The 72,089-nt window shown below is 43.7% G+C and overlaps 1 pseudogene; it reads right to left on the bottom strand.

The window, feature by feature from the left end:
• Positions 1-42,269: 42,269 nt before the first annotated feature.
• Positions 42,270-42,480, bottom strand: LOC113606721 (uncharacterized; annotated as a pseudogene).
• Positions 42,481-72,089: the final 29,609 nt, after the last annotated feature.

Below are 72,089 nucleotides of genomic sequence, written 5' to 3'. Positions count from 1 at the left end.
CATATACATATGAAGAAATATATATATAAATGTATGTATTTCTATATATGTATATATATATGTATTTTGTATATACATATAATATGTACATATGTGTATATAATTATAAAATTATATATCTTTAAATTTATATATTTATATATAATATATAAAACATACATTTAAATATGTGTGTATATTTAAAGTATGTATATGAAATAGATATAAACATAAATATATAATAACATATAATAAAAATAATATATAATAAATATAATCTAATATTTGTACACTATATAATAAATTATTTATAATAATATATGGTGAATATATTTTATATATATATATATATATATATATAAAATGTCCTATTCCTTCTGTTTCTCTGAAACACTGACTGACATAAAAACCCATGACTTAAACATGTATGTAAACAATGTTTAGCAGGAAGCTTTTTCTGGCTTACCTATTATAGGAATCCAGACTTGAGTTCTTAACGAAAGCAACCAAAAGGGATGCAGGCAGGAGCCTCTGGCTCAGTGGAGACTGGTGTGGGGAAGGATTTCCTAATCTTAACCTGAAAAGGGGATTTCGGGGTAGGATGGACGGCATCCTAAACCCCAGCCCTGTGTTCCGTCCCTGAAAGGCTCAGGAGAAGTAAACAATCTGGGTGGGGCGTGCAGTTTTGCCGGCTCCATTGCTTTGTGAACCTGGCCTTTCCCCCAGGCTCGGTCATGGTGGTTTGTTTAAAATTAGTTCTTGTTTGGCCTGTGGGGAAGAAGTGAATTGCAGAGTCTGGGATTTACTCTGAGCCTTTGCATTTCAGGTTCTGAGGCCAGATCACTTGTCTATTTTAAAAGTGGAGAGATGTGGGCCCAAGACCGTCCTGTGACCAAACCTCCATCCTCATGATCAGAGCTGGCTAGAAACCCTCAACTGAGTCAGAGGCCGTCACCTGGGTCTGATCTTCTCTGTCCCAGACAGAACTCCCTATCTCCCAAGCTGAGATGCCTCCAAACTTCTGGGAGAGTTGTCCCTTTCAGGAATGAACTGTCAGCTGCCCCACTGCAAAAGTGTCCTCTCAAGGCCGTCACCGGCCATGAACACACATCATTGTTTCATTTCACCTTTGGGGGTAACTCACATCCCCTCAAGCGGGGTCACCTTGGAACAAGACGCAGGATGGTTAAGCTTGGAGGAAGGAAGGTGGAGATACCAATTGCATATAATAGCCTATTTGGAAAAGAAGCTCGGGCTCTCTGGGAGTCAGCATACAATCACTAGGGGCTAGGAAGGGGAGGACACCGAAAGAGCCAGTTCTATAAGGGACTAAGGAGTATGAGAGCTGACATTCATTCACTTCACAAATGTGTTTGCAGTTGGCACGAAACCTTTGATTCTGGAGTGTTTTCTCTAAATATATTTGCTTTCCCCTGTTCTGTGAAGTTGGTTTTGATTCCAGCGTCAGAATAAGGCTACACATTGTTGACTACACACATTGCCTGGTCCCTGGGAAAATATCTAAACTATTCTTGAGCTGAGGGGTACCGCGGATGGCTGTCCTTAGGGGACTAACATGGTGCAGCTCTATTTGAATCAAGAGCCATATCGCCAAGCCATACTGCGAACCTGTGTTGTCAACTCGGGAAGCTGAAGACTCGTACGACACATCCTCACACACACTCGCTCCCCATATGTTGACAGATATGCATACACACAGAACATTTTACTACACGGTAAGTTGAGCTTAGTTATATTCATTTCAAACTCAGCAATGCCTGGTTTCTTGGCCAGATATCAATGGTAAAAACTGAGGTGAAGAAAGGTGATTGGACCCCTAGCCACATGATGGTACCTATTTAAATCTTTGGTTGGCAATTCAGTCTCACGCCCCCACACCCCCAGAAAGAGTGATCCTTGCGGTAAAGATCAGCTTGGTAAGAATGGTAGGATTTTAATACTCTAGATATGATAAATAAACAAAAAAGTTAGAAATAATTGGAAAATTTGCTGCAACTTCACTTTAAGTTATAATAAAAGACTTCCACATACCTGTTATATAGATAGTTGATTTCTGTTCCAATTACAGATAACTATGTCATCTGTTATTGAGTTAAGAAAGTTTATATAGTTTGTGTTCAAATAGACAGATTTGAGCAATGAAAGAAATATTATAACTGGGCATCTGTTGGTTACGACAACCCCAATCCCTGCTATGTCTTCCCGACAGAACCCTGATTTGGTTGAGCTTTAGGGAAGCAATGTGTCAGGGAGGGTGGACGAGGAGGTTTTCAAGGGAGACAACTTGATTGATCTTAGCCAATCATGAGATTCCTAAATTTCCCTTTGCTAGTGATTGGCTTAGAGGTGGGCATCTGAAAGATGATAGGAATCTGTTAGATGCTCTGGGAAAATACTGCACAACAAGATTCATCAAAATAGGTCTTTCCTTTTTGCTTTGACTGTTGTCAGGTAGGAAGTAATGCCTGAAGCTGCTATAAGTTGCAATTATTAGGGAAAGCCAAGACACTCTGAAAGAGACCATTTATTGAGCCGCTGAATTGACCCCTCCTGGAGACAACCTGCCCCATGTCTTTTGATGTGTCCTTACCATTTGAACCACTTTTAGTGGGGTGTTTGCAGCCAAAAGCATTCCACGGATACACTGTGCCTTACCAATTCAGAAGAAAAATAAACATGGGTGAGATTTAGTCTTTATATCTTTTTGGGCCCCAAGTAAAAGGTAAAGTAGTGGACAGAAAGCTGATTGCACTTTTTGTAGCTCTAGTAGCCATTACATAAGAATAAAGCAGTTTGGGGGAATTCCCTGGCAGTCCAGTGGATAAGACTCAGCGCTTTCACTGACACAGGCCCGGGTTCGATCCCTGGTCGGGGAGCTAAGATCCCACAAACCGAGTGGCACAGCCAAAAAAAAAAAAAGAAAAAAAGAAAAAAAAAGAATAAAGCAATTTGGAAAGCATGTGTACACTCACGTGTGTGCACACACACACAGTCCGTACTTGAGGTTGATGTATTGGAAGTTTCCAGGCATAGACTGTTTCACCATTTCCATGAATAAAACATTGATGAAGGATCCTAAATACCCAGTTCTAGAAGTTGTATAGCTCCTTGTATGTGAGTGTGATGAGGTGGGAATGCATAAATGGGCAGGGAAAAAAAGCAAGGGGTACTGGGACCAGCTGAGGTGAATAATGACCAGGCGGAGAGCAAGGCTCAGCCTTGTTGGGGTCCCCCTCTACCCACATCACTGCCCAAGCTCAGAAGTCGTGTTTGCTAAGTGTGCTTCGCAGATCGAAAGTTCCAGGTGGAGAGAAGTCAGGACCTGCTCACAGGAACGGAATGATCCAAGTTCCCAATGCTTCCGGAGAATTTTCATTACTGCCCATTACCTCTGGCTCATCTTCTCTTATGAACAAGGAAATGCACGCCTGCTCAGCCCTCTGAAGATCTGTTGCCTCTTTATGAGCTTGAGTAGAGAAGAGGTCAAGTCTGCTGGGTCTGCTCGACTTGCAACTATGAGTTTGTCCCAAGAAAAATGGTTTTCATTTCAATTAACCCAGCCATCTGGACTGCTTGGGCCTTAATAGCCAAATGTAAGGAACTGCATTTGGAAGAGATTTACTTCTGTAGTTTAGCAAGGGGGTCACTGGGGTCCCTCTCAGGACCTTGCCAACACCAGACCAGCCACTGATGGAGATCCTAACTGTGTGTGACAGGTCTGTACATCATGCTTCCAGGTTGCTGCAGAGACACACTTCCTGAAAATCACCCCTGATTTAACACTTTCCCCTGACAATCCAGCTCTGAAAGTGCAGTACCCATACCATCCCCCGAAGGAGCTGAAGAAAACCTCCACAGGTTATCATGCACATTCCTAGTCCAGCTGTCGTTGGGTGATTCCTCAAGGACAAGGAAATGTATGAAAAATAGTGTCAACAAGGGACTGAGATGGTTCGGGTACCACTGCTGCCTGGGGTTGGGCATTTCTGTGGAGCAGGAGAATCAGAGCTAGGGACCGTCACAAGCACGCCCCCTCTCAATTGACGAGGGACAAGAAATTAGAAGCTTGTGATGGAGACAGCAAAATTAAGAGCCTCCTACATTCTACTGCTTACATTCTGCCTTCCTCTTGGCGGCGGCTGGGGTGGTCACAGCCCATGGCGATGACGTTCCCTCTTCCTTGGAGGAGTTGGGGAGGGTGAGGAGACTTTTTCCATCTTTCTTCAAAACCAAGACAGTCTAAAATTTTTCAAAATATCACTATTTTTAAAGTAGTTTTTTATCAGAAGAAAAAATTTAAACATATGAATAATAAATAACAAGGTCCTACTGTATAGCACAGGAAAGGATATTCAATATCCCATGATAAACCATAATGGAAAAGAATATGAATAAGAAAATAGTGAGATATATATATACATATATACACACACACACACGCACATATATATATATATAAAACTGAGTCACTTTGCTGTACAGAAGAAATTAACACAGCACTGTAAATCAACTATACTTCAATAAATTTTCTTTTAAATTAATTTCTTTATATATTTATTTTTGGCTGCGTTGGGTCTTTGCTGCTGCACAGGCTGTCTCTAGTTGCGTCGAGCGGGGACTACTCTTCGTTGTGGTGCGCAGGCTTCTCATTGTGGTGGCTTCTCTTGTTGCGGAGCACAGGCTCTAGGTGCACAGGCTTCAGTAGTTGCGGCACGCGGGCTCAGTAGTTGTGGCTCGCAGGCTCTAGAGAACAGGCTCAGTAGTTGTGGTGCATGGGCTTAGTTGCTCTGCAGCATGTGGTATCTTCCCGAACCAAGGCTTGAACCCATGTCCCCTGCACTGGCAGGCGGATTTTTAACCACTCTGCCACTAGGGAAGCCCCAAAATTTTAAAAATATATATGAATAACACGAATTAGTTGAGTCTCCAAAAATAATTCTTAGAAAACGAAAATATCACCATAGAATAGCTCGTGACCAATACGTTTTGTCCTCATTTCTCTGCCTTCCTGCTTCTGTCCCATCCGGTCTGGGACTTTTTTACTCCTTGGAAACCAGTCAGCCTAAATTTCCTGCTCTGATTAAAGTTACATGTGACTGTTTCTTTTTGTTTGTTTCAAATATATGTATTCCTCGGCATCTATCCTCTGGGGACAGGGTTATGATCCTGAGGAAGAAACTTGTTCTTTGTGTACTGATACAGCACCTGTAATTAACATATTTTTATTTTTGCTTCTCACTTCCACTGCTATCTGGATCATTCTTCAGATACATTAGTCCCCTCCTTCTGGGAATATTCTGTCTTGAGTCTAAAGGAATTTGGTAACTGCTGCAGTGAAGTATCATCCCCTGTAAACTGGTATTTCATATTCCACCTAATAACACCTTCCAGGGTTCACGTTCTCAGGGAAGTGCTTTTGGAAATGTTGAAGTGATGCAATATTCTGGCAGCATTGGCTAAAATTGCCTTGGAATATTGGAGGTTTCCAAGAGGAGGTGACCTTTCATCTTGATCCTGAAGACTTGGTAAGAACTCAACCAGGAATTTGACCAGAGAAAGAGGTTAACGGTTAAAATAAGGAGGTTAATGTGTTAAAATAAGGACTACTTAGAGAACTTGGCATATTTGGGAAGTTTGGAATGTCCATCATGGAGGGTATCTGTGAGTGAGGGGTAGAGAAGGAAGGAGGAACAGTTTGGACCAGAGCTTGAAACGTCTTCAATACTGTGCTGATTTCTTCCGTTTGTCCCTCCACATCACTTTCCACCCTTGCCCTCCTTGCTCTTGGAAAGATATCAATGGGTTCCTTTGCCCTCTGGCTTCTGGTTGGATTCCCCCCTTGGAGAGCCTTGGCAGGAGATTGGGAAAAGGGAGCAGAGTGAGGTCAGAGTTTTTGCTCCATTGGCATCCTCCATCCTCCATCTTGGGATAGATGCTTATCCCAATGGAAAGTCATTGGCCCTCTAAACCTGGTCAACTCAGCTTGTCCTTGAAAGATCAGGTAACTGCTGCTTCTCCTTATCTTTTTGGGTCTAGAAATGGTAAACCCTAGGTTTCTGCACTGTCCCTTGTGAGTCTCCTATATGCATACCTTTGCAAATGGTCGCTGTGTAGATAAAGCCTTCTTAAATTGTCCTTTTTCAAATGTGTCATCTACTTCCTGTTGTGCATAAATGTGATGCTAAAGACTTAGAATATAATGTAGACAAAAGAGAACAATGAGAATTTTTAGTAAGGGTATGGTATTACCTGATTTACATTAGCAAGAAATCATTAGGAGTCCCAGAGTCAGATCCTGTTTATCTTGTTAATAAAGAAGTATATATACCACATATCACAAATTTGTTTTCTAAATATTTGGATACTTGCATTTCAATATAATTTATTTTTTATAATCATACATATTTCAAGTTATGTATTTAAACATACAATTCTTAGAAAAAGCCATCAACAAATTTCCAAAAGGGCTAATGGTACACAAATTGTTAACCTCTGTTCATTCATAGATACTCAGTCAAGGAAATATAGCAATAGCTGGATCTCAGGGATATCCCTTTCTAGAAAAAAAAATCCCCAGTTACAAGAAAGCCTGAAGAGTTTCTATATTGTGGAGTTTCTGGACTAAATCTCTTTAGTTCAATGTGCTGACTGTATCTAAATTATCTTAAATATTTGATCTAATTCTATTTTTCTCTAATTCTTTGTGTGTTTCCTAAATGTATTTCCTATTTACTGTTTGTTTCTCAAGGGTTAAGGGCAAAACTTGATATCTGTGGCCTAATTTTAATTTTCATTAGGTAAACTTATAAGAAGTAACTCACAGATTGGTGTCTCATAGCTCACTTCTGAAATATCCAATGAGAAACTGCCAACTTCTTCATGGTTGTTTATTTTGGTCCCAATACACTGTCCATGCTCTGGTTGAATATCTTGCCAAATTTCCTCCAATTTATTGCAAAACCAGTTGGCAGAATAATGAGGAAACATGTTTGGGCCAATTTTAGGGAACTGATGGTGCTGCCTCTTTCCCCCTCCCCCATTTTCCACTAATCCCTCAAGTTTCTTCCAGATCTAACCATTCTTCACAGGAATATGACACCTTGGCATGACTCCAAACATGAAGGAAATACATTCTCTCATCCTCATCCCACTTCTCCCCTCCCTTCTGCTTCCTATCCTTTCCTCAAAACCCACATCTCCCAATATTTACTTCTGTCAGCACAGAAAAGGGTCAACCTGTCATTGCAACATCCAGAATAAATCTTATTTTGAAAATGGGTGATTATGATCTTATCAACAAAGGAACAAGAGATTTCAACCTCTTTCTGTCAAGGTGAGTCTTTCACAAAGCAGCAAACCTGGACTATTTCCTATGTGGTTGATGTAGGTGGGAGGAGCTGTCTAGGAGAGCCTATTGAGATCAAAACTAGGAAGCGTCTTTACAGCCTGTTGATATTCAAAGTCGTTTTGCACAGACAATGATGCCTTTCTGACATAGACCTTAAAGCTCTTTCACATAGACTCCCTGTAGTTCTCACTGCATTTCTAGGACAAAGCAAGAGGCTAAGATTATTTGCCCCAATTTATGGTCTGAAGGCTAGAGCCTCAAGAAGATTATGTGACTTGCTGAAGGTTATTCAGACAACTAGTATCAAATGTATAGTAAAAATTTTTTCTTCTCTTAGACTCTGCTGTCATTTTGAGCAAAGAATCGGATTCTCAGATTTTCCCTAGGTGACAAGCAGAAAGAACCCTTGGGTATTGTATTAGTTGAGGGTATGGGCAGAAAAACAGAAAGCATATTAGGTATTTCAACAGAGGGAATTTAATATAGGGGACTGGTTATATAGGTGTTGGAGGACTGAAAAAGTGAAGTAAGAACAGAGAGGTAACACAGTACCTGATGGAAGAGGCTCCCTGCCAAAGGCTGGGGGAATATGGGAAGAGATTAAGTCTATGGATCCTAAGAAATCAGAGGAAGGGTCCTGAGAAGGTAGAGCCTAAAGCTCTGAGGGGGAGGTTCTGTCTGGCTGCTGATGGCATCTGCAAAGCTTGGAGGAAGCGACCTATGGAGCTGGAATTCAGATCTCTGAGGAAGGAGTACTGTTGCCTTGTGGGGACTTGTACCTCTGAGAAAGCACTTGGGGCTGGCTCTGGGAGATGGAGGCCACGCCCAGCTGTTGCCGTGGGGACAGAGAAAACACTGCTGCTAGGCAGCATTGGCAAGAACAGCAAGTAAAAAGGAAATGGGGGTGCATTCTTCTTTGTCCTGTTTTCAGTCTCCCTCTAGTGTCCCCTATTGCCCGAACCTCTCAAGAAGCAGCCAGCAGCAGTGAAAAAACATTTGCAGAGTACCCCTTAGCACCCTAAGTGATGTACAGGAGTTTTGGAGCTGAGAAACAGTAGTGGACTACCTCACACAGGTATGTAGGACTCTTTCAGATTACCAGAGGGTGCGCCAGTCACCTGTAGGGACATTTGGTATCAGGAAGAGGCTGATTTAATATGAAGTCTTTGGGTCCTGCAGACATGGGAGTCCCTGGGACTTCAGATTTCCTAGGTCCTCTCTCTTGTCTGTGCAGTCCTGTTGCTTGGGGAAGAGAGTGTGGTTGGCGTGAGACGAAGGAGATTGCAGCATCCAGAGCTGCGCGTGGCAGTGCTAGTGCCTCTTGTCCGGCCACGCAGGTCCTAGAGACTCTATAGCAGTTGGGCTGAGCTGCAGCCAGGTCTTAGGTGGAGAGGAAACTGACAGAACATCTGAAGGACCGCACCAGTATCATTTTCATGTAGCACAATCAGCGTATTGGTCTAGAGAAGCACTCACGCCCACTTATGGCTCAGGTTTCTGGAACTGTAAGGAATTGAAAGAGTCTTAACAATATAAATATACAGATGCATATGCTCATCAGATAATTACGGGGCATCTACTCTATGCTACTCACCATGCTAGGGTCTGGGGATATGAAGATGCATTAGGTAAAGAAGAATCTGTCTCCAAGGGAACGCAAATATTAGTAAGTGTGTACAATAGAGCATTATAGCCACTTTTTTTTCCCTGGCAAAGTGGGAACAAAGCTGAGGGAGAGGTACCTTAACTAGGACACATCAGGGAGACACATCACTAAGTGCTGATAGAAGGATGGGAGCTCAGTGGGTGTCAAGGGGGTGGGGGAAGAGGAAGCAACATGACTCGAAGCCCAGAGGGATAGAACAGCCTGGTGCACATGAGAAAGTGGGAAGAATAGATGGAGGAGCTTAGGGTCTTTGTTAAGGTAGCACCTTCATCCTCCTTCTCTGCTCGAATGTGCTACCGGGGAGCAGCCTGACCAGCTTGCGTTTCCTCTTCTGCTCACCTCTGATGAGAGCAATATCATCACTATCCCAGAGAGCAACCAAAGACAGAGGAAATGCAGATTTGGACAACACACCATTGGGTTAATCAGCTCTTGGTTAATTGAGAGAAGATGGATACATGAACAGTCCTGATTTACTTATGAAGGGCAGGACCCAGTACCCTTGGCATTTGCCTTTTTCTGGAACCAATCCATATTTCCCTGTGGCTTTCCGAGGTAGAGAGGGTCTGTTGGGACCTTTGGGGTCTTTTTCACATTTTAGAGGGAATGAGGGACCCACAGCATCTCCGCAGGCGGAGTGTGAGAGGCGGTCCCTTCTGAATGAGCTGGCCGCTAGAGCCAGCTACTTCCAGGAAGCTGTCCTATGACTGAATCCACAGCAGCGGCCTTCTCTCAGCCTCCCTCCCCCACAGAACCTTCGGCTTCCATCTGACCAGGCTTGACACCCAGTGTCCAAACGCCGATAAAACTGATCCCCCCAAGTGTGGGAAAGTCCTCGAGCATCGATTGTTTCCTCTTCATCACCCTGTGCCCCAGTGTTAGCGCTCACCCAGCATGTACCTTGCTTGTTTGGTTGGACGAGGTCAAAGCCCTGACGAAGAATGAGAGGAATTCCACAGGATCAGGCCAGTCTTGATAAGTGACAGCAGGGGATGGTGTGGGGAGGGGGAAAGGATCAGGGAAGCAGGGAGGACTGATTGGCTCCCAGACAATCAACCCGTTGCCTCCCCTTGTGCCATCCGCCTGCCTAGTGCTTTTAGAGTGACTGAAGGCTTGCCCTTCTAAATATTTGGAGTTTCAAAAACTGACCTATGGAATATGGGTTTTTTAAGGTGAAAATTTTTTACTTGAATTTTATTTTATTTATTTTTATACAGCAGGTTCTTATTAGTTATCTATTTTATACATATCAGTGTATATACGTCAATCCCAATCTCCCAATTCAACCCACCACCACCCCCTCTGCCCCGCTTTCCCCCCTTGGTGTCCATACGTTTGTCCTCTACATCTGTATCTCTGTTTCTGCCTTGCAAACTGGTTCATCTGTACCATTTTTCTAGGTTCCACACATATGCATTAATATACGGTATTTGTTTTTCTCTTTCTGACTTCACTCTGTATGACAGTCTCTAGGTCCATCCACGTCTCTACAAATGATGCAATTTTGTTCCTTTTTATGGCTGAGTAATATTCCATTGTGTATATGTACCACATCTTCTTTATCCATTCGTCTGTCAATGGGCATTTAGGTTGCTTCCATGACCTGGCTGTTGTAAATAGTGCTGCAATGAACATTGGGGTGCATGTGTCTTTTTGAATTATGGTTTTCTCTGGGTATATGCCCAGTAGTGGGATTGCTGGGTCGTATGGTAATTCTGTTTTGAGTTTTTTAAGGACCCTCCATACTGTTCTCCATAGTGGCTGTATCAATTTACATTCCCACCAACAGGGCAAGAGGGTTCCCTTTTCTCCACATCCTCTCCAGCATTTGTTGTTTGTAGATTTTCTGATGATGCCCATTAAGGTGAAACTATTTTAAAAAATAGTTTTGAGAGTATTGTTGTTATACTTCAGGGAACTAGAACCTAACCAAGCAGGATTGACTATCATTAGTTTGAGGCTTCTGTTTGCTCTGACACTTTTTTTTTCTTTATTGCCGTGAACCTGATCAGTCCATCTGAAGCTGTGACTAGCCCATTGTACCGTGTCTTTAGGTAGCTCATTACTGTCTGCAACTCGCTATAAAATGAGGGGTGGGTTGCTGGTCTCTTATGTTGTTTCCAGATTTGACTTTTATGGTCTCTAACTTCAAGATACCTCATCGAGTCTGCGGAATTAGACATAGGTGTGTTCTAACACCAGATGAGCCATCTGGAAAGTGGTACAAGGACAAGATGGAGAGTTCTTGCACTATCTTTTACATCTTCTCAAACCCAGCCAGGGATCACAGTGGCAACACACCATGGAAACCATGGAGATGTTTTTGGTTATTCTTCCATGGGATGTCCCTTAAGAAGAAGGTAACTGCCCACACTATCAGGCCGTCAGACTAAGATATAGATACCTTGATTATAGACACTACTCAGATCTCCTAGTTAGGATCAAAGATGCAGAGAACCTGATGGCTTTTGAACATATGGCCAGTGGGCTTCTCAGGAAGGCCTCTCCCAAGCCTGGGAAATGTCATGTTACTGTTGAAGCTTCTGCACAGACCAAGAAAGAACATCCATTTCTGTTACCCCTGGGTTTAAAGTCATGCTGAAAGTTCAACGAGGGGCTTTGGCATATAAGATAGAATAGAATGGGATTGTACTTACCTACCCTCCTTTCACTGAGGATGAAGATTTCTGTCCATTTAGTGCAGGGGTTCTCATCTGGGGACAATTTTCATCTGGGGACATTTGCAATATTCATAGATATGTTTGATTGTCAAAGGGGGCGATGGGTGCTACTGGCACCTAGTGAATAGAGGCCAGGGATGCTACTAAACATCCCACAACACAGAATTATCTGGTCCCAAATGTGCTATCATTGAGGAGTTGTGGTTCACTGATTCCAGGTGCCAGAGCAGCAGGCTGCTGGTGGTGGATGGGCTAAAGCTTTCCTGTTGTCTGGTGGGAAGACTCAAATTCAATCATTTATACCATATTCGGTTTTGCTGAAGGCTGACAAGACTGGCTGGCTGTGGAGTGAAGGGAAACCCCTCCTTGATCAAAAGTGCTTCAAAATATGTCCGCCTCCCCTTTTCTGGTGAGTCTTCTGTCCATGCACGAGTGGGAGGTAGGAAGGAGGCCACTGAGAGGCTCCCCAAGGATACGATAGGAAACAATGGCTATGATACGATAACTGGATGAGGAAACTCTGGAAATGAGGGCCCCACTAATGACTGTTTCATCCATGCCTCTGCTTTGAAGCACCAACCCAGGGGCCATCCAAGGCGAGACTATGAATTATGCAATTTTCAACGCTGCTGTTCAGTCTGTCTACGCTTCCCTCCATCATTTGCACTATTTTTGGTGCCTTCTTTGCTTTTTTTAATGTTTTAAAAAAATTTTTTTATTGAAGTATAGTTGCTTTACAATATTGTGTAAGTTTCAGGTGTACAGCACAGCGAGTCAGTTATACACTCACTCACACACACACACACACACACACACATTCTTATTCAGATTCTTTTCCCTTATAGGTTATTACATAATATTGAGTATAGTGCCCTATGCTCTGCAGCAGGTCCTTGTTGGTTATCTAGTTTATACAAAGTAGTGTGTGTGTGTTCATCCCAGCCTCCTAATTTATCCCTCCCCATGCCTTCTTTCCTTATGGACCCTTCTTCCTCTACTCTGAGCAGTATTCTGGCTAATTTGGACCCCTACATCTACGGGAGAACACAGTCTAATTGGTTATCTCATGCACGACTGTCAGCCACCCATCCTGCTCTCACTCGCAACTCTATTAGCCTTTGGAAATGGAGTTCTTGAAGAAAAAGTACAGCTTAGCCCACTTTCCAGTGGTGGAGCCCTAGATGTGATAATCCCCAAAGGAAGAAAACATTTTTGATTACGGGCCTCTTATACCTCTCTTGAAATTGCGGTGTATAGGCAGTTACCTACTCTTAATAGCGACTTTATCGATGCTAGCATTCTGAGCAAGATATTCTATAATCTTCCTTGGAAACACACCTGAATATTTAATAGGATGGAGTCCGCGAGAAAACATCACCACACTTGCCTAACTCTAAACTCTTGAATGTAATGGAAAAATATCTCATTTGGACTGACTGGGAATATCTATGGTTTAGAGCTGGTAAACTACAAACCAGCTGAGTCTCCTGGAATTAAATATGATTTGCCGTCTTGGGTGCCTTCTTAGCACTCTTCCAGCCCTCTCTGATGTAGAGTTACAGGCTATAGATGAGGTGGACTGCTTTCTGGCTTTGACCTCAGCAGAGGGAAGGAAGGCAGCACCTTCCCGATTAGGGAATGGAAAGTCTATTGAAGTTCAAGAGCCTGTCTCCCCCACACCCCCGAATTCCCTAGAAAAAGACTAGGACTGGGGTTCTCAGTGATGAATCAAAGTCCGTTTTCATCTCTCCAGACCTCCCCCCATCTTTTATGGCGTTGTTTTAGAGAAAGAAAACCACCCTTCAAAAGCTCTGCTCTAGGGCTTCCCTGGTAGCATAGTGGTTAAGAATCCGCCTGCCAATGCAGGGGGCACGGGTTTGATTCCTGGTCTGGGAAGATTCCACATGCCGCGGAGCAACTAAGCCCGTGCGCCACAACTACTGAGCCTGCGCTCTAGAGCCTGCGAACCACAACTACCGAGCCCGCGAGCCACAACTACTGAAGCCCGCATGCCTAGAGCCCGTGCTCCGCAACAAGAGAAGCCACCGCAATGAGAAGCCCACGCACCGCAACAAAGAGTAGCCCCCGCTCGCCGCAACTAGAGGAAGCCCACGTGCAGCAACGAAGACCGAACACAGCCAAACATAAATAATAAATAAATAAAATTTTAAAAAGCTCTGCTCTATCAGTTTCCCCTACCTACTGTGTGTTCTTAGATGTTTATAACACTCTTTAGTTAACGATTATGATGTTAGGACTGTCATCGATTAATAAAACATATGGTAAACTATAACTTACCATTTTGATTTTTTTAAAACATGGTAATAACATACATGGTTCTAATCGTTTTCTAAGACAGCCCAAAGTATTCTCAACATCAGTAAAGAATGTTAGCAGGTCACACTATTTTCAGGCTAGAAATACATTGACTATATATTTGCTGGTGTTGGGGTCATACACCTTGCTTGTTGTGAGAACATGTGAAGTATTTTCTGAGACTTACAGCAGCACAGCAGTTATGGATGTATTTTAGATGTTTTCCAGTTGTCTGTAATTTGTCCTTGTTAGACAAATATGGCCACTTGAATTCCTTTACTGACAGTATTCTAGCAGAGGAGTAATATGTGTTCAGAGATCTGCATGAAAAGCGTATGATAAATAAGCTATTTCCGTGAAATATTTTGACTATCTTATAATGAAAGTAATTATGCTCATTGTAAAAACTGGGGGAAACATTGGAAATGTGAAGAAGCAAATAAATACAACTGATGATCCCATCACCCACTTGTAACACTGTTGCCTTTCAGATATACACGTGGATACGTGAATATGTAACTATATCATATACACACACACATATAAACAAGGAAAATAGAAGTGCTTTGGTAATCCTATTGCATATACAGTTCTGTATACTTCTGTTAACATTAGGCTCTGAGCACTGTCTCCTGTCAGTACAGAATTTTTTATAAACAGTTTTAAGGGTCTGGTGGTAAAGCATTACGTGGCCACAGCATAATGTTACTCTCAGCAGTTATACAAGAAGGCTGTTTTCAATTTTTCACGATTATAAACAAGGCTACAATGAGCATTGTTGCCCTAATCCTGTAGATTTTGTGAGGATGAAATGAGATGATCCACGTAAAGTTTCTAATATAATAGTGATAAACATTCAAACTGTTGTCCCTTCCAACTCTCTCGTTTCACCTACTTTTCTCCTGCTGTCGCTAGCGCATTTTCCCCCTGAGAATAAGACCTTAGAATTGTGGCTACTTAATTAAAGCAAATACACATCTTTTAAGATCTCAGTATATGGGTCACCAGGTTACTTTCCAGAGAGTTCGTACCGATTTCTCTTCTACCTTGGGTGCTGTTATTTGAATCAGATTTTGGTTGGTTTGTGCAGCTTCCTATCCTCTGTTGCAGTCTTAGCGCATTTGAAAAAGAATGGATACATGTCTACAACTGAATCACTTAGTTGTACACCTGAAACGAACACAACACTGTTAATCAACTGTACTCCAATATAAAATAAAAAGTTAAAATATTAGAGGGCAGGGGGGAGGGTGTCAGTCGTCTGAGTGGGGAAGCTTGTGAGCCGGCCGCCATGTCAAATCCTTGCCCACTTCTAGCTTTATCCAACCCAAACCACCAGAGCTTCCTGAGCCAATCTTCATGAGACTGGGTGTACATCAGGAGTCCCACCTGCTCTGGGGGTCTGGAATCAGGTTCATTGTGGGCGGTGTCACCCAAACACCTTCCTGTTCACCAAACCCATTTATGTCACCATATTTATTGGACCTTTGCTCCCCCAATTCCTGGCTTAACACTTTACTTTCCTCCTTGCAATGGAAACCCTGTCCTAAACATTAGCCCACTTCTCTGGGGCCTGGAGACCCTGTCTGGTCCCTGCTGATCCCTTACCCCTGGGGAAATGCAGTCTGTTTCCAACTCGATGGACCACATGGAAACACACTGCTGTCACTCTGTCACATCAACTTAGAAACTTTTGTTCCTCTGTCCCACCCACAAGAACCAATCTCCTTGAGTCTGTACTGTATTCCAGATTGAGGTCACATTTTCTATTCCTCTTTGGAGTTTTGGTCACCTCCCTTCCCAAAGCCCTGGGGCTGATTTGGCCCTGGGGCTGATTTGCTCCAACTGTCTTGAGCCCACAGTTCCCAGAATCCTTCTTGCATCCTCAGCCGGTGCTGCCGAGTTCTTACTCTGCTCGTGACCAAGCCAGCTCACAGAACAACAGCTTCTGGTGTACTTCTGGCTATTTCATGGCTACGTGGAGAGGCAGCAGCTGGCAGAAAACACGTGAAACAGACCTGGCTCCTATGGGAATCACAGAGTTAAGCGTTCTCACCCCTCTAAGCCGCCTTTCACATTTGATTGATTTTTTTCTATTGGTTGTTTGCCTGATCTGATCAGAGAGTTTGGGCACCAGTTTCTGTTGACACTTTATTTCACTTTGGGTAAAGTTTAAACATGACTTATCACAACTCTGACACATCTGGAAGGCCATGTGTTGCCCCCCTCCTGTTTTCTACCTCTTTCAGTTATGAGAACACAGGGTATAAAGGCATTTAAAAATATATATACATAAGAAGCAAACTCATTGCTTTGGATCTCTTTGGAGAAAGGTCTTAGACACTCCAGGTTATAAGCATGGCTGGACAATCCTTCTGTTTTGCTCTAGAGTTTAAACCTTTCGTATTTATTTCATTTCCCACAGGTGAAAAGCGTCCATTTCCTAGAGAAGCTCCTGTGGGATAGCAAAGTCCCAGGACCAAGACTTCTGTATGTCTCTTTCCAGTGAAGTGGCTGAAGGTCTGGAGCTGAAGTTGCAAATTCCATAGTGTCCTTGATTCTCAAGTCTAAATTGATAAATTTCCTAAAGGCCCTCTGGTTCAACCTTCTCCTTCATATGGAAATCTCTTCTATAGCATCCTTGTATGGGAATCATAGGTCTCTGTACCCACCTAGCATAGCTTATTTGGGGGCTTATTCTCATAATTAAAACCTCTCTCTCTCAGTAAATGGGAAATTACCTCCAATTCTTATTTATTCCCTACTTGTTCAGTACCTATCATGTGCCAGGCATGCTGCTAGGCTCATGGGATGTCAAGCTGGGTAAATCCCAGGATTTGTCTTTAAGGGGTTCAGAGTGGAGCGATGGACATGGTTACAGGGTACAATGCACAAAGTTCCTGGGGGGACACAGGTGGAAGCGTACTTAGTTCTGCTAGGGAAGGTGGGAGAAGACTTTGCAGGTGATGTGACCTCAGAAATGAGCCTTGAGAGATTGGGTCAGATTTCATTAACCTGAAAAAGTGGCAGAAGAATCCACTGGGGAGGAAGGAAAACATAATCGCCCTTCCCCAAACCAGAATCATCCATTGCAGAGCGTGCCTGAAACAGAGCAGGGGTGCGAAGGAATGGATAACTCTGGAAAGGTGGGCTGGAGTGAGGCTGACGTGGACCCTGAGTGCCGTGCCGAGAGGTCTGAACCTCAGGCTGCTGAGGGGAGGAGCTGTAAAAGTGAGGAATGTACGGCATTAGCAGGATGACAACCAAGAGCAGCTGGGATCTGGGGCCGAGGCAGTGTTGAATTCAAGAAATATGTGGAGGCACAGGGAACTATAGTCAATATCTTGTAATAATCTACAGTGGAAAAGAATCTGAGAAAGAATATATATATTATAATATATATATAAAAAGAGTATAATATACAATACATAACTGAATCGCTTTGCTCTACACCTGAAACTAACACAACGTTGTGAATCAACTTATACTTCAATTAAAAAAATGTTTGGAAGCAGGATCACAGAACGTAGCAACCGTTGCATCTGGAAGGTGACAGAGAACATGGTTCCCGATTCCGCAGCACCCTGAGCATCGTTCTCCTGCTTCTCCAGGAGCCTCCTCTTCTAAGGCACCACATACCACGTGTGTTCCAGAATCTTCAACATCCTCATCACCTCCCTTAAAACACAGTGGTTTGCTGAGGCCCCTCTTAATTGTGGTCCCCAGAGTCAAAAACATGCAACAAAAGATACATAACTGGAGCGGGGTGTGGGGGGATATAGTCTCTTTTTACGTGAACAGGAAATTTCTTCTGTTCTCAATTCCACATCTTGTTCTTCCCTGCCTCCTCATCAGGGAGAACACTCCTCCCTAAGTCTCTGCTTGTTCATCAACACAATCTATGAAACAGAGCACATGACCACTTAAAGGAAAAGTGAATAAAAGTCATTTTTGAACATTCATTTGTCTGCTCAGTAAGAATTTGTGATACATATAACGTGCCAGGCTTCATACGCATTGTAATTAAACACTATGTACCAGACCCATCGCTGGGTCCATGGGGTGTAATGATGGCTAAAGTCCACGATTTGCCTTTATCCAGTTCAGACTATCTAAATATATAAAAAGATGTCTAAAACAAGGGTTCTACTAACAAATAACTGATAGTCTAAAAGGCAAAGAATGACGGCCACCCTTTCATTTGTGTGGTAATAATAATATGTGACATGCATTGAATGCTTTCTCTGTGCAGGTATCCTTCTTTTTTTTTTTTAAACATCTTTATTGGCGTATAATTGCTTTACAATGGTGTGTTACTTTCTGCTTTATAACAAAGTAAATCAGCTATACGTATACATATATCCCCATAGCTCCTCCCTCTTGCATCTCCCTCTCATCCTCCCTATCCCACTCCTCTAGGTGGTCACAAAGCACCGAGCTGATCTCCCTGTGCTATGTGGCTGCTTCCCACTAGCTACCTATTTTACATTTGGTAGTGTATATATGTTCATGCCACTCTCTCACTTCGTCCCAGCTTCCCCTTCCCCCTCCCCGTGCGCTCAAGTCCATTCTCTACATCTGTGTCTTTATTCCTGTCCTGCCCCCAGGTTCTTCAGAATTTTTTTTTTTTTTTAGATTCCATATATATGTGTTAGCATATGGTATCTGTTTAGGGTATCCTTCTAATTGCTTGGCATGAATTAACTTACTTGGTCCTCATAATAACACTGTGAGGTAGGTGGTAACTCCTACTACCATTCCCATTTAGCAGAGCAGGAAACTGAAGCACAGTTGCTCAAGGTCATACAACTAAGAATAAGAGGGAGTCAGCATTCAAACACAACAATTTTGCCTACTGGGTCTGCACTTTTTACCTGTATGTTGTAATATCTTGCAAATACCTAACATAATAGGGAGAAAGAGAGAAGTGCGATGAGAGAGAAAGTTCAGACTCCTGTGCCTGGCAAAAGTGGCCAGTTTTGATCCCTTTGTGAATGATTCATCCCTGGTGCGGGTTTCTCTCAGGCACGTTTCCGGGTATGGGGGAGGGAGGGAGGGCATAACTGCCTTTCCTCATGCATCTATCTGCTGCCACCTGTAATTTACAGCGGGAGGGCTCACACCCAACTGGACCTTGGTGTTAAAGTAATCATGTTCTATGCGTTTGCTTTTAGCAGGTGACAATAAAAAATCAATGGATTATAATTACAGGACCTTGAAGTTTAGCGTTGCCCCAGACTGTAATGAAAATTCATTGACGGTGTGACAACCACAGATTGGCAATTCTTCTCTCCCCACGTAGCAGGCAGTTTATCATGTTGCTGGTTTGCTACCTCTTACAGAAGGGACCAGATCATGTGCCAGGTTGCCCCAGTGAGTAATAGCCTGGTTTTATTGTAAGGGATAAATCAATCTCATTGACTTCTTGCATTGGCTTAATGAGGTTAGATCAGCAAAAGCCGAGCTTGGGAAACAGTAGTCGGTCAACAGCCTCCCAGTGCTGACAGAGGGCCCTCGAAGGGTTGAATCTGGAGTGAAAACCCAGCAGTTGGCCTGCAGGTGGGTGGGAAGAATCTGAGGTTTGGTTTGGGGATTGGCTTTCAAGTGGGCAAGAGTTCTAAAATACAGCTGAACCCGCAGAGTGCTCTTGCACGTTAGTAGATAAGTGACTAAATAAATGAAACAAAACAAAGACACAATTTAAAAAGGAGTCTTTATTTTTTTAAGCTGGTAGTTCTTGTCATTTGCCCACGCAGTGATGGCTTTAAATTCCAGCAGGGAGGGGTGGGGAGCAATGCATAGAAGGGGGTGGATTACAGAACACCACAGTGACCTTCCAGAAGAACGCATCCTGCTTCTCTATGCTACATGGGTTGGGGTGTGGGGAGTTGCTTTGGCACAATGTGTAGTGACTCCCTGCCTTCCAAGTTCTGAGATGTTGCAAGAGCCTGCCTTCACTTCTTGAGCTAGGGTCATGGCAGGGGAAAGGCATTAACGTTTCCCTCTGCCCTTGTACCCTGGTGTAGCTCTAGGTGAGTGAGAAGAGTCCTCTGAATATCTCCCAGGCATCTGCCAACAGGGACAGACCAAATGGACCTTCCTCTCCGTTGGGTGAACCCTCCTGCCTAAATGTCCCATGAAGCTATTTCATTTGCCTCCCTGTATGTGTACATTTAATGAGAATATCATGCTCTAGAGATTAAAGTAACCACAGAAGCCATGTTGAGGGCGCTAGAGCAGAGAAAAGTGGAGCCAGAGAGAAGCTTCGGGTGATGTCCACATTTCGCGTTCTCTATTTCAGAGCCGATCATGTCTTGCCTTTTGGAATGCAGCCATAATCCCTAAGGAAATTATGGATGAGAACTTTAAAGGCTTTCTGCCCCAGCTAATCCATTCCATGTTTAATTTTATGTTTCTAACTTTGTCCTTTTCATTGAAAAACGCTGACTTACCGGAAAAAACAAAAAAACAACAACAAAGGTTTCAGTTCTCATTTCATAAGATAGAAATTTCTTGACGTCAAGCAGAAGGGGGACCACTGAGACATAAGAAGGCACTTTATAACAGGGACCATGATGGTGATTCAGTCAGGGCTGGCTGCATTGTATCAGTCAGGGCTGTTAGGATGTGGTAACAAACAACCCTCAGACATTTTTTAACCTCGTAGTGTAAAATAAAAACACTGATACAGAGACCCACATGAAACAAATATTTATCATATTATTATAAAGCTAACATCCTTCTAACCAGCACTCAAGTTAGGAAATGGAGCTTAGACAGGCACCCCAGAAATCCCTTCCCACATCCTGTTCCCTCTCCCCCTCCAAAACTAACCACCTTCCTTGCTTTCATAGTAATAATCCCCAAACCTTAATGGATTAAAACAATTAACGTTTATTTCTTATTCATACTACGTATCTATCACCAGAAGCTGCTCCCTTGTCTTTGTACCCTTATTGTGGGACCCAGGATGACAGAACCTTCTGGAACATTGCCAGGGAGGGTGGCAGAGGATACAGTGCATTCTGCGGAGATGCACATGGGCTCAGCCTGGAAGTGATCCACATTATCTATTTTCACAACTCATTGGCCGGGACTGGTCATGAGGCCCCATCTGATCTCAGAGCTCAGGAAATGTAACCCCACCTGGTGCCCAGAAGGGGGAGCTGAGGAGGGATTAGGAATATTCGGCAAATAGCACTCAAGCTGACAGCAGTTCTGGATTTGGACTCTGGTTCATTTGCTAGTTCTACCAGTGGCTAGACATGTGCTTTGGACAAACAACTTTTTAAACACTCGGTTACCTTAAAATGAGGGACATTCGTAAGGTTCTTGTGAGAATGAAATGAAGCAATGCTTTAAAGCCTTAGGACAGTGCCTGGCAATCATACTCTTAACTCAAGGCTTATTATGAAACCTGTTTAAACCTCCCCTATTCAGTTACGATGCTCAAGATGGAAAGAGCTTCCCTCCAGCCACTGTCTCAGATGGGGATGGGGAAAGGATTGGATGACCTTAGTGGCTTGAGTTTCTCTAACCCCATGTGTAAACACGAAGGAACAGAGCTGTGGACCACCTTTGGAAGCACTTTGCAGGCTGTCTGTCTTCCACTCCACGACCTATTAGTTTGCAGCGGGGGATGGAGGAAGAGAAGGAAAGATGAGACATCCCCGTTGCTAGATACGTCTGGGGTTTCTACTTTGTTGTTACTGCTCCAGGATGTTGATCTTTTCCCCTTTTTTGGAGGACAAGAAAGTGATTCATGTTCAGGGGAGGGGTCCCATCCCCTCTCTCACTGACAGCGAAACTGTCAAAAAGCCCATCCCCTATAAACACTAACCTGGCAAAGGAGACCGAACCTCCATATGGAAAATCAAAGTAAGGGATCTGGCAGGGAGCTGCAAAGATGGTTTGAATCAGAGGCAGAGACAGCCCACGATATTGGGGTGGGGGCTTGGGGGGCTGTCTGCACCCTCGTGCCAAAATGGCTGGGAACCTGGGCCAGTGAGTTTCCATTCGCTGGGGAAGGCAGGCCCTGTCTGCACTGGAAGCCAGATCATGGCAGGTCTCTGGTTTAGATTCGGCTCATCGGAGGGTCCTCTGAGCTAATTGGGAAGGAGCCGGGCTGTGTTTTCTTTCCTGCTTAATAACAAGGGGAATTGCTTACAGCTCTGGACCTTATTAGGGGGGAAATTTGACATTGTTTTGTTGGACAGAGGCTCGTCCAGGGAGCTAATCTCTCACACCTGTTTGGCCTTGTTAGGGATCCAAGGGGCCCCGGCCTGCTGGCTATTGGGTACTGCGGAGACTGATACAAGGGGAAGCAAGTATGGGCCGGGAGAGGATGGGGATTTTCCTCCTCAGTCCTAATTCCAAAAATCTAGTGCTAAAGAGGCTACACATGCCAGCGACAGAGTTAATCCATAAGATCTTTGCACCTGGATTAGATCCCTCCAGCAGGATTGGTTCCCTGGATACTGAGGAAGCACCTCCAATCTGCAAGGCCCTTTCCTGTGCCAGCGGCAAGCCAGACAGGCAGAGCTCCTGCCCTTTGGGAATTTAAATGCTGGTCATCCCAAGGGAAGATTAGCACATCTCTCATGATTCTAGGAAGCTGGGGTGCTGGTGGAGGGGGGAGGGGGTACCTCTAAGGACTGCTGCTGACTCCTTGCCTATGCTTTTCCTTTCACTGGAGTAACTCTTAACATTATAGGCTATTTCATAAGCCCGGGGAACCTTGCCCTTTATCCTCTGGGGGAAACCTTATCCTTGTTAGTGGTCTTGAAATAATGGTCAATGGAACCTTCAGAGGATACATGTGGGCATCGATTGCTGCAGGAGAATGGAAAGTCCCTCATCCTATGGGATGAGCAGAGGGCAAACCCAGGCAGGGCCCTTTGGTTGCCAGTCCCACACGTTCCCCTTTTTCCATACAAGGGCGCTGGCAAAGAGGCGGCTATTAATGCCAGTTGAACAGCTGAGGGAATAAGAAACAGATGCTGACCCTCACGGATAGAAGAGGGAGATATCTGCACAGTGATCAATAGCTCCATCTCTTGGGTTTGAATCTTAGCAGGGCCAGCTGCATAGCGCATGGGGCCAACTGCGAAATGAAAATGCAAGGCCTTGGCCGGGGGCAGGGAAGTCACAGGCCCACAGCCCAGACCCACCGTGGACACGCAACCTCCTTTCCAGGACATGAGTAGAATCTGGATCGGGGGAGTCCAAGAAGACCCCCTCCTTCCCCCTAGATGGGAACGGCTCAGCTTTCCTTGTGTACCTGCCTCTGCCCCTCTGAGTGCTTGTGCCATACGGGTACTTTTCCTTGTCTGCAGGACCCAGGCGCGCCCCACGTGGTGGGCAGTGGGCAGGAGCAGGGCCGGCAAAGAGGAAGACAAGGAGATCGTGGAGCATCAGAGGTGGGAAGCAGGTGGCCGAGAACCCATCCCAGGCGGCCCACAGGCAGCAGGAGGCTAGACCACACGAGAGCAGAGGCCCCAAGCCGCCAGGAAATGCTCCATCCGACTTGACTTACAGAACACAGATTCAAAGATAAAATTATTAAGGATTTTAAGACAGCATCTGCAGAGCATTAAACCCCAAGCAGGGGCCCTTGGAGTCCCCCTGGGCGACTGCACAGGTTGCATGCCCGGGAAGCCAGCCCTGATCTCAGTTCCACTGCTTATAAGCAGTGAAAGCTTGAGGATGTTAGCTGCTCAAAGCATGAATGTCTCCATCTACAAAGCCGGGACGACGAGAGCACTTGTCTCGAAGGGATGCTGTCAAACATTAAAAATGATAAGACATTTGAAGTGTTCAGAGCAGTGCCGGGCACTTCACAAGCACTCTTAGCCATCATTATGATTATAGATTGACCTGCTATGCTCTTGTATAGTATGATGTGTGACTGGAGTTTTACTTTTTCGCTTTTTTCTACCTAGTTCTACTGAGAGGCCCTCACTTTTTCATTTTGGCCTTTTGTTGACAGTGGCAGCAGATTTCAAGGTATCTAGCTAAGCTTCAGGAGACCTACAGGGAAGAGTATGGAATCCTCTGCCCCCGCCGATACACATGCACACAGCACTCACACATACAGAGACACACAGAGACACACATACACAGACACACAGAGAGGCACACACAGACACAAACACTGCCCTCATTAATTGTTAATGTGGATTTTTTTTTTTAAAAGCTCTTCAATGAGACTAGGGTTCTTTTTTGATGCTCTAAGGGTCCCCGTGAGCAGACAGCTGTTATAACCATAAATATAGCCATCCCCCTCCCACTATCCCCACAGAAAGGTGCCTTTTGGTGTGAATTATACTTTGCTATTTCGGATAGGATTTTGCTTGAAAAAATAAAAAAAGTTTCTGTGATTCTAAAAAACAGAATGCGTGAAAACCAGGGAACGGAGCTTTGGACCTGGACTCTGCAGCTATCTGTCTGCGGAGTTTGAGTCTCTGGCCAGGTGGCTGCCTACCTGGGGAGCAGGGGCTGTATGTGTGCCTAGAGATACAAACCTGGACTCTGACATCTAGGTTCCTTGCCCAAGGAAATACAGTCAGGAAGTGTGGCTGAGTTGACAGCAGGATTTTCAGATTCCCAAGTGCCTTCTTTTCCCACTGCCTCCTCATTTAAACTCACGTTCAAGAGTGATGTAGCTTTGCAGAAGAGCTAATCCAAAGTGGGTATTTTGATCCTCCCTTGAGAAACACAAGGCTGGGCATCAGAAGACCTGTGTTTTAGTCTCACCATAGCCACCCACAGTCACGTGACAGTAGGCGAACTACATAAGCCTTTGGAGCCTTGATATACTCATCTGTTAGGTGAGAATACTCTCTGTCTTGCTTTTTTTCACAAAGCCCTTATGAGGCTCCCATGATATAGGTTGTGCAAAAGTCCTTTTGGAAACTATAAAACACTACCCAGAGGCATGAAAATATTAAGAGTGGGCTCTTGCCTGCTTTGCCTGTCCTTTGATGAGAGCTTTGTTCTTGGTGACCTCAATGAAAGAGTAGGGCAGGTAGAAATAGCTCGTACTGTGTCATTTTTCTAGCAAGAGTTTTCTTTTACTGTTTTGTGATCCGCCTCCATTAAACCAAAGTTAAGTGACATATATGCAAAGATGCACACATATTCATATACTTCTATTTAATTATCATCCTTTAAGTCATTAAAATTACCCCCTTTCCTTACATGTAGTTATGCTATTGGATAGCCACGTGCTGATAACTATTTAACCACCAGCTCTCTGAAGAAAATGTATTCATGTTTATACACACATACGCTGATTATAAATCTCACTGATATAAAGGTGTAGCATATGATTTGAAAATAATTATAAAATCTGCAATACCCTTCATCGTAAATTCCATATGGCTAATTGACTCCTGAAAAACATTTCACTGACATTTGCAGTTGACGAAGGAGTATAATTCCAACATGAGCACTGGTGGATATTTTCATTTTTGTTAAGGAATAAGATGAAAGAAGGAAGACATTTGTTGGAACCTCACTTCCTTGTCGAGGATGTGATTTCTTCACGGGATCAGAGAGTGGTTTTTGAATCCTGGAAGAATGTTTCCTTGATGCATATCTGTTGGCCACTCACAAGGGAACAACTAAAGACGTGATATACTTTCATGTTTAATCTGCATTATTAACATTTTCTTCATCGGTCAAGTCTAGACAACTGTAAAACCGTAAATCGAACGCTGTTTCGTAGCATTTTTAGATTTTCATGGTGTTCAAGTTCCCACTATGGCTAACTCAGCTAAAAAAGTGACATCGTTGAACACAGAGTCGGGGAGAGATATGCAGTCATCAGCCATCAGACAGTATTTCCACTATATGGACACAAGAGATAGAAATAACGTCAAGGGCATGGTCAACAGTGAAACATTACAAAATAGTAAGGAAGTGATATGCTTATTTACCTTTCATTAAGATATAATTTATTTAAGTTTGCAGAATTTAACTTTTCATCGTGGCTGTGTTTAACAACCGGCTTGCAGAGCCCTTGCAGGTTTAAGAGTCTGCACCCGTGAGTGGGTACGAGCTGGCTCCCACCCGTGACTGCAAGTTTGTTTTTCTCTTCCTTGTGAATCTGGAATTTTTCAGCATTCAGAAAGAGTTATATTGAGTGCTTATATGTGCTAGATGCTGGGGATTCAGTGCTATGGTCCCTGTTCTCCTGGAGTTTACAGTCTTCTTGAAAAAGCAAATAAATAGAGCCATGATTTAGAGCCATTTTCTAAGTATGTGTTTTAAACAAATTTTTAATTAAATTTTTATGTTATATTGGGGTATAATTGACTTACAATGTTATGTTAGTTTCAGGTGTACAGCATAATGGGTCAGTTATACATAGACATGTATTCATTCTTTTTCAGATTCCTATAGGTTATTATAGAATATTGAGTAGAGTTCCCTGTGCTATACAGTAGGTCCTGGTTGATTATCTATTTTATATATAGTAGCGTGTATATGTCAATCCCAAACTCCTGGTAACCATAAGTTTGTTTTCTATGTCTGTGAGTCTGTTTCTGTTTTGAAAGTAAGTTCATTTGTATCATCTTTTCTAGAGTCCACATATAAGTGATATCATATGGTATTCGTATTTCTCTGTCTGACTTACTTCACTTAGTATGATCATCTCTAGGTCCATCCAGGTTGCTGCAAATGGCATTATTGCATTCTTTTTTATGGCTGACTAATGTTTTTGAATCACGAGATAGAAAAATCGTGTTTGACGTTCAAGGGCATATTTGTCCCACTATTTCCCAGTTACGTTCCAGGCCTGGCTTTTTCACTTTGCTCTCCAGACGTCTGGCTAAAAATTCATTCTCTTAATGAAGAACTTTGGGTAAGGCCGCAGAGCTAAGGACAGTGAGGCGTTGTCTCCAAGTTGGCCTTTGAAGTCTGACTATCGTGGGCAGGGAACCGGCTCCATTTAGAGGAGGGGTCCTCTAAACTCCTTGTGATTTGTTTAGATTTCACTTACCCCCTTCCTTTACCCTCAGAACATATTCCTGAGACTTCCACCCTCTTCCACGGGCAAGTGCAAATTCTGGATCCTGAGCAGAAATGGATCCAGAGACACATGAATAAAAATTATAAAGTGCCCACCTACCCTTTGTTAAGAATAATACAGGCTTCGTCATTCTGTAGATTCCCTTCAAATCAGGGACTTTCCAAGCCGTGGTGACACCTTTGCTTATGTGAGGTGGTAAAGGGCTCTGGTCATGTAACTCAGGGATGGACGCTTGTATGTGTGTGTATACACTCACATGCACACACACACACACGCAAAGAGAGAAGAGCTCTCATCACATATTGAGAAGAGACTGTTCACCCAAAAGCGCCAGCAGTGAGTTCTCTGTCATCATTTGTAATAGCTCCTGAAATGACTTGGAAAACTTTAATTATGTGAGGGCTTTATTTTCAACTCCTGTTATCTTTTGAACTCCTGGAGGGAGGGGGAGTGGGCTACCCCGCAGCCCCGGCTTTTTCTAAAGAGCCTTTGTCTCTCTGCCCAGGTATTAAGTTGGCGGTGCAACCATCCTAGGTATATTTGGTTCACTTTTCTCCCTCCCACTGCCCACCCCCTGCAAGCACCGTCCTGGGGCTGAATGTGTGCCTGTGTTCTCCAGGTCCACCGTCCCCGGTCCTGCACAGGGGACTGAAAGAGAATGGGCCGCAGGAATGCACCCAGAACAGAGCCAAATTGTTCAAGCTGCGTGAAGAAGAAAGAGAAAACGGACGGGGAGGGGGGCGGTGGCGGCTGGGAGAAGAAGAAAAGCTTTTCTTGTCGGTTCAATTTCGGTGGAGATATTTGGAGGATAACACAGCCATTTTGTCGGGGGTGGGGGGACACCAGGGGAGCAAAAAGAAAAAAACAAAACAAAACAAAACAAAAACGAGAGAGGCGAGTTTTCTCGGCACAGTGGCCCATACAGAAAGGTGACATTTGAGAGAACAATTGCTAGGTTGTTCGGCCACATTTGCTGCTATGAATGAAGCTTAAGAAACGCTGTCTTTGGATTGCTGCGAATAGTCATCTTCATCATTCCTGCGAGCTCTCTCTCTCTCTCTCTCTGTTCCCTTATGAAATAAGGGCACACAGGTAATAAACAAAGCACTATAAAAGATCAGATCGAGGTATTCCGTGGGCTCATTCAAGGTCGGGAGCAGGCATTCTGCACACCAGCGCCGGGGCTTTCAGCTCAAAACTGAGGAGAGGCAGGATTAGGCGGGACCCCTGGCTCTCCTTCTACAACCTGGCTGAATTTATCGGGGCCGTGTCCTCGGTCAGCTAACCCACGCCTGAGGACGGAGGGAAAGAGGAAAGCATGGCAGAGTAGATCCCCTTGGATTTTGCTCATGTGGATTTTGGATTCTGACCTGACTTTGTCAATCCTCATGCCAGATCCAGGTGAGTAAGCTGCCTGGAGTAAAAAGCTGTTTGTCAGTCCAATCTGACTTATTTTCCCTCTACTTGGACAGATGATTTGATGGTGATTCTTATTTCCCTCCTTTTGCCATGGTTTAGGTACTGGTGGTGATTGCAGTCTCCCAGCTGAGTCCTGTCTGGCTGCCTGCTGCAGGGGAAGCAGGCCAAACTCTGCAAAGGAATTGCACTGATGTGTACGAATGAGCAGGGTGGGGTCCTTTGATTTGGGGGGATAATCAGCGAGGGGTGTGTGGACAGCGCTATACAGGATCCTGCTCCTGACAAGCAAGCTTTCTTGCCCCGAGTCCTGGCTGGGCCTCTACCTCCTACTTCCACCTCCTCTGTAATTCTCCTCTGCTTTCAATTTGCAAGATTCACCAGCAGTGAACACGGGAACACTCGGCCTTGTCTGGTTTCAAAGGTATGTAGCTCAGGCACCAGTGAGCAATGGGCACGAGCTGTGGATCCAGTTTCCTCCCGTGAGTTGGTACCCAGGGAGTGCCCTTGTCTGGAAAGTTCATCCACATGCAGGTGCTCGCGAGCTGGGCCCCTATAGGCCAGACCTCTGGGTTGACAAGTAACTCTGCCTCATTGGAGCCTAGTTACTCTTTGCTCTGCTATTTGTTCTCCTTTTCCTGGATCACAATCACCATCACAGGGAACATAATCTAGTAATAAAACAGAATGAGGGCTTCCCTGGTGGCGCAGTGGTTGAGAGTCCGCCTGCCGATGCAGGGGACAAGGGTTCGTGCCCCGGTCCGGGAGGATCCCACATGCCGCGGAGCGGCTGGGCCCGTGAGCCATGGCCGCTGAGCCTGCGCGTCCGGAGCCTGTGCTCCGCAACGGGAGAGGTCACAACAGTGAGAGGCCCGCGTACCGCAAAAAAAAAAAAACAAAAACAAAAAACAGAACGAAATGATATCAGTTTTTCAGAGAGGAGTATAAAGTTTGGATGGGTTTGTGGCTGTGTTTGTGTGTGGGCAGAGGCCCAACTGAATATGATGGGCATGTCTCAAATATTTGCTTAACAAAGCCTCGAAAATGCCCGTCTTGCTTATGGACAGTGTAATAGCATCAGGTGCTCAGTTCCAGGCATCCTAAGGAGAAAATTGTTTTAGCAGTTGTGTCTTCGCATCTGTCTTGTCATTAGTGAACAGTACCGAAGAGTGGTTCAGTGTATACATTCTATAAGATTAGGCTCTTTTATGTTTATCCATTTAGCCTCAGGATTTTAGGTACTTTCCAAATGACCCGTTTAGTGTTCTTATTTCTTTTTAACCTCCATTTTGTGAAACTGATTCATCTGGGATCTCAGCTGTATTCCAATAATTACAAAAGAAGGCTTTCTGGAGTTTAACTAAGACCTTAGACTTCCCATATGGGAAAGACCATGTGTGTGTGTGTGTGTGTGTGTGTGTGTATGGGTGTGTATCAGAACACACACTATAAAAGTTATATACAAACAGTGACATACTGCTTGTTCTGTTCAGGTGTGTGCATATGAGTATAAAACAATCATACTGGAGAATACTGAGTCATTGTGACTTGGTAATTTAGGTGCAGGCTCTAGATCTTTCAGTGGAGGCTTTTCTGATAGCCTGCTGCATGAGCAATGAGGCCGAATGCTGCAAAGACGTGGTATAAATTCGTAGGAACGGGGTTATACTTAATACTTTATAAATGTATTTCATAGATATGTGCGGGTCTTCTCAACAATGAACCGCAGATGCTCGAAATCTTTCCCAGTTTGCCATTGCGTAGCAAATGTCCTCTTCTTTGCTCAACTTGAGGCTTTCTTTCCCAGGACTGTGTTTTCCAAATGGTACTGATTTCTCTGGAAATAACAGGATTTTTAACATGGCTGCTCTACGAGAAACCTGCCTGATGGAGTCGGAATCACTAACTGTTTGAAGAATAAAGGCATGACTGAGTCGTCCCTGAACTGCAGGTGAGGGTCACCTCTATATTTATTTGCTCACATATGTACTCTCTTGGGTAGAATATTCACAGAGTTATTGGACCAGCAGACTGGACTCACTTGGCGAATTCTTTTAATGTCTCATTTCATTTATCAGTAACTTAAATTCAGTTAATCAGTTAATTGGTATTAGGTAAATATATCACCACTCTTTCCATCCTCCAACTTTCCTTCTTTGTAGGTCGCCCGTCGTCACCTATATAATCAATATATTGGGTAGGCTAACATTAAAGACCTTGTTTTCTCGGAGATTACGGTTTGAAGTATGTCTGCAGTATAAGTACGTGTGTACCAAGTTTTGGAACAATTTAATTTCCTTTCCAAGACATACCCATAACTCCTGATGGGAAGCTAGAACAGCCAGCAGAGTGGTAGCACAGGGGTCAATGATCGTTATTCACATAAGATGCAAGGGGGAGGGGACTTCCCTGGCGGTCCAGTGGTTAAGACTCTGCGCTTCCAGTGTGTGGGGGGGCTCGGGTTCATTCCTGGTCGGGGAACTAAGATCCCACATGCCCTTTGGCCAAAAAAAAAAAAAAAAAAAAAGGTGCATCATTGAACATTAACTACAAACTGTAATCTACAGCAGCATTCTAATAAGCATTTTGCCCAAACGACATTGGGCAAAGCCATTGTCAGTGAGGTCTGGCCCCGGACATCTGCCTCTTACAGACTTACGGGGGCATGGGGACCCAGGGCTCAGACACATGCATTATTCACTGCTTTTTCCCTCTGCTTATTAGTCTTGTGGGTGAGGGTGGCATTAAGCACTGGCCCAGTCATGGCAAAATGCAGAACACATAGTCTTGTGTCTGGGGCTTTAAGGGACTCTGAGACGACCTGGTGCTCGGGAGGATTTGTGAGCAGATCGGCTTATAGCCATCACTGTTGGCTAATAATCGCACTAATCTTTTCGAGGGAAGTTTTGTGTGCGTGAGTGTACCCCCTTTCCTCAATCCCCAAGTCAGAGCACAATAGGGGAATTGTGTTTCTGCACTATTCCATGAGATAGGTCAGGGGGCAGGGTGCATAAGGTCTGCAATGGATGACCCACCAGGCATTAGCCCCGAGCCATCACGAAGGCACCCGAGACCTGGGCGATGTGGCTTTGGCCAAACTATAGGGAAACATTTCACCGGCTGAGCCGTTTGGAAAGCAGCTGTTTTGGGGATAGCAGATCCCGTGCCCTTTGGGGAGACCTCAGAAGCAAGTGTAAGGTTTGCTGGAGGAGAGGAGAGGAGGTGTGTGTACGTGTGTGTGTGTGTGTGTAAGGGGGGGTGACAAGCATGTTTATCCTTAATGTCAAGTTTTCAGTTCTATGAGGACTTAAAATAATCTACAAGGTTAATCTTTGATGTAGACATGCCCTCGGATGTAGAAACTGTTACTTAAATGTTCGATCATGATGAGAATACTTAGAAAGTAAGTGCTTAGTAACTACTTCTGCCTAGAAGTTCAGAACAAGAGGCCAAGGGTCCTAAGATCCAAGGGGCAAGTAAACGTCCCAGGACGTCTGTCACAGTGTGTGCTAATTTCCTACACTCTCCCCGAAACGGGGCACAAGATCATGTCAAACATCCTGCGTTCACCATTTGCTCTTCATGAATTTCCACGGGCTGGCTGTTCGCGTGTTAGCATTGTGGGGCAGGGTCCTTGCTTCCGTATCAGCTGGGATAAGCACAGAGTATCTTAATTCTCCTCTGCCGCTCGGCCGTGGGTTTCCCTTGTGCCCACTTTGGGGGTGCCACTCACCTCCCTCCACCTGCTCCTTGTTTAGTAGCGAGGCGGCTGGTGGGGCTGGTGGGGGGAGGATGCTGTTCGTGTCGTTTGGCAGGGGTCACACACTGCTGGCATCAAAGGGCAGTGAGAATGAGAGGAGGTGAGGATGTTTCCACGGGGCGGGGGGCGGTGGCAGGGTTAGGTAACCTAGCTGCCCTGGCGGTGGATGCCCTTGGGGAGCTGCTGATCTGAATTAGACTGAGAGCCACGCAGGGACACAGTTTCTCCCTCTCAGACCCCGGGAGTTCTCCAGCCTGCGTTTTCCGGCTCCCCGCGAACATTTCCAAATTAAAAAAAAAAAAAAAAAAAAGTGTGGAAAAATACAGTAAAAGTGACAGCACCTTCCAGTTTCCGACAGTTCTGTTTTGACTTCGCAATCAGGCAAACTGGAGCCCCCGAGTCGCTGGCTTAACTTGTCACCTTGAGTTATTAACCGTTTTCCTGCCTCTCTTGGTGGGTGTCCTTCTGGCTCCTGGCCCCTGGCTGGCCGGCTCAGTGACCTGTTAATCCTGTGTCCTTCCTTTCTCTCGGGCTTGTGGCTCTGCCCAAAGGGCTCGTTTTTTCTTCCTGGAGTCAAGTTTGAATTCACTTCATTGTCCTCCCTGTTGGTTTTTGCCAGGTAGTAGCTGAAACAGAAGGGTGATGGGTCAGGGCAGGAAGGAATGCCCCCAGAGTCAGCTCTCATATGGTCCGGAGTGCCCTTCAGAAGTCCAACAGTTCAGTACATTTTTCTTGCTTACGGGTCAGAGCAGAGAAAGACTCGTTTTATAACTGGGATGATATAAGATCTAGTCTATTGGGAAGCAGAAGGAGAGCTGATCTCATGTGTGTTTCATGTCAGCAAAGTTAGTCTTTGTGGCATCCAGTCACCCTCTCTGACCATCTTTTCTATTTCCCACCATCCCTTTGGTACCAGGTACCTTCATCTTTTCCCATGGGTGCTCAGAATCTTCTTAGGCAATTACCCGAGGCTTTACCGAAGGCTTTCTTTCCCCTCAACACTTGCATATACCCGATACCAATGTCCTTGAAGACCTGTAATTTGGGACCATCCAACTTATTAATATGAGAAATTAATTCAAATTAATTAATTATTTGGGGGATGATTTGATGGGTTATGAAGTCTGATTTGATGGGTTACTAAAAAAAGTGTATCTCAAAACTAACATGTCTTTTAGAAACAACTTGGATTAAAAATTCCGTTTTATTTTTGTAAAATGCAAATTTTATTATTTTTTAAATGGTAATAAATTTGCATGATTCATAATTCAAAATATAAAAGTGCATGTAGTGAAACCTTCCCCTCCAATAACTCAGATCCTTCTTTGGAGGCAGCTGAAATTATCAGCTTATGGCCGGTTCTTCCACAAATGTTTTATGTGCATGTGACCCATTGTATAATCTTTACCCCCTTTTAATTTTTATGCGTTTTATTTTAGAAAATTTAAAGTTGCAAAGCTATTACAGAGTTCCTATATATGCCACCACGCAGTTTCCCGTTGTTAACATCTTATATTCCTGTGGTACATTTGTCACAGCTAAGGAACCAACGTCGGTACGTTATCAATAACTAAAACCATAGCTAATCAGATTTTACTAGTTTCATCCTATTGGCCCTTCTCCGCTCTGGGATCTCATCCAGGGTACCACCTTGCCTTTAAGTGTCGTGTCTCCTCAGCTTCCTCTAGTCTGTGATAGTTTCTCAGACTTATCTTCTTTTGATGACCTTGACAGTTTTGAAGAGGGCTGGTCAAAGATTTTGTAGAACATTCCTCAATTTGAGTTGGGCTAATATTTTTCTCGTGGTTTGCCAGGGTTATGGGTTTGGGGGAGGATGACCAAAGAGATGAAGTGCTCATCTCTTCATCATATCAAAGGTTCATGGTATCCACATGACTTACCACCAATGGTATGAACCTGATCGCCTGGCTGAGGTAGTGTTTGCTAAGTCTCAACCCTGTAGTCTCAACTCCTTCTCCCTTCTGTACTATGACTTGTTGGAATAATGGCAGTAAATTCAACCCATACTCACTGGGGAGGGCGTTATACTCTACCTCCTTTAATTTTTAACAGTGTGGCACCATATTTTACAGGCTTTCCTGTGCCTTACCTTTTTTTAAAAACAATACATTTTAGAGATTCTTCTATATCAGTATTGAAAGTTTCCACATTCATTATTAATTTGCATTTATTCTATGAATATATTACTAGCATAACAGATTTAACTAGTCCCCTTGTGATGGGCATTTAGGTTGCTTCAATATTTTGATCTCATAAACAACGCCAGCGTAAATAACCTGGCTCATGTTCAAGTATTCCTGCAGGATAAACTCCTGAAAGTTGAATTTACTACTTAAAGAGAACGTGATTTGCAATTTCTCAAGCTATTGCCAAAATTGCCTTCCAAAGACAGTGAACAAACTTATACTCCCCTAGGAATGTATAATCAAAATGATTCAGTGCGTGGAATTTCAGGTTGGTGGAGGAAATGTTTTTAAATTGGTGGACCGTTCAATGTTTTTGCAAATCTTCTTAAATCATAGTACAATAGGAAAAAACGTTAAGCAATCCAATTATTTCGGTGCAGTCTGGTTTGTGGGTTGATTTAACGAGTCTAGAGTGCAGCCTGCCTGGTGGAGACTTCATCTATCACCCACCTAGTTCCTTAATCAGGCTCCCCTTCATGCTCATTTTCTGTCATGTCCTCGAAACCTTCCTATCTTTGCATAGAACATTATTTACTCGTGCAAGATTCTTGCCTTCTTCCCCAGCTCTCCATGTAGCCATTGAAAGCTCACATCTTGGTCAGGCCCATGTGGCCCCTTCTCTGTCACTGCAGCACGAATGAACTCCACCTGCCTCATATTTATTTGCATGTGTATGTGGTTATGCTCAGCCTCTTAAGTCATTGCCTTATTGAAGAATGATTTTGCCTTCCAGGTGTAATGTGAATATTCTGGAGTAGGGAACTGTGTCTTTACTGCATCATTCCCCAAAGGCTTCTGAATCCAACATGAAGTGAGTCCATATCGTTGGTAGAATTACTGATGGACCCTCTGGTCCTTCATCTGTTTCCATCAGCTGGTACAGGAAAGAGCCACGTGGGAGGAAACCATTGCTGGGAGGGTGTCTGCCTATCCCTGGCTTCTTGGCGTCCATACTCTTTCCTCAGAATAACATGAGAGGGACAAATATTTTCTTTGTGGCTAAATGATAATCTCCCAGAGGTGGTGAGAAACAGCTATAAAGGTCAGTAGTGAGATTTAAAATTATCTGGAAATGTTGCAAATCACCAAAGACTAACTCTAGGTCCCAAAGGTCTTCGTGGATGGCGGGGACTGTGGCCTCTGATGTGTCGGCCCCGGGATGCCGTGAATTTATTTACTGCAACCAAATTGGCTGACAACTGGGAAGATTCTCCCACTTAGCCTTCCTTAGGCTCCTGTTGGTGCAAATCCAAGTTGAGGCAGAAACACTCTGGTCTCACGTCAGTTTTGTCTAAGTCTCTAAAACCCAGGCTTCGTAAGATCAGAGCATTGAGAAGACCGGAGTCCTGCATTTTGGAGCAGCCTTTTTTTTTTTTTTTTTTTTTGCGGTACGCGGGCCTGTCACTGCTGTGGCCTCTCCCGTTGCGGAGCACAGGCTCCGGACACGCAGGCTCAGCGGCCATGGCTCACGAGCCCAGCCGCTCCGCGGCATGTGGGATCTTCCCGGACCGGGCCACGAACCCGCGTCCCCTGCATCGGCAGGAGGACTCTCAACCACTGCGCCACCAGGGAAGCCCTGGAGCAACCTTTTTTATTCGTCTACTGAAACATCCTCCGCTGCACTTCTGCTTTAACTCCCTTACACATTTCCACTGACACGGTTTTTATTCCATTTGGTTCTCATCCACTCAATCTATTTAAGTTGTGAGATTTTAGAATTGGAAGGAAGCTTGGAACCCCAAGGAAAAGACACTCAAAAAGATGAAGTCTCTCTCAAGGTCACAAAGCTGGTGGAAGAAGCCCAGTGGTCAGCTTAGGGAGGTCTCTAACGGCCATGAGCTTGTTTCTTTCTATCACACCCCCTTATTTATAAAGTATCCAATAATAATAATAATAGTGATAATAATAGCTAACATTTATTTATTGAGTACTTTCCATGAGCCTAGGATAGAGTAAATGCAAATGCTTTACCTGTACTGTGTCCTTATACTGCCTCTCTGAGGCAGGCAGCTAACATTTTTTCCCATTTAGCAGGAGGAGAAAATCCAGGAAACAGTGGTTAAGTTACTTGCCCAAGATCACGTGACTCGTATAGGTGAAGGCAGGATGGTCAGACTGCAAAGTGCACACTCTTATCCCAGTGATTACGCCTTCTGTACTGCATTCTGTGGCAAAGTAGCACATGGAATGGGCAACATTAGGTTTTTCAGGGAGAACCTGGCAGAAACAGTCTCTGCCCTTGAGGGTTTTCATTCTGGTTGAGGGGGCAAGACCTGGATGGCAAGAGGGTTGCTGATAAAACACAGAACACAGTTACATTTGAGTTCCAGGTAAACACCAATTTTTGGGGTATAATTACGTCTCAAATGTTGCGCGAGACACATTTATACCAAAAATTACTGTTTATCTAAAACTCAAATTTAGTTAAATTTCCGATAAAAAAATAATTAAAAAAAATATAAGTGTATGCAAACATTTCAGGGGACATACTTATCCTAAAAAATGTAAACTGTTGGGCTTGCCTGGTGGCGCAGTGGTTGAGAGTCCGCCTGCCGATGCGGGGGACACGGGTTCGCGCCCTGGTCCAGGAAGATCCCACATGCCACGGAGCGGCTGGGCCCGTGAGCCATGGCCGCTGAGCCTGCGCGTCTGGAGCCTGTGCTCCGCAACCGAAGAGGCCACAGTGGTGAGAGGCCCGCGTACCGCAAAAAAAAAACAACAAAAAAAAAACGGTACTAAAAAATGTAACTGCTGTTGATCTGAAATTCAAAGTTAGCTTGCTATCTTGCATTTTTATTGGCTAAATCTGGCAACTTAACACATAGAGCACTTAGAAAATATTATGCTGATGCAGCATATACTAGACAGTCTTCCTTCTCCCCACCCCAGATTACCTTCTCCCCGTCTTTCTGCTCTCTATGTACATTTCTTCCTGGTGGGCCCCCTCCGCACTGCACGCACTCCATCAGGAATACACAGCCTTACGAGCCAGTAGCAAGTTCTAGAGCTACGGCCCAGGGTCTCCAATGGTCAGGATGGAGGCGTTTTTCTTTCTGCCTGGGGTGCCCAGCCCTGAGGAGTGTCCTACAACTCCCCAAGCTTCCACTCCCCTCCAAGAACGCTCTTGGCTCTGCCCCAGTGCTCTGTCGAAGCCTCCACCCCACCGCAGAGGTACCTTTCACTAAGGTCCCCACCCAGCCCAGGGGCGCGCGCCGCTTTGCATCGATCAGGTCACTTCGTGTTCATTAATATTCACCGAAGTCTTGGGGTGGGAGTGGGCGTGGGCCGAGGGGATGCGGCAGCAAAGCCTACGCCTCTGTCCACTCTCTGACGCAGGCTTTCACGGGGACTGGGGCAAGCTGGTGGGGCAGGCGGGCGGGCGCGCTGAACACACTAGTTAACAGTCACCGCCTGTGTACCCGCCGGGATGGGGGCGTTCCGCCGGCTATTTTGAGGCCAGACTGGTGAATGTTGGGTTCCCCTTCGTTTACCTAGGCTCTCAATATTTTCCCTGGCACGCTCCAAGGTGGTCACAGAATGTGGGAAACCAGGCAAGGGAAAAAATGAATGCTCTGTGATGACGCCCCTGGTAGCTGCTGCTAAGTTCCACGGAAAAGACGGGCTGGGGGAGTGGGGGGCTCGCTATCTGTGTCTACGGGCGTCTCCAAAAGCTTTCAACCGTCTTGGCACATACTCAACTCTAGAGATGGTGGAAAAGGAAAACTGGCTGCACACTCGGTCCGAGGACCGCCTGGCAGCTCCGACCCCACCCACCCTGTGGAGTGCCTGTGCCCGCAGTGAATGCCCCTTTATCGTCGGCAAGCGATACTGAACTTTTCAAAAATACTGTGTAGGTCCTTGTGTCCCAGATGCCTGTGGCATGCAGGCTCTGCTTCCTTTCAAGGGTGTTGGCTTAAAAACCCACCCAGAAACCTGAGAAAAACTTCTCCACTTGGCATCTCGGGAGGCTGACACCAACTGCCTTCTGTTTCTTGGCCCACTGGCCACAAGCTACCTAGCGGACAGTTATTATAAGGAAAGGAAGCAACTTCAGGCCCGGGAATTGTGCCGTGGGCATATCACAGTTATTTAAAAGTCCTGCTGGGAACATCCCTGCCCCCGTCACTTAGGCGCACACGGCAAAGATTTAGTTCATCACCTTCCATGGGCTGGAGACTGGCTTTGCAAGGACGTCCCCCTTGTCTTTCTGCAGGCTTGGCCCTCTTGGTTAGCGCTGTTTCATTAGAGCCAGTTGTGGGGGTTGCGTCTGAGTGTAGGTCTGAAGCTGGGTGTCTTGTCGGGTCAAGCATTTTAAATGCTCTCTGTACACCAGGTACGTGACCCATCACACTGAGTACATTATGTCATTTGACCATTACAGCAACACCATGTGGTAGGTATTACTGGACCTGCTTTACAGATGCCAGGTTAAGTGCCAGCTTGACTGTAGCCACCAGACAAGATCAGCCTGCACTACCTCCTGTGCTGTATCTTTCTTTACGTTAAATCTCACGAATAGAAGAACTTTTCTCTTGAGTACTTGTCTCTCCAATTGCTGCTTTGTTTCACTCTTTCTGGAAAAATTGATCCTACCCGAAGTCGAGAGGTCCACTGGAAGATTTTTCAGAGTCATTGCTCACATATTTGTAACTGAGCTCTGTTCAGATACAGGTGATGTATTCTCACTGCTCTTTCATCGAGTAGAGTAACAGATGCCCCACTCCAAAGCTGGGGTCTTTCCGTCCTACCTGGATGGGCTCTGTTGACTGGAGGACCACTTGTGTCTTTAACTGGTCGGAAGATAGACTGTTAAGCGTGGTCTCCGGTTGATTCGCACTGACTTTAAGACGTCACAAGCAACTTGCATGAGACTAGCAAGAGTGCATCCAGAAGGTTCACGAAACAACATTTCACGTGAACTCCTTCTCCTGGAACGTCCAGCGTACAAGTGCTAAGGGTTGCTTTCAAACCTCCTAGTTAGATGTGAGTGCCACAAAAGGGCTCAGAGTCCTTGGTATTTGACTGAGTCTGGACAAAGTCGTAATTCCAGTTTCGACTGATCACTAGGTCCGCGTCATGATCCCAGTTCCCACTATTTATTTCTTCTATCAATCAGCACACTCTGCCCTCAGTAGACGCTGCCACTTCTAATTGTGGTGGCTGCTGGCTTGTCTCCATTTTGAAAGTACTGATAGCATCTATGAGTGAAAAAATCCACCGCCCACATTCATTATTAATACAAGTTATGATTTTTAATTAAGCTCTTAACAACCCAGAAGGCCATAGCCTCCTCATAATAGGCAGACCTTCCCCTGGCCTGGAGGACAGGAGTTAATAAAAACACAAACATCTAGAAAAAAAAAAATCACACTCCAGTTCTTACTCCAGAAGACATCGACCCAGCACTGTGGAAAGTAAGGAAGGGGGACAGTGTTTACAGAGCCAGTCTTGGTCCTGGTCCCCTGATCCTCAAACTTGCCCATCATTCTTCATCAGATGGTTTTCCCTCCCTCTAGGAACATTTAATCTAACCTTATACATATGTGGGGGACAAGTTGGCTGTTATTTACTTCAACCGATTATCTTTTCTCCAAATTCTTTTGCTTATGCTCTCTGTATTATGCTGCAAATGACATTCATTCCACAACATTTCTCAAGTAACTACTACAGGCAAAACTCTATGCTTGGGGCTTTGAAGGACACGGATGAGGTCAAGTATAAACAAGGGAGACTGAATGACCATGCCTCGAACTAGCCAATAACTGCAAGACAATGAACAGACTGCACAAGCCTGATACCGACAAGGTCTCCTAAGCATGAGCACTTTGCCCAAGTATGCAGATCACCTAAAGCTCACGGAAATGAATTTTACAAATGCAAATCACTCATTCATTTTTAGGTTCATTCAACATATATTTTTTGAAGGTCTGAAATGTCCAAACCTTTCAGTTAAATACTAAGAGGAAAACAGAATGGAAAATAGACATTTCTTACCCGCAAGGAAATCATAATTAGGCCATTAGAAGAGATTATAAGTAGCTCCTGTTTATATTTTTATTGAAAAACATAAATATGGAGTCTGTTATTTCTCAGGAAATATGTGATTTGTGCCATGCAAATTTAAACAGACATCACTTGTTTCTAGCCATCCTTAGACTTTAAAATTATAAAAATTTAAAATAAGAGGGAAGAAAGCTTGGCTCTAAAGTGAATTTTTTAAAAAGATTTATTATTTATTTATTTTTTTGGCTGCCTCAGGTCTTAGCTGCGGCACATGGGATCTTCGTTGAGGCATGTGGGATCTTTTGTAGCGAAATGCGGGCTCTTCATTGCGGTGATCAGGCTTCCCTCTAGTTGTGGCGTGCAGGTTTTCTCTGTCTAGTTGTGGTGTGCGGGCTCCAGGGCGCGTGGGCTCTTTACCACTGGACCACCAGGGAAGTCCCTAAAGTGAATTTTTTTTAAACCATTTCTTTGTGTGGACAAGGTAGGTACCGGAGGAGAGGCTGTCACGGAGGATAATTCATCAGGGAAACCCTCATAGGTGGTTTGATTTCAAGACTGCATCTGAAGAACTTCAAGGTCACAGAGAGACAGGCCTCCAGGAAGCGGAAATGTCCGGGTTTGTGCAGAATGTACAGGGTGTGAGGAAGTTGGCATGGTGGTGGGTGGTGGGAATGGGAACTAGAAAAAGCCTCACTTATCATGATGGGAAGAGCCAGGCTTTGCGGTAAGGAAGGGGAAGAATAAAAAAGCAACAAATGTAGGATCTGACTGCTTGCTAGGCTGACAGTTTTCTTTATGAAAACAAATTTTTGTGTAGGTCTATCAGATTGCAAGGTTGTGATCTTTCCTTTGCAAGTGCATCACGCATACTTTCAAAAGGGGGGTAGGAAAAGCCACCGGATATACAGGGCCCCACATGGAGAGTCCACTTACACATTTCGAAACCAGTGAAAAAACATTTTAGCGTAGAAAGTAACATGCGCACATATTCCAAAGATACAACTAACAGGTGGAGAGAAATTGCGTATTTTCAGCTTGCCACTCCCAGACCCCTAGAACTCTTTTCACTTTTCTCTACTGTTAGCAGTTATTTTGTTAAAGACTTGGAGGAACACTGTCAGTCACCAGCACTTACCTCTCAGTTTGTACACTTAACACAGGACATGCCATGAAAAACATTAGTACCTTCAAAACAGCGCGGTATCAAAACACCTAAAGCAAACACTGTTAGAAGACGCAAGAACAATTTGGGCAAAAGAACACACTTGTAAACCCAAACAAGCACAAAACCACTAAAAGCAGCAAAGGGAGGAAGTCCTGTCGAAGACTTCTCCTTCTCGGCACCTCTTTCCTTCCTTTCTCAGGTGGTGGTACCCTTGGAAATCTCCAAAAGCAGCTTCAGGAGCCAACCAAACCAGTAGTGCCTACAGCTGGAAAATGTATGCCAATGGAAGAACCTGTAGCATCTTACAAACTCTGAGCCTGAGAAACGTACCTAATTTCTAGAGCTGAACAAAAGGGCGGCCCTTTTTCCTTCCAGGAAAGGAGACATCTCAGGGGATTGTAGGTTTCCTGTCGGACTGCTGTCAAATTAAGGACCTTTTGCCCTTTTTCAGCTCCTTCTCTTGAAAGGATGCAGAAATGCAGTATTATTTAAAAAAATTCAGTGAGAGAAAGGAGCTGTCATCACAGCAGGGTGATGCTGCTGTTAGTAATAATTTTAACGATAATAAAAATAACATCTGGGGACTTCCCTGGAAGTCCAGTGGTTAAGTTGCTGCACTTCCACTCAGGGGGTGCGGGTTTGATCCCTGGTGGGGGAGCTAGGATCCCACATGCCGCGAGGCACAGCCAATAAATAAATAAATAATAACATCTAATATTTATGGAACAATCACTATATGCCAAGCACTAGAATAGCGGTTCTCAACCAGGGGTATTTTGGCCCCTTGGGGACATTTGGAAATGTTTGGAGACATTTTTCAATTAGCAATAATCGCGCCTCGGATAAACCTCACTGGCTACGATACTGCCACTGCGCAAAGCTGGAGACATTTTTGATTGTGACAATGGAGGTGTGGTGGCACGTAGGTGGTTTGCTACTGGCATCTAGCCGGTAGAAGCTAGGATACTGCTAAACATCCTACGATGCACAGGACAGGCCCTCACAACAAAAAATTATCCCACCTGAAATGTCAATAGTGTTAAAGCTGATCAACCTTGCAGTAGACTGAGGCTTTTACACGTATTTAACCTTCAAAATAACCCTATTATTGTCCCCATTTTACAGATAAGAACATCTAAGCTTAAGGTAGCTAACAAATTCTAACAACTTGTTTTGACTTTTAGATTTCTTTTTCTTTTTTTAGGGCAAACACAGGATTTTATCCATCTTTTTTGCAGCCAAGCACAGTCTTATATTGAGATCTAAACACCACTTACTGAGTTCTGATGCTGTTTGAAGGCACATTTAGTATTAAATATTAAGTATTAATAATTATTAAAATATTTCTATAACAAACGTGAATGAGATCATTTTGGTGGTTAATAGTCACTGCTTTTTCTTTGAAATCTTTGCCTTGTTTATTTATTACAACGAATGCTAAAATTGGAGACACATTATCCTACAGAAAGTTTGTATCAGCTTACATTCCTATGAATCATGCTTACGTGTCACTGAGAATGAGACACAGATTTCTTTCTTGAGATCGATTTGGTTCTACAATAATTGTAGAACATTTAGGTTTGTTCCGTAGCTGGTAATTGGTTCTTTCAAATGTCAGCATGAAAGTTATTCAGCTGAAGCTGACCCAACCCCCATCCCATTCTGGGATGAGACTGGGTAACAGCTGGTGACTGGGGAAGGGGAAGAAGATATTATATAATGTCTACAAAAGTAATGAAAAGTTGACAACTGCTAAGATAAGCAACCAGTAAGATACGGAATGAGAATCTACAGTCATTTAAAAATAAGTTTTCTAAGCATAGTATCCAGACTTTCCCTCAGATCCTCTGTTCTTTATGCCTGACCTCTGATAGTGGTGTGGCATGGGCTGTTGAGAAAACAGTGGTCCTGATGCCTTGAGATTTCAGACGAGAGAGGCAATCTCTCCCTGCAAACCTTGTACAGAATTAGGTCATTGAATTCCAACAGTGTTGGGCCCTTAGGAAGATGACTGCTGTTTTTCTTGTTTTCCTTTTTGATAAATGCCAAGCTCCTTGTCAAAATCTTTATGACTAGAGATGGGAAAAACAGACATTTTCTTTTGAAATCATTTCTCTGCTTCTGGCTTGGGTTTTCTGATCACCTCTCTTTCCTCTGTTCTTTTTTCTTTCCTCTTCTCCATTTTTTTCAACCTTTTCACAGTTCTATTTCCATTTTTTCCTCTCTCCTTATATACTATAAGGACCGTGTAAAGTATGAAGCAAGGAAAGGGAGGAGAATTGCCTAAATAATTAGACTGACCATCCATTGGGAAAGTTTATATGCATATGTGCTTTTTCTCCCCCTAGGGAGAGGGTCCATCTCTTTCAACAGGTTTTTAACAGTTTAAGAATCACTATTGTGGGCAGACATGGCAGCCCATGCAAAGGCAGAGACATGTAAAGAGAACAATACACTTACAGGAGTCAACAGCAAGAACACAACATAGGTTTCTACGCAGTGTAGGTGGAAATGAGGCTAAACAATGTCGACCACTATCAGAGGGATAACCCAGGGCCTGGATGGAGAAGAGGTCTGAGGCTGACTCAATACAGTTTAAAGAACTAACTGGAACGAGGATACTGAACAAAATCCAGTTGCTCTCAAGTGGCTGATCCATCTATTTGCTGATCGATAGGCCAGCAAAACCCAGCCACCCTACAGAGGGACTGCGAATTCCCAGTTCACTGTGTTAAAGCTGGACGAGTGGGCTAGAATGTCCAGCTGTTTTATCAATCCTTGATCAAATCTCATCCTCTATCCCCCTCCAAACCAAAATAACATCGACTACATCTGCCTCTGGCCCTGAGAAGGTCTGGCCAACCGGCAAGAGGCTGGCACAAGACTCAGCTCCCTCTTCAAGGGCTGTCTTTATACTTGATTGTATCGTGGGCACATAAAACAACATCGAACTCCCCAGTACTGGGAGAGAAAGTTCTTAGGACCGAAGCGGGTGGAAGCTCTGGACCTGAGGTGTGTTGGGAGGAGGTAATGGTTTTCATTGAATTCCTTTTTATATTTTATTTAGATTAAGTTCTGCTCAGCAGGGTGATTTCTTAATTAGAGCCGCCCGGCCAGGCAGACCTCCAGCTCAGACCCCTATGCTGCCTTCTAAGGTTTCATGAGGAATCTTGTCCTGCCTTATTTCCTGAGTTCTAATATTTGAATAGTATGCAGTGGATTTCAATGGGAGGAAAAGACATGTAATTTAATCATCTTTATTAGATTTTGCCCATGGATGGGGAGAGGGCAAGGAAAGAGGAGGGATGTGTGTCCTCTCTTTGTTAACTTTTTTTTTCTTTTTCTCTACCTTTCTTCCAGTGGTCAAAGGAGGAGGAGACTCAATGGCCTTCTCCTTTCCCTGTATTTTTGAAACAAAAAAGCGAAATATGAACCTTAAGCCCCCATAAGAAGTGTGTTCATTTCAGAACTTTTCAAGACTTGGTGGAGAGATTTACATAAACAAATTACTCAGTTCCTCCTTCGGTAACCTCGATCTGATCCTGAGATCGTGAGTGTAAATGTGGGGCTCCCATAGCTTTTTGTTCTCTCCATCACTATAGAAGTTGCAGACGGTGCTCAGCAAGACCTCAGCCGTAAAAAAGAATGAAATAATGCCATTTGCAGCGACGTGGATGGACGTAGACATTGTCATACTGAGTGAAGTTAAGTCAGACAAAGACAAATATCATATGATATCGCTTATATGTGGAATCTATAAAAAAAGTTCATAAGTAAATGAACTTATTTACGAAACAGAAATAGAGTCAGTCACAGATGTAGAAAACAAACTTATGGTTACCAAGGGGGAAAAGGGGGATGGTGGAGGGATAAATTGGGAGATGGGGGTTTACACATACACACCATTATATATAAAATAGATAACTAATAAGAATCTACTGTACAGCACAGGGAACTCTACTCAGTACTCTGTAATGACCTGTATGGGAAAAGAATGTAAAAAAGAGTGGATATATGTATATGTATAACTAATTCACCTTGCTGTACAGCAGAAACTAACATAACATGGTAAATCAACTATACTCCAGGGCTTCCCTGGTGGCTCAGTGGTTAAGAATCCACCTGCCAATGCAGGGGACTTGGGTTCGAGCCCTGGTCCTGGAAGATCCCACATGCCGCAGAGCAACTAAGCCTGTGCATCACAACTACTGAGCCTGTGCTCTAGAGCCTGCGAGCCACAACTACTGAAGCCTGCCTGCCTAGAGCCCGTGCTCTGCAACAAGAGAAGCCACCGCAATGAGAACCCGCGCACAGCAACGAAGAGCAGCCTCCGCTCGCCGCAACAACCAAGACCCAACGTAGCCAAAAATAAAATAAATAAATTTATTGAAGTAACCCAATATTCCAATAAAAATTAATTAAAAAAACGAAGACCTTACAAAATGGAGGAAAATTAAAGAGGGAAATGGTCCACAGTGCATTCTCTTACCAGCCCTAAATTGGTGTCATTTTGGCCACCATCCAGGGGAGAAAACCCAGCCTATAGAAACAGAGAGAGAAGATGTGAAGCCAATGCAAGGAAGGGAGGTTTGCCATGCTGCTGTCCTCAGGATGGGATAGGAAAACTGAGTAGGAATTAACATGAGCAAATAGTCAGCAGGAGCTCTTTCAGAGGAAATAAATCTACTGGAGTTTTCCAAGAAAGAGAGACAGAATTCAGCATGGCACATCAAAAAGAGAAAGAAAAATACTGTGTCCACAACTCTCCCAACTGTCCTGCTAAATGCAAAGAAATGCACACCCTTCATGTTTCTGGATTTCCACATCGATGGGCACATTTGATGAGGGTCTGTATTCTTTCATTTACATTTTATTACCCCAAATCCACCCGGACGTGTGCGCATGTGTGTGGACACACACACGTGCACACGCGCACAGACACATACACCCTGCAGCCTGTAACCCTCTCTTATGCCCCTATCCTGTTGATCTTTCTTCACTTAAAAATTATCGGCAAAGAATTTATTCATTTGGGAGAATTCCAGGCACTACATTTACGTACAGTTCCAATGAAATGGGATCCAGACTTTTCAAACCGTGCTGTTTGCAGATAAAACACAAAGGCGGGACCTCATTATCTGGAGACATGGCCCCTTCTTTTCCCTCCTGCCTTTTGTTTCTGAGCAATTTTAAGCTTGTTTGGAAAGTCTCATAACAGGGGCAGAATGTTTTCCACCACGTCTATTTCAGGAGGGTTTTTAGTTAAGAATAATGAATTTATCTCTAAACAGATAGAAGAGTTTTACCAAAGCTAGAAAAGACACTTTTGCTAATATCCCACATAGGCTGATCTTAATCCTCTCATTGTTCAAGATGCTTGGTCTATGAGAGTCTTATTTATGTGCCAAATGTCTTTATTAAAGCATTATATTAACACAGAAAAAAAAATCCCATTACAATGTGTTTCTCTGTGTGATCAAATGTTATCCACAGACCTGTTGATACCCTATTTATTCTGAAATTTGAAAAGGTAAAATTCTGATACAGCCCACTGTTTGGCCAAGTTTTTCAAAATTCATTGTAATATGGCTGGAGGGGTTACTAGGTCCTAGCCAGGAAAAGGCCTACATTTTATCAAGGCAGTAGTCCCTACCACAAAGAAAACTGAAAAACAGGCCTTGCATGCACCCAGAGAGATGGATTCTTGGCAACACTGTACTGTGATTTGACCTGTAGAGACACAATGCATCTGTCATATCCACTTTGATTTAAAAAACCCAAGTGGCACATTTGAAGACAAACTGCACTACTGAATCCAGAGTTGTGGGATGGGAAGAGAGTTTAAAAAGTCAAGAGAAGCAAAGTTTGGTGTGTTTGGATATTGGATTTTGAAAGTGAACTAAAAAAATAGTAATAGCAAGATTTTTGAATGCAAATTTAATGCATGTTCATTGTAAGGGGGCAAAGTCACTCATAACCCTACCACTGAGAAAGTACATTTGTTGTGGATTCCTAGACTGGATTTCTGCCTTCAGGTGGAAGTGAGTTTGAAACAGTCAGCGTTAGGAGCTAGTCTAGAATCGTGGGTCTTATAGGCATTAAGAGAACCTAAAAAGAGAAGAGCCCAGGCTCATAGGGTCCAAGGACTCTGGCCTGTCAGGCAGAATTGGAGGGCTAGGTGGACCAAGTAAAGAAATCAGCAGAAGAGTCCAGATGAAGCGGTAGATACAGCGGGACCATGCATGACTGGGTAGCAACAAGACGTTGCAACAGAGGTGGGACGGATGTGGCTGACGTCAGAGAGAGAAAGGGGAGCATGCACAGAGCTTGGCCCTGGAGATACATTTCAAATCCTTTAGCCTTTCAAAGATGATTAACCCAAACCACCTTTCTTGCTTCTTCCAGATGCCTTAGTATCTCATATTATTACGAAGTACTTGTCATGTTAAAAATACATGTTTGGGAAGCAAGGGTGATTTTTCTCTTTTCTTTTTAATTGCAATTGTGATGTACTCACAGCCTGGCATTCTACGAGGTCTGGCTTAGATTAGTCTCTGGCTGAGAGGTGCATGCTAATTTAGTGACTGCAATTATGTCTGTCTCTACCCGTGGCCTGCTCTACGTGGGACATGCCCTTTGAGTTGTTTTTCTCCAGCAGAAGTAGTGGTTAGGCTGGGCCATCTACAAGTTTTTGCCCCAGGCCCCTTATGACACATATTGGTGAGACAACAGGCCAGGATTAGAGGTATCATCTGTGATACTGAAATTAATTGGCAACCAGGGGGTTGATTCCACGAAAATCATAAGCATCGCAAGCATGTACTCTAATAGAAGTCCCCAACCATCACAGGTGTGTTTCTGCCTCCCAGCCATTATAATTCTTCCAATAAAATAAGCAAAAGGGAAGAAACGAACTTTCTCTACATACCAGTGCGTTTGCTTGGGGTCTGTCCCACCAGCCACAGGCTGCAGGTAGAGGTGTGCACGTCGGCTGAGACTCCAGAGCCATCACCAGCCTTTGCTGTTAGTCTGCAGAGATTGACAAAGAGGAAACAAGCTGTATCACCCTGTGCTGGAAAAACTGACAAGTGGGGCAGTGGGTGGGTCCCCCCTCCTGCTGTATTAAAAAACTGCAGAAGCCCCAAGTCTGGAGTTTGGACTGTTTGACCCCAGGGCAAGATAGACTATATATTAAAAACAGATGAGCCTATTTGCAGGGCAGGAATAGAGACGCAGACGTGTGGACACTGGGGTGGGGGGAGGGTGGCATCAGCTGGGAGACTGGGATTGACATATATACACCATCATGTGTAAAACAGATAGCTAGTGAGAACCTGCTGTGTAGCACAGGGGGCTCAGCTTGGTGCTCTGTGATGACCTAGATGGGTGGGAAGGGGGGAGGGGGGAGGGAGGTCCCAGAGGGAGGGGATATATGTTTACATATAGCTGATTCACTTGGTTGTACAGCAGAAACTAACACAACATTGTAAAGCAGTTATACTCCAATAAAAACAAACAAAAAAAACAAACCAATACTAAATCAGTTTTAAAATACACATTAAGAAGCCCTTTCCCCCTAGCACACCTGGATATTATTCATCAACAGAAAAGAGAATAAGCTACCTGCTCTCTCTAAAACCACCCTCACGCTTCTAGATTCACAAATGATTCCAGGAAACCAACTGCTTGAGTCTGGGCGTTTGGGGGTGAGGGTGATGCCTAGAGTGAAGGGTGGAAAGCTCACTGTTACAAAGTTCCATCTGCTGCTTCCTGAGATGGGGAGCTCGGCTGTGAAGCCACAGGAGGCTGGAAGGGTGGAGGCTGGGGACAGGAAGAGGAGGAAGTGAGCAAGGGGGCGATGCCTGGGAGGGCTCCGGGAGAGTAACCAATTCCTTCGCTGGGGGCAGGTGGAAGTCTCCAGGGTCATTATCGGGCAACCTGCAAAGGCAAGGGAGGAAAGAGATTTCCGGAAGTCTCCCGCTCTCCCTCCTGCCTGCTTCCCTCCTTCTCCTAGCGGTTGATTGCAAGGAACAGAGGAAGGAAGCACGTATCAAACCCAAAGAAGAAAGGACCCCTGCCATTCCCCGCCACGACACCGACCCTGAATTTCAGCAATATTGTGGCAGCGGTGCTTTGCAGAGTAACAGCAGCCAGGGCAGGAGGCAAATCCGATTCCAAAAGGGCTGTTTTCTTTAGCGCTAAGAGCGCAGCATAGGTACAGGTTCCATATCAAAGGAAAAGGGATCAAGTCTGTGCAACCTCACATCAGGTCCTGGACCGGGGGGGTGGGGTTGGGTGGGGAAGGCAGGTTCAAACCCCAGATACTTCAGTCAAACACCAGCTATGTCTCTAGACCTCATTTCTGTGGCTCTTATTCTGAGCAAACACGCAAATCAGAAGACAATCTGGCTCCCAGGCTACAATTGGTCCAGGCGAGGGCTGAGCAATGGGGACGGGCTGCCGCTCTTCACAGGCTTATCTTCTAGGTCTTGAAAGGTCATTTTGTTTTATTCTGCTAGCTTTCCACCTGCAAGGAATCCCCCTAGGGGAGAGGTGGGTCTTAACTAGCTTAACTAGCGTTAAAAGGAGTTTCACTCCCTGAACACTGAATGTAAAGGCCTGAGAGAAAATTCCAGGAGCCGGCATCAGAGGTTTTTTTGTGGATAAAGTAGGGGCCTCCACATTTGCATATAATCAAGGGGCACCCGGTCACACCAGTGACTTTTGTCTCTAGCCTCTTCACCTACCAGAGCAAACCTAAGGCAGGCAAGCATCTTGAGTCTGAATTTTCAGGTGGAACGAGAGAAACCCGGCCAGGGGGGAGTGATTCGCTCTCAGTTACTTAGGATGAAAAGGGATCACTTTGGGTGAGGAACACTTGCCTATACCTGCACATTGAGGTTTGCCTGGGAAAGGAGAGTGAGAGAATGTGCTGGGCTTGGTAATTTCTGATGTCTGTCCTAGTCTCTATTGCTAATATTTTTTCCAGTCCCCAGATCTCACTGAGAGGAAATCAAGCTTTTTATCAGAACTTCCAGCATCTCCATATTTTTCTGGATTTTTCTGGGTCTGCAAGGTTCCCATGAAGCTGTTACTATTATTGCTTTCCCTCTTTCTTACATTTTCTGCGATAAGGGTTAGGAGCTTTTAAGAACTGGTGGCCACCGGGAAGGTGTACAGAAAACACAAAGGAACTTTTAGTTTGCTCCTTGGAGGGTGTTTCATTGCTATACAGTTTTGTTACCTACCCTTTCGAGTCAGGCCCCAACAAAGGTCCCGCTGCCCAGTGTCCTTGGAGCTAGTAGAATGTCACTGAGTTCGGTTCAGAAGCAAAGCCAAGCTTCATTCTTCGGTCAAACAATGGAGACGGACGAACCCCCACCTTAGAACACCAGCTCTCCAGACAGGCCCTGGGCGGGTTCTTCTTGGGGAAGGAGGAAGTCTCGCGAGAAGAGGAAGGAGCTCTCGCGGGGAGGACCGGAGTTCTCGCGGGCCTGACCGGAGTTCTCGCGGGCCTGCTCCAGATCCCGTCCGGGCGCAGCGTCTCTACGCACGGCCTGGTGTTGCTGCCTCCATCTTGAGTTGGGAAGTTGTGCAGCCGCTTTGTACTAGAAACTCTGGTCTGAAGGTGCTGGATTTGAGACCTATGCCCGCTGCACCGTTTGAGCCAGTGAAACTAGACTAAGTGCAGAAGAAAAGAGAAAAAGGTTAGACTTTGTTGTATTACCCATATTCTATTTTTATTTCCTGGGAATTGTTAATGGGCTTTGCGGTGACAGCTTTTCCTCTTTGCTCCTTCTCTTTTGTGTGGAGGAGGGGTCTGGGTCTGGTGAAGGGACAGCTGTTGAGGTGGAGGGAATCTGCATTATGCCTGACTTTGACCATTTTTTATCCGTCCATCCTCTATGCAAGTTTCCTGTGAAAGACCTATCCTTTGATCACTCACTTATTCATTCAACAAACATGTATTCAGCACATGCTTAGAGTGGAATAAGGCCAAACCCCGTCTTGAGAAGGTATGTTTGGGACTTCCCTGGCGGCCCAGTGGTTAGGACTCCGTGCTTCCAATGCAGGGGGCGCCGGTTCGATCCCTGGTCGGGGAACTAAGATCCCACATGCAGCAAGGCGCGGCCAAAAAATAAAACAAAAATAAAATACAGTAGCAGTAGTAAAATAATTAAGAAAAATAAGAGGTATGTGCCTCTAAGTATCACCTCCCCATCTCTCAAGGCCCTGCCGAGCTTCTGAGAGAGCGCTTCTTTGAGAACGGATGAACAAGGCACAGACCATCCTAAGCGAGCTTTCCCTTTGCATCTCCACTCGTCCTGAGCTAGAGCTCGTCACAGGCCTCCTCTGAAACCCTGGGGGCCGAAAAACCTGACCGAGGTGGAGGGTGTGAATTCTGAAAATAACAGTAAAAACAGCTGTGTGGCGGTAGCTCATTGAGGTTCGCAGACAGCTTTCACGTGCTTTAGCTGAACGAGAGGTAACTTGGGGGTTTGTCAGGCGTGAGCTCAAAGGCATGATCCCTCCCTGCTGGCTCTTGAGGTTACTGCTGGGGAGGAAGATGCCCAAGGCAGGCCCCCTGACTCCTCGGCAGCGCGACCATGCTTGAGGGGCACTGGGCAGATGGCGCATTTCACCAGAAAGTTAGCCACTGCTCCCGATTGTACTGTCTGGGCCCCGCGCCCCCAAATGATAAGATCCCAGAAGGACAGCGTCGAAATCTCGTTCACCTGGCTCAGTCTTGCTAGTCAGCTGCTCCCCTAGCGTGGTCATCTATTCACAAAACAAAAAAGTGACGAAAACCTAATTTAAAAAAAATCGGAGGAGGAGGATTTTAGAGATCCGGTATGCTTTCAGGATTTGGGGTTGTTGGTGTTTCTGTGGGTGTTTTCTTGGACCCCCAATAAGCATTAAAACAAAACAAAACACCCAAACTCGACTGGTTCTCAAGTTTTCACCCTGTGCCATTTCTTACCATACGTCATGGAATCCACAATTATAGGACCCAGAACCGAGTTAATCTTTTTAGGGACAAATTGTGGCACATTCTGTTTTCGAGGGCTGTTTCAAGTCTAAATATCTTTGTCAGTGATTTATGATCTTCCCTGATTGTTTATTTAGTTTCCTTCCTCTTGAAAAAAAAAAGGGCACCTTTTAGGGTCAGCCCTCAGAGAACAGCAGCTGGACATCTCTCCAGTGTCAGCCCAGCCTCCGGCTTCTGCTGCTACCCAGGCGTAAGGACCAGGACTATGACGTGTCTCCAGGCATTTGGTCACCGTCAGGAGATGCTACTCCCTCCATTACAGCTAGGGTTCTGCGAGTTGTGGTGGGGAGGGAATCAGCAAACCTGGCTGATTCAAATGCAGTTCCGTTCTTCACTTTCAAGCATTTTGGGTTTGAGAAAACCCCAAACACTTTGAGCCCCGGGCACTTTTTCCATTAATTTTTTTAAACTGATGTGTATGTCAAAGGAAATTTAATATGTAGGTTTCTGATTCATTTACACTTAACTCATCAAAATGTTGTTCTGTAAGAGGCATTCGGTGTCCAAGAAATCTTAAGAGCCTTTTTATAAGCTTTTAAACTTCTTTTAAACGTTAAGAAACAGAAGTTGCAGTCTCCCCAAAGTAAACAGGAGTGAATCCCTGGTGGGGGGGAGGGAAGGAGAGAGGGGGAAAGGGGGGGAGGGTAGGCGCCAATACACGCTGACCTCCACCCCCTGAGACACCAACATGGAGCCCAGGATTTTCCAATCCCCTCCTGGTGCTCAAGGTCTCACCCACAATCAGGGAATCGGGAACAATGGGTGGTTCTACCTTTTTGAATTCTGAAGGCAAAGACAAGCTCTTTTAGGCGCCCTGCTGCTGGCAGAGAAATCTCCCAAGTGTTCTCCAGAGAAGAACGATATAGACTCCAAATTTTTACTTCCAGGCAAGACCCTTTTTTTTTTCCCTTCAAAGAAAGTGTTCATAATGTGTCCTTTCATTTATAATTTTATGAAGGTCTCAATTGAACATGTAAAGAAAGTGGAAAAATTCTAAGTTGCCATGGATGTTTGGCATTTTTCCCACTCTTCTAAAACCTACTTTCTCCCCCAAGCAAAATGGTTTCAGAGACTCTAGTAAAAGGGGGAGGAGGACAGTAAGGGAAGCTTTCTGGAATCGGGAGTCTTCATGAGGTACATGGGTACTTTAATTGTTTGAGTGTTTTCACCCTGTTTCACTGGGCTTCCTGTGTTACAGGGAGACTCTCTTGCATTTCATAATCCCTGTAACTTCTGCAGACAGCACTCAACATGTTTTATCTCCTTTTACCGATTAATCCGCAAAGTAGTAGATGTCACAGAATCTAGCATCTCTTGTTTAGGTTTGTTGTGCATTGTTTTCATGTTTCTAAAAAGAGGAAGAAACTGAATGAAATGAAATCATCCGTGATAAAAAATTTTGTTCTGTTTTTTGGATTTTTAAAAAAATCCTTATAGACGAGCAAATACAAAGCATTCATGTTCAGAAAAGGAGACAAGGAAAAATGTTAGACAACACTTCTCAGGTTTATCGAGTATATTATTTATTAAGTGGAGGCTTTTTAACTTGGTCTGAGTTTCAAGTTATTTATATTAGCAATATCTGTTTTCCTCCTGCCTTGTTTAAACAGATTCGGGTCTTCTAAAAACTGGTATTTTACTCAGATTGAAATGTACTTTCTACTGTTATCTTACGTGATTTCAGGTGCAGAGACCAAGATCTTTTACACATTGTAGAAGTTGGTGATAAAAGAGCAGGTCAAGAAATAAAGAGAAGCTGGAGGCTAAGGCAGGCAAGACCCTTGTCACAGAAGTACAGGGGGAATGTGTTTTGTGAATTCAGTGCCTTACCTGTGGGTCCAAAGCCAATATAGATTCTGGGTGCTCATCCTTTGCAAGGACTTTTCCAACAGAGTTTCTTGAGACACATTTTTTGTAACCTGGTCAAATGTTGCTCTACTACCAGCCTATTGGGTAAGGAATGCCTGGCACTTCTGTGTTGCCTGATATAGATGTGGAGATCTTTGAGTAAGCGGATTTAGAAATTCTTCCAGGAGTTCCAAAAGGAAGATGAAAAACATCCTTCTGAAAAACAGGGTAGACTTGTGGGTACTTTAAGATACTCGTCTTTCAGTTATTATTTAAATGTCTCCTTTTTTTTGAGTAAATTTCAAATAGCATTATTATCATATTCGCAACTATATTATAGTTTACGTCACTGTTAAATTCTTTGTATTCTTTTAATTTTTCTCGTTTTGATAAAAAACTAATATGACTTATATCTTTATAACTGCTTTTGCTTTCTTTTAGAACTCTTTTTGAACGTTTAATTTTACAGCATTCCCTAAATCGTAGGTGTAGGGTGTGCTTCTTACTATCCTGAAATATCGGTGTTATGATTTCCAGTATTGCTTTTGTGCTACTTGAATTATCAGTTGGCAAAGGAAATCCTTGTCCAAAGGCTACCTTTATTTTCGCAAGTTTTTAAATTTTTTCTTTCTTGAATTGAAGTTCCTATAAAAAAACAACTGATGTGAATACAGTGGACATTTATTGAATAGTTTCTTTCTGTTAGGTTTACTATCATTCCATTTAACTGTGGCAACTGCCCCATTTCATAACAGAAAATGTGGCTTAAAGAAGTCACTTGATGCAGATTTTTTTTTTTTTTTGGCCGTACCTTGCGGCATGGCACGTGGGATCTTTGTTCCCTAACTAGGGATCGAACCCATGCCCCCCTGCAGTGGAAGCATGGATTCTTAACCACTGGACCACCAGGTAATTCCTCCGATGCAGATATTGATTAGGTAAACCAATACAGATGCTTTGGTGCCAAGTTACTTGAGAATGTTGTCTGGACAATCTCCTTGTGGTGATGTTTGGGTTAATGACCCAGCATCAGAACAGGGCCTTCTGAATTGAGAACATGTAACAGAGCTGGTTACATTTTCTTTGACATAATATTTTTTTTAAGTTCATAGGAATAATTCTTATACCCAGAAGCATATTTGCTCATCTGAGTTGTATCGGTATATTTCTAGTTTTTATTTGTTCATTGATCCACTCAGTTAATGAATACTGACTAATGGCTGGATAAGGCTAGAAACAGATATAGAAAGATTATACCCCCAAATACCTGGCTTTGGGTGTATAACCTAGTAGGGGAGATATAGAGAGAATTAATTAGAAAGCCATGTCAGAAGGTCTGATGCTGGTACTTTGCAAAACACTTAGCTTTATCTGATGACTTCCAACTTGGCCATGATATCCTATTTAGGAAACTGGTATCCTATTATAGTGAGAGGACAGAAGCACCTTCATAACATGTACAAACACTTCCTAGAATTAACCTCTTTTCTGCTCTGTAAACTTCACCTTGGGTAGGTCTTTGGATTTGCCACGAAACCTCAGATTAGCCCGATTCAAACTATGATTCCTAACTCTGGAAATATGCGTGTGATGCCGAAAGCTATGCTTGATTTTTGGTTCCCTTATGGCTCTTAGTCACCAGGAAAGGAGAGAGTCAATTTCCAGTTTATATCTAATTGTAAAAGCTTTATTTGAACATTAAATAAATACTTTTCATTCCAGTTAGATCTGCAATCCTAAACCTTTCTTGTAACAATGGCAGAAGCCCCTTCCCCAAATTGCCTTTTTCTTTATGGACCATTAAACCAGCAGAAAACACTAATTAAATGATCATTAGTTTGAAGACAAATAATTATACTTAGATTTACATGTTGCCTTTTATGTTCAAAGAGCTGCTTAGGCATCAACTAATTAATCTACAAATGAAGAGTACTTCCAGCATTACTCTGTAATTAGACAATCTCAGGGGGCCACCAGAGGATTGCCAAGGGGGAGTTAAACAGTTTTGCAGGCCTCTGTGGCATTTGTTTTTTTCATTGCTCAGGTAAAATGGCCAGACCTAAATTCAGTTGCCAACTCATTATTCTCATTTACAAATAAATTATTTTTTTAAAACACCAAAGTTACATAACTGATGAGGACCTGGAAATAAAAACAAATGAATAACGAAAAATATTGCCTTTAATCTGAACTGTTTGGGTTATTTTTTAAAAATTTTATGCCCCCATGAACAGTGAACTTAAGTGAGTCTGTTTCATGATGTGTGGTAGACTGTACTTACTCTCTTTTCTTTATTAGCGTACTCTTTTGCAAAAGCTGTTGCACTGTGTGTGTGTTTGTGTGTGTGTGTGTGTGTGTGTATGGTTAGGTGGTAGAGAATTAATACTTTTTTGAGTCCTTGGTTTTCTGAGTGTTAAGGTTTTGAGATAAGACAGCTCCTAAATATATATTGAGAAACGGACAGAATTTTGCAAGTGTTTTTGGGAAGCAAATGCTTGTGACCATAAAATTATTATTATTTTTTGTTTATTGATTAGATGTTGGAAATCTCTTTGGTGTAATGATGGATATAATAAAGTGAAATAGGTCTTTATAAACTCATGACCAAATTGTAACAAAATGAGGATCATTGATAGTAACAAAAGATAGTCCTGTGTTCTCATCTGTATGTGAGGTTAGGTGGTATGTGATATTAAAATGTTCAGTTTCTGTGACCAAATGGCTACGAACTCTCCCTGAAATACAATCAGTCATCTCAGCTTCAAGAAATAGAGGGATGTAACAGTCAGTGCATTCAGTTCAAGTTTCTGGATTTGGTTGGTTTCGAATGAGCTTGTGTTGAATGCTAACCTTTCTCCAATTCAGTAACCAGCTTGTATATGAAAATGAAACGTTTGGGGGAAAGCTTTCCCCATTAATTTTGGGACTTGTAGCTCAGCACTTACTTGTATTAACTTCTCTTCCCTCCCCCTTCACTTACTTGCAGTAAATTAAAATGATGATCTGCTTTTAAATTACAGTTTGGTAAGTGGGTGTCTTTGGGAGTAGCAGCTTAATTTTCTCACTATGAACATGCAGTTTCCAACCTGTCAAGACAAGCATAGATTTACCATGCCACACAGGCATTCTGATACGAAATTTGGAAAGTTGGGATTGTTAGAAGAACTAGAAAGCGTAGATTGCACTCAGTTTGGACAAAGATAAACAGAAAACATGCTTTTTTTTTTATGAAATGAAAGATTAAATGAGTTGATGGCCTCAGGCCTAGACATTCACATAAGCCAGAGTGGAAAATTATAGACTAAAATACATCTGATATCAAAGAGAATGACTCTCTCCAAAAGCCCTCACTTTTTATTGGAACCAAGGATTTTTTTTTTAATAAGCTCAGCAACTCCCAGGATTTTAAAAAGAAAAATAAAATCCTCAAAACAGCATGGCTTTTATCCAACACTTCTGTGATTTTCCAAATGACCAGATTTGAAACTTTAATCACCTCACACCTAGGGATTTTTTATGTGTGTTTTAATTTGTGAGGCATGTCCACAGACAAAATGACTCATGAAGAACAGAATCAGCCTAATCTCCCAACTGGCCCTCTTCCTCCATCAAATGAAGAAAGTCAACTTGGCCTTGGGATTTTAGAGTGTCCCCAAGTAGCCTTTAAATGTATGCAGTGTTCATCTTACATCTATGATCACTGGTTTCTTTTGAAACGTACTTCAGCTCTTGCTTAAGTAAATCCATTCGTGGACAATTATTTGGGAAATTGGAAAATCCTTTTCCATGTGGAACCTTTCTTCCTGGGCCTCCTCCTAACTTGAGATGATGACTGTTTTGGTTCACACAACCCATGGATCCCACTCTGTGAGCTTGTTTTATAGTCAGTGAAATGTAACCTTGAAATACACTTGGAAAGTGTGTAGGAGCTAAGATAATGCCTTTTGAGAGTTACTGGTGGCCTCTGAAATTATAATTCACAGAAAGTCACTGCTGGCCAAGATCTCCCTTGAAGGGAGAAGTAGAAGGGGAAATAGATGGATTCTATCATATATTTTTCTCTTAAGGAATCAAGTCTTGATTCTATTGGAGTTGGTAACGCTAATGTCACTGTTCTTTTTCCTCAGAGATAGAATGGCACAGAAGTCTGTTAATTAACATTTCAGATTGTGTCCCAAATCACTTGGAAGTCTAACAACAATAGAAAGAAAAAGAACAACATCAACAATAGAGAAACACAGTCTTGGAGAATACTAACCGTTTTCTAATAAAGGGAGCAACAGCTCGTTTTGCTCCTTTGCTGATGTGCTACAACTTTGCCCTACAGGAAGAGGCTTTTTCTAACTAGTATCTTATAATGGTTTAAAAATCCCAACTGGACTGGCTATCTGTGTGACCTTGGGACTCCTCAAGCTTCCATTCTTTCACCTGCAGAATGGGATGGATAGAGTACTTGCCTTGTATTTGGTGATCAGCGGTCCTGCCTTGCATAGGCTTCTCTCAGTTTTAGTTCTGAAAACCCCAGGTTTTAGGTAACTCCTCAGTTCTGCACAAACCAGTACAGTTGGTCACCCTATTCATGAGAAACAAATGAGAAGATGTGTGCAACATATATGGCATGGTACGTGGCACACAAAGTATTTATTTTAGCCAATGGATTGGAAGGGATCAAACTTTATCTTTTTTTTTTCTTTTCCCCTCCCATATATTTTGGATGTGCTTTTGTAAAACAAGAGGGAAATATGATTTCCCATAACCAGCTGTCAGATTTGGTCAGTCTTCCTGGGGACCATGAGGGACTTGTGTCATCTCTTTCTGAGGACGTTCCAGGAGGGAACGTGGGGTATAGAGGAGGTAGGTACTGAACAGCGCTACGAATAAGGGCGTTTTGTTGTCTTTGTTTCCTCTGTCCATCATGATGGGGATTTCATCTCGGCTCAGGTCTTGTTCCCATGGACATTTTCAGCCCTAATCCTCTTGGGTCCCCAGATTTTCAACTTTATACCTTTCCTCATAATCACAACAGCCACCATATATTCAACCCTTACTGTGTCACAAATGATCTTTAAGCCCTTTTACATATATTAACTCATTAAACCTAACAGCAACTCAAGAAGTAGCAACTGTTGTTCCCCCCATTTCACAGGTGAAGACACACTGACTCAGAGAGATGGAGAAACTAGCCTGGGGTTTAAGAGTTAGCTGGGTGGAGCTGAGATGCAAATCAAGGTGGGCTGTCCTCCTCCAGTCCTTCTCTCCTCACTTGTAAAATGGGCTAATAGTAACTGATCACCTAACTTGCAGGGCTGTTGACAGAATCCGATGATTTTGTACATGTTGAAAACACGTCAGCTTCCAAATATTAGATACATGTGCCCTCATTATTCTTTCATCACTTTTATTTGTTCACTTGTGCTGCACACTCTGAAACTGCAAACATTTCGAGCGGTAACAGGACTACCCTAAGTAGGTCCCCTCTGTAATCAAGGACACAAAGCCTTATTTCCTTGGAGTCATCCCCTTGGGGATGAAATTTAGAGCAAAGAACTGTCCCAACTCCTCAGGTCTGTGATGCCTCCGCCTCTACCCCCCTTTTCAATAGCACCGTTGCTATGAGACTCAAAACACAAAACGAGGTCCCTGGCATCACTGTTGCGCAGGACAAAAGTGGACCGTGCAGCTTTGAAGATGGGAAACAGATGATAAAGTTTAGGTGAGGATTGAATTACCATTATGCAGCCTCTAACTGCAAACTAATTAGAATTCAGGCCAGTTTCTAAGAAGCCGACCAAACAACGACGTCCTTAGAACACAAAATAAAAGGAGCACGACACTGGAGCTTGGGTTTGCTTTGGATTAGAACGCTCAGCAGGGACGGTGTGGTGCACACAGTGCAGAATGTTCACTCTTCCCCATCTCTGTTTAGCACGCGCACGCACCACACTCACTCTGATTAATGAAGGCTGTGTATGCACAGTGACATCAGCATTGGAGCCGCTGAATATTGGGAATCTCACCCAATATTGGCTAGTTTATTTTCAGGTGTGGACAGGATGGTCATTAAAAACAGAGCCAGATTTGGTGTCCTACCTAAACTTGGCACCTCTGCTGCCCTGCCCCTGGCAGCGTCTGCAGAGCCTGCCTTTTCCTTGTTGGGCATGCAAACCTTTCACTCATCAGAGGCCCAGAGTACTTTGGAAGCTTTGGATGTGTCGGTATCAGTCAACTAATGGAAGCCATGTGTTTGCAGAATGGAAAAAACCTGGCATCTTAAGGATGCAGACATGTCTTGCTATAAATGGGTCTAAAGCAGAGACTTTTTGAGTCCTTTTCTTAGTAGATTGTCGGCCACCCTGCTGATTAACTATTGATAATGCTATTGCGGATAACCCCACTCCGAAACAGGAAGGGCCCTTTCTCCAAGGGCAAGGGAAGCAGCTGAGATTTATTGAGTACATAGTAGATCCTATGCAATTTATTACTATAATGATGATCACAGAGATTACATCCACTGCTACGTACTTAGTGCTTATACCCGCTAAGAGCTCTAGCCTGACTGATTTCTTTAATCCTGAACCTAGGTGGGGAAGTAGGTATTGTCATCCTCCTTTTATGGAAACACTTCCTCAGGAGAATCAGGTAACATTTCTGCTGATGGAGAGGAGCTGGGGCGAGTCACTACCATTTGTGTACTTTCCTCATGGCACAGCAAATTGGAAAGACGGAAATTATGATGCTAATTTTATAGCTAAGAAAGCTGAGATTTAGGGAGTTTGAGCAAATTTTCCAAGGACGTGTGGCTGGTAAATGACAGTGGGGGAGTCTCAGCACAGTATTGAAACTAGTCCAGTTAGTCTGCTGTGCTTTACCACAGGGCGGAGTTTCTGTGATGAGAAGGATTAGATTTCCTGATAGATGAGGCACATGCTTCATGCACCCCTGTAACAGCATAAACATAAAAAGAGGGATGCATTTTTGAAAGAATTTGGTTATTTCATGGATATGCCAAATTATCCAAGCAGTCATTGAGGAAAGAAAGCTTTTGGACTTACAGTTATTTTACATTTTTGTATCTTCAGTGAAAAAAACCAATGTCAGAATCTCAGTGGCTGAAAATAACAAAGGCATGTTATTTATTTGTATGACATAGTCGCTGCGGGTCGGCCTGCAGGGCCGGGGTGGGGGATGGCTCTGGACCACTTTGTCTTCACTCAGGGAAGAGGCCTGGAGGGCCTGCCACCTGCTGGAGCAGCCTGGCTGCAGTGGTACAGGGCAGGCAGCATGGGCTTCTGTTCATCTTCCACCTGAAGGCCTTTCTCCTATGCTCGTATGCCATGGGCCAAAGCAGATCTCAGGGCATACCTGACTTCAAGGATGTAAGGATCGGCAGTTCCACCATGTGCAGTGCAAGGAGGAAACCCAGTGTCCTGGGGAACAAACAGCCTGGCAATCACAATTTTATAGACAGACAGACAGGTAGATGGACAGAGGGATATGGAGGACAGTAATCTTTTCAGTGCTTGGGGCCCCCAGATGTCTTAGTCCTTCCCAGAAGGGAAGGAGGAAAGGCTGGTAGCCCCTCCCTCTATTTGGATACATACAAATAGTAAGATTCCACACCCCCCACTTCTCTTCCAGACACTGATTCCCACTTCTCCTTTTCTTGCTTTTTTTTAATCAATTGTTTTTGTTGTTGAAGTATGGTTGATTTACAATGTTGTGTTAATTTCTGCTGTACAGCAAAGTGATTCAGTTATATGTGTATACGGTTTTTTCATACTCTTTTCCATAATGGTTTGTCTCAGGATATTGAATTTAGTTCCCTGTGCTCTACAGTAGGACCTTGTTGTTTGTCCAGCCTGAATATATATTAGAGCCCACATCTGCTGACCCCAGCCTCCCGTCTGCCCTACTTCTCCTTTTCTGCCTCCCTCTCAGTCCCAACTGATGAGGGCCTGTCTTCTCTCTGGAGGAGCTGGGCTGACGACTTCGTCCACGGATAGTCTCCAGGCTGCTTTCTTGGGCAGCTTTGTAAGCAGCATTGGCATCTGTATTGTCTTCATTGCAGAGTGAAGCTAAGCGGCCTTGCTTATGGCTGCAAGCAAGGGCTGGTACTTTGCAGGGAGATTACCCTGGCTCTTGGCTTCCCTTTTTCTCATCCCTTTCCCAGCCCTTCCTGTTGACCATCTCTTTTCATATTAGCATCTGAGTCCTGGAGAGTGAGATGAAGGTGACCACCCTGGGGGCCAAGAGGTTCTAAGACATCCAGTTAAAAGGGCAAGTGGACCTTGGGATTCATCTGTGGGTTTCATTCTTTTCCCCTCGCCTGTGGGACATCCCCCTTCCCTTCAGATGTATAATTGTAAGAAACAAAATGCCTTCCCAAGGAGCAGCAGCCCCCCAAGTCCCCCCAACACAGTTACCCCACAGTGCAGTCTAGCTCCCAGGCTCTAAGGCCCCTCCCTTTGTTCCATTTCACTGGCTCTTACAGCTTCATCCTTTTTGGAGATGAAAGGCTGTGTCTGAAAGGTCAGTTCTGATGAGCCTGGACCCTTTAATTAAAGTCACCTGAATTGCTCACTTCTTTATTGCAGTCATCTGAAGGCCTGGTTTAGCTCTGACATAGCTCCCAAAGGAATAACTCTGACATTTCTTCAAAAATTGGTTGCAAACTGAGCTGTTTTCAAAAGTGAGGTCTCATTTAAAAAGTACTTCCTTCTTTTTCTTTTGTGGTTCATTAGCATCTTCTAAAACAATTTTTTTTTCTCTCTTTCTATTGGAAACTAGAAGTATTTCACCCTGGCTTGCCAAATGATTTCTATCTCAGTAGAAAAAGAACTTGCTATTTCCTGAAAATCTACCACCACTACCCTCCCCCCCTTTTTTTTTTAATACGTTTTGTACTGGGAATCTAAGTAACTTGATAACGAGTTAATGAAAACAAATTAATTCTGTCTGCATTTAAGAGAGAGACAGCTTGGCCTCACAAAGTTAGTTATCTTATTTGCTCTCTGGACTTGGCACTTTCTGGGTGTAACACTGTTAGAAAGTCTAGGTATTTAGGGGAAATAAACAAGGTTATACTATTTTCCCACTGGAGTAAGGTGATTATGTATGTGTAAATTATTCAGATAATTTCGGGGGGGTGGGTGGGAGAAATTTCATTCCAACACATCTGGCTAATGGCATCTCAATTATCATTTTGACCCTCTGTTATGTGAACAATTTGCATTAAATCCTGGGATACAGAATAGGAATTTTAAGAAGCGTTTGTGTGACAGCTGCACAAACAGTATTTTAATCATCCTAGGTCTCCTTCTGGAATGGGAGTGTATAGCCTTTGGAGAGGTGTCCTGCGCTCGCTCCCTCCTCCCCTTCCTAAGTCCTCGTGCACCCACGCCACACCCCTTCTGGACATGGAGGGGGGCTTGCACTTTGAGTAAATGTGTGTCTTTCAAATCTGGCAGCTTTCTGTAATCTCTCACTTTAGGAGCGACATTTTTCAGAGTCACTGAAAAATGTCGCTCATAGAGTGACATAGAAAGGACTAGTATAGGGCACAAGAGGTTACACTTTTATTTCCAGGCGTGTCAATTCCCGTAGCTGTGTGTCTCTGAGACGGGAAGAGTGGTGGTAGCGTGTTGAAGGTAATTACTGGGTGGTGTATGATGGGGGGTGAGGGCTGGAGGTCTAAGCCTGCCAAGGACATTGCTTGAGGGTGTGCTCTTACTCCTGCTTTCCAAAGACTGTCAGATCATAACATAGAGAGGACCAGAGGGTAATAAATGGTGGCATCCCTGTAGCCTTATGTGGCTTGCGCTGGACAAAAATAAGCATCAAGACACCCTTCTTTCCCCTCCTCTTCTCCCTCCATGAGCAGCTCTTTCTAAACTGATAGAGAGTGAATGACGTTCAAAATTGGAGAGTGTAGGGGGAAGTCTGAATCCACTCCCCTTTATCCATGTACCTTCTCTCTGTTCCTTATAAAAATCTCCAGTGAGGCTATACTTTTTTCTGCATCAGTTTAAGGATTTATCTTAAGCTCAGCTACAGATTTAAGGCTCTCATAGACCGAGATGCAGTTCTTAGGCTAAAGCTTAAATATTTACAGAAATGCGTAAAGTGGACATTTCACATCCATTTTATTTCAAGGATGTTTTCCAGATCATTTTGCTTCTTTAGGGATCTCATTCCAAGAAGTAAGGGGAGGGACATTCCACTTGTTTATGATCTCAGCCAAGATGTTGTATAAACCTTTCCACCCGCCTCTTTTTAGGGGTCCCTCCATGTGCTGGATAGCTTTTAGCCGGGAGATTCATAAGCAGCTCCAGCCGAAACCCCCTGAATTTTCCTCCAGCTCTGGACGTTTTGATGAGGTGACTTGGAGTAGGGGTGGATCTGTGGTCGGGTTCTGAAACCCAGCAGACGGGAGCAGTCGTTTGCCTCAGGATCCTGGGGTTTGAGGTGTTTGGCTGTTGGTTGAGAATGACAGAGAGGGAGAAACCCAGTAGAGCAAAGGGAGGATGCTAGCAATGCCAGTGGAATTAAGAGAGGTGGGGAAGGGGGTAAGGACTGACAACCTCTGAATAAGACTCCCTTCAAATAACTGGGCGTTTGCATCTTGAGTTTCTGGATTCCATTCTCAACGAGCATGCTGAGTCATTCCATTTTCTTCCTAGGGCTTTTCAGTTTGCCTTCCAGGATTACAAATTGATATTATCTGCTAAGGCAAACTCAGGCTTGTTAGTAACAGGGCTATTTAGTGTTGCGAGTGGTCATGAGATCTTGGGAGAAGTGCAATAGTGAATTATTGAAGCATCAGTTTAGGTAATCTAAACCAAATCCTCCTCGTCCCAAGCATCTGGATACTTCGGTAATTTTTTCTGAGTTATCAATGAGTCAGGCAACCAGCATTGCATTTTGATGATGTGACTTGAGCTGCAAATGATCCAGGTAAATGCCTGTATCCCCTTTACATGTACTAACACAACATACTTTCTTGTGCCCTATTAAATGTGTTCTTTTTAAATTTCAGCCAGTTTTCATAATAAGTAGGGAATCAGGGAAATGATATGGGAAACCTAGGGTAAGACATTAGAGGACGTGAACTCAGGTTTCTGACCAGCTGTATGATTGTAGTAAAGCCTTTTAACTTCTCTGAGAGTCAGAGATCTTCAGTGGGAAAGGCACTGGCTATGCTATGACCAAATATGTAGGAAAACCAACGGGAGGCACCACTAATTTCTATTACCTACATGTCACGCTTGCATAGTGCTTCTTTTTGCCAACATTGTAAGAGTTAACCACACTCTAGGCCGGATATTGAGGTGAGGAGCTATAGTTCCTTTTTTTTAAAATGGAAGTTGATTTACAATATTGTGTTAGTTTCAGTAGCGTTTCTTAAAAGCAGTTGTCAATACAGGTAGACTTAGAGATGGGACTTAGGAGTGCTCTATCTACAATTATCTTTCTCTCCCCCCAACACTTATTCCCTTCCCAGGCTACTCTGGAGCGCAGTTGAGATTTATTCATTTGGACGAATAAAGTTTCCTATCAGGGGTCTTTGGTGATTGCCTGTATGAGTTTTTCCATTCCTGCCATAACAGATTACCATAACCTCGGTGGTTTAAGGCAGCACAAATTGATTATCCCATAGTTTCTATAGGTCAGAAGTCCAACATGGGCCTCACCAGGCTAAAATCAAGGCATTGGCAGGGCAGCGTCAAGACAAGTCAAAATTCAAGTTTTGACCTCCCCTTTGGCCTCCTTTCTTGGGCCTCCTTCTTCCACTGTATCCTTTGTGTTGGACTGGTCTGCCTTCCTTGTCCTTAAGGGCTCAGGTGATTACATTGGGCCCATCTGGATAATTCAGTCTATTCTCCCTCCATTAAGGTCAGCTGATTAGTAACCTTAACTTTCTCTTCAAAGTCACTTCACAATGGTACCTAGATTAGTATTTGAGTGAGTGGTCGAGGTATAGAAACCACGGGGGAGAAGAGAAAGCATCTTTAGAATTTCTGCCTAAGAAATTGCCCTGTGTGGTGACAGAAAGCTATTACCAGTCATCAGCATCTCTATGGAAGTAGCCTAATGGGTGGCTTTCCAGTGTCACTACCAGCTAAGGGCGTAGAGTACTTTTTGTTATTTCCGTGCTAAATGGATATTATGCAGGAGGTTACTTCAGTATTAGAGATCAAGGATTGGAATTTTTTTGGCAGAGAGCATATGAGAGCCGTGGGGATCTAAGCTCAGTGGTACAGTCAGAGAAAGGCTCACCTGTTGGAAAAAGAAATAAAATGAGAGAGATCACCAAGGGGGAAAATAATTTACTTAACGCTACTCTGGTATGTTTGAGGTTGAGAGGTACCTACTGACTTATAAATAATATCGTATCATAGAAATACACACTACCCTCATTTGAAGTATTACTTTGAAAATAAATTTTAAAAATTTGAGTATTTGAGAATATATTTAAGGAAAAATTTGAAGAGATTTTGCATGAGCTGGGTGTGGAAGAAATCCTTCCTGTTTTTATCTTCCTTAGATTTTTAAATTGAGCCCAATTGCCCCTTAAGTCTAGCCACACTAAATATGTTCTTTATAGTACTATAAATAGTTTTAGAGGCATAGACACATAATGTTTAAACGTAATATGTTGTTTCAAAATATCTTCAAAAGATAAGAATTCATTGCCTTCTTTGGTGAGATAATATATACTACATATGTATTTCTATTTGTTTATATATAGAGATATGGATTAGTATAGATAGATAAGGGTAAATGTAGAAATTGATACACAATATGCTATGTTATCATTAAATAGCCATAAACGCAAGACTTTGCATTCTCGAACAGAAGCAAATGGAATATTGCATAAGGAAAAAAGGAGTATTACAGGTTCTGTTTTCACCCAGATTCCATTATTACATGACTTTCTTTTTTTAATCCTTCTTGGAGTAGATGTAGATCTCATCCAAATATCCAAACAGAATCATTCCCCAATTGCAAGTCCTTTCCAGGGCAATGGGAAATGTATTCCTTTTACATGTTCATTTTGTGGTCATCAGGGTTTCCTGTCCATGGTCTTTCTTTGAATTCCCTTTGGGCTAAGTTTGGCCCGTGTTTGCAGAAGTGGCTGAAAGACAGCCTTGCTTTTGATAAAGGCATATCATTTCATCAGGTCCCACACATTCACAGAGTCTGACTTACCCGTGGTACCTGGGGTTTTCAAATCATACATTAATCCAGGTCAACTTGACCATTGTCCGGTGTTCAGTCCTTGACTGGAAGTAACAGGGCTGAGGAAGAAAAGAAATCGTATCCTGTCAATAAGCGCTGAAAATATTTGGTGTGGCAAAGCTCTGTGTTTTCTTTCTTATGAAAAGCTGATTAATATTCAGTGGTTGAAGGTTAATACCCCATTCATTTTATTCACTTTACATCCTGCACACAGCAGTGACTGTTCCAATTTCAACTCCTAATTCATACAAATCTGGTTCCAATCACGAGATTAGTAACTTACTGCCTAAGCAGAAACAAATCACACAATTGCTAAGCTTATCTTTCTACCCACGCACAGACACATACATGAGCTTGAAATGGACTCATTCACGGACAGATGCAAATGCATCAAGACCAGCAAAGTCCAATCGATGTGGTTATATCTAGGAAGTTTTATTTGCTTACGCAAGCATGTGATAGGGATAGATGAAACTGACACCAAGATAGCATCGTCTAAATATATTCATATATGCAGAGGTCTTTAACCTGAATCAATAATTGTCTCTGTGAAGTTTTCTATATCACAGATATTCCTGTATTGAATCATACTTTAAAGATATTAGGGTGAGGCATCATTTAAAAACTCTCTATTCTGTGTCCTTCTGTAAAATATGGTATTACTTGGTACATTATCCACGACAACTTCGTCTTATTTTTCTGCAAATTCATTTTTATGTTTGAGAGGTTTTCGTGAAGTTGGACACACCACTTGTTTAAGAAGGGGAAATTGTAACAGGATGAACTTGAGAGTAATGATAATGAAGGTTTTTCTGATCATAGGAGTAAAGCTTCAAAACAGGTCACCAAAGAGGGAGGAGAATTTGCATTTCCTGAAGATCTTTTGAAATTGTATCTCATTTGTCTGGAAAGGATTAAGGACAGACTTGCAGGGGTCTGTTTTTAGGTTCCTTCCAGCTTCGTGAGCCTGTGACTTGGGAATATCTGTCTGTAGTCACTCTGTAGGAAAGATAAGTTTAGGTGGACATCTGCACTCAGGACAGGAAGGAGAAGAGGGGAGGACGTAACGTTTGCATTCTTCAGATGATGGCACGCACCAGTTGAGCAGCCATCGCAGTGATTGGTCATCCGGTGGTGGGGGTAACGGGGGCTGCGTTTTCTTTTGTATTTATTTCCGCTCAGTATAACACGACAGTTACACTGCTGAAAGCTGATACAGTGGGAGTAAGAAGAACATCTTAGTATTCAATACCGTGGGTACTTTAGTTGGGGGCCTTGGTTTTGGTTTTGATTTTTTTACCAAAAGGATATTTCCCAAAGCCTTGGAGTGATGGGAATCAATGAAATCATATTCCAGCTTATTTGAAGGCCTAAAATCCATTTATCACCTAGAGTCCTACGAATCTATCCTTCTTCCCTTTGCTCTTTGACACTTATATTAGGGAAAAAGGCAAAAAACAGAGTTTGGGGCTAAAGAAACACTGCTACCACAAGCAAACAAACAATCCTGTCAGAATCGTGTCCCGTCCACTTATTAGGCCGAATGATCTTGGCCTCTTTAAACCTCTTAATCTAGGCTGAAGGTGAATTAATGCAGTTGATGAAGGTGGCAGTTGGCACACTGCAGACCTTCAATGGTGGCAGTTAAATCATGGATTTGTTGTGACTACTGTATGATTTATGTTTGTGAAAATATCTGGAAGTCTGTACCTTGATAAACAAATTACGCATCATTTTTATTTCTTGGTGCAGTTATATTTCAGATGGTCTGGGTGTTTTTATCTGCCTGTGTCTGTCTGCTCACCAGCCAGACGGCAGCTCCAGTCAGCTGCCAGCTGTGTTGGCTTTGAATTGTAGGAAACACACCACCATGACTTCTCAGCTAAGTCTTTAACGTCTTCTAGCCTACTGCCGAAGGCCTGTGTTGGCAACAGTCTGAGGAACTGGAGAAGCTTCTATCAGCAAGAACTGCACTTCTAATAAAATTTACAGCATCCCTGTCAAAAATGCTTAAGAATATGAAGACCCAGATCTCAAATGAATATCCCTGAAAACTACATTTCATTTGTGGATGAAATTCACACTTATCTGGGGAAGAACTGGGAGTCTTAACTGGGACTTTCCTAGTCACTTTCTGACCTGCATCATCCTTGTAAATTGTGGTGAAATACACGTGACATAAAATTTACCATCTTAACTTTTTAAGTGTATTGGGTTCCATGGCATTAAATACACTCACACTGTTGTGCAACCATCACCGCCATCCATCTCCAGAACTCTTATCATGTTGCAAAACTGCAGCCCCCTCTCCACTGAACAGTAACTCTCCATCCCGCCGCCCCCCACCCCACCCCAAGCCCCTGGCAACCACCATTCTACCTTCTGCCTCTTTGAATTTGACTATACTGAGATACATCCTATGAGTGGAATCATACATGTTCGTCTTTTAGTGACTCGCTTATTTGTCTTAACATCACGTCCTCAAGGTTCATCCACGTGGTATGCGTCCTCCCTTTCTGTGTGAGGCGGGAGTGGTAGTGATGACCCTCGGAGACATTTGGGGGGGTACCAAGGACCCCACCAGTTTAGAGTCTCCATGACGTCACTGGGTACTGACAGGAATCCAGGGTGATAGCAGCATTAGCCTCACGCCTGACTGGTGATGATAAACCACGATCAGCAGCTCCAGACTTTCCAGGGGTTCTGAAAAGAGTTCTAGGAGACGAGGACTCCAGGCAGAAGAGCACATGCCCTGCACAGTTTAGAGGTGATCCCGTGCGGACCTGGAGGTTGGTTGTGCCGGGATTTCTCCCTGCAGAGGGGGAGTTCCATTTAGTGCTTTCTTTTAATTTCTCAGATGCCATCAGGAGCGACTCTTTGGCTGGTGGAACTACTCCGTTCTCTTCCCTGCCTTCGGGTGACTGTACAAACTTACAGAAAAAGAAGAAAAGTTCCAGCTCCAACATAGCTTCACACAGGGTGTCTAGCCAAAATGCAAAGTTTTACCACAGCGCACAAGCAGACAGTGTTTTTCAAGTGCGGGAACAGAGTGAGGTGCCTTTCAGCACCTTTTCCGGCACTTCTTTAAAAGTGATTTAAATTGGAAGCAATAGCATCGAATGCTGAACATCTGACACTCAGACAAGACTTAATGAATCATACACTTTAACAACATCACTCCTCTCCAGCCACTTCACTTGGCGTCCGTGGTGGTTGTTTTTTTTCCCACAAAAACATTTGTTCTGCAGACCATTTGCTTGTTAGAGTATCCTGGGCAACTTCTTGGTTCATGGCAGGGAGAACTGGCCCAAGGGAGACTGCAAAGCCCAGTTACTCCTGCATTCAGTCTCTCTGGGTCTGAATTTCAGAGAAGAAAGACAACAGTGTTCCTTAGGAACCCGACTTAGAAGCACCGTTGGTCTCTCCCCAGTTCACAATCTCTTGCAAAAAATATAAGCTACACAATCAAATGTTGCTCTTAATCCCACAATATCCAGCATTGCCATTTGGCTGATTTGAATCAAAATAACAAAAAAGTGAATGATTTTGCAGGGAGGAAAATTCCAGTGCTGGGAAAAAGACCCATTCTGGATCGCTGCGTTAAAGGAAGTCATTATCTTTGTTGTCATAAATTAAATGTCTCCCGGTGGCGTCTGGCAGTACAGCTCACAGCTTGTCTGGCAGTTGTTAAGGATGCCGGAAGAGTGGACAGAGGCTGCCCAGCTTCACCAAGGACCATGAGTTGGTGTCTCACCCGCCTCTCAGATGGGTCACTGTCTGATGCAGTGCCATTGGCAGGGAGAGTGGTGGGGCCGTTCCCCCTCAGTCTGGAACGTATGCAAACAATTTCATCTTCCAATCCAATCCTTAATGTAAATGTTTAATATAAACCTGATGTTAACATGATATACATGAATTTGCTGACAGGCAGAGCTGGGATTTACGTCGTTCTGAAAATCAGATGTTCTTTGCATCAGGGGTTAGGAAAACCTTTAAAGATGGCAAGGTTTTCCTTCTGAATGGCAGGTGCATCGCTAAAACGCACACACCCGGTGCACCATTGGGGAACCAACTGCTCACAGATGCCAGATTCCAGTGTGTAATCATTTCTTTGCAGACTGTTCCATCAATGGGGAGTTAGGCTCTAACCCAGTGGCCACAGTAAACTAAAGTCTGTGGGCCAAATTGGGCCCACTGTCTCTGTTTATCTTTAACAGCCTTAGTGGGATATAATTGATATACAGAAAATAGTACATATTTAATATAAAGTCATACTTCTTATATTGAGCTTTGCTTTCTTATGCTTCACAGATATTTCGTTTTTTAGAAATTGAAGATCTGTAGCAACCCTGTG

This window comes from Aethalodelphis obliquidens, unplaced genomic scaffold, assembly GCF_003676395.1.
Source record: "Aethalodelphis obliquidens isolate GAN/ISIS:26980383/991018 unplaced genomic scaffold, ASM367639v1 scaffold44, whole genome shotgun sequence".
In the NCBI taxonomy this organism is placed as follows: Eukaryota; Metazoa; Chordata; class Mammalia; order Artiodactyla; family Delphinidae; genus Aethalodelphis; species Aethalodelphis obliquidens.
Note: the sequence above shows the minus strand (reverse complement) of the source record. Positions and strands in the feature narration are given on the sequence as shown.